Consider the following 72,089-nt stretch of genomic DNA (forward strand, 5'->3'; position numbering starts at 1 on the left):
CACTTTTATTAATGGCAATGACTTTATCCTTCTACATATTGTTATATTGTGATATACTATTGTTGTTTTGATAAAGATCTTGAATATACTATAGTGTATGTAAGATGTGGTAGAACATGGGGATGTCTATCATGAAACACATCTTATAATCACTGTATATTTTAAACTGTTCCTAGTCGATTGAGCCGTCCGATAATAAGGATAAGGATCGCTCGAGTTTGTGACTAGCATTTGCGATGCAGAGTACCACGTTTCATTGGTAGGGAACATAGAGATGTTCGAAGCATGCATGTAGTGACCCATCCCGGATTCACTACCTAAACAGAGTTAAGAGCATAATTAAGCATGCATTAAATAAATCGCTGCGGAAGTCTTAAATACAAAAAGACCGACGGAATACAACCGGCTAAACAAACTCGATTATACAACCCAATCGAATTTAAATAAAACCTACAGCTAATCCTGCTGTCTTCAAGGTCACTGGCTACTCCAGACTCCTGGTGCTCAATCCTGCACCTACACCTGCCCCGTCGAATAGGTCCAAATATACAGAAAATACTGGACATGAGCTCTAAGCTCAATACGAAAGCACGGATAAACATACAAATATGATGCATGCAAATGACATGGTATCCATATCTGGAATAACTGTATACAAACTGCTCAGACTGGCGCCTGGAATATAAGCTCGTCACATCGGGGTAGCTAACCACTGTGTGCGACCACTAATTTCCAAATCCCGGACGCGGACCACGGAGTCCTCTAGATATCAGTACCTAAGGGTACTCAATATCAAACGTCCTAACAGGGCTGAGCAACCCTAATTGGCTCATCTCAAAAGATATACAGATGTACAGGCACAAGATGATATGCACATGCCGCATAACAATAATAACATGCAAACACATAAATGCAACATATAAGCATGCATATCCGCTGGCAATCTCAGTCAGTACTTACGTACCTTTCTAAGGCAGTCCTAGTAGTCCCACTCTAGGTTCCAAGCCTATCATCAAGTCTACAATGCAAATACTCATGCATCAATCAATAAGCTCTAAAAGCCTTAACTAAGCTATTGCATACTCCTAAATAATTTAAGGAAACCATAGCTATACCTGCGTCCGTCGTCAGCCCACTGATGGCGACTATCCCGCAACTAGGGGCACACCCCTGCTGCAGCTCCACAGCCTCGAGCACTGCTCCGCTAAACGAGTACTGCTCAGCTACTATGTCAGACACTGTCTGACTATACTAGAATATATTTCCTACTCCAACTCTAAAATAAGAGTACCCAAAGCCCTAAAATAGAGATACTAGGCGAAGGAGAGGAACTCGGAATTGGCAAGAAATGAGGAGCTCGGACCTCATATTTATAGGCATCGATCGGAAGCTCCGTTCCTCGATCGGAAGCTCCGTTCGTTTAGATCGGAAGCTCCGTTCCCCGATCGGAAGTTCCATTCGCTACGTGTCAATTCGGTCCACATGCAACCACACACCTGTCACCGACAGCCATCGGAAGCTCCGATCCTAATCGGACGTTCCGATCTCCCTGCTTCCGATGTGGTTCCGAACTCACCAAGATCGGAGGCTCCGATCCTGGATCAGTGGTTCCGATCCCACTCGAGTCATGAAACCCTCTAAGCCATTTTCGAGTGTCCTGGATCCATTTCTGGAATCCGTTAACCCTTCTGGAATTTCCTTAATCATGTTTTACTTAATCTCGACATGATTATATGATTTAATTACTCATTACTCATTAATCATTAGTTTTGGATACGGGCCACTACATTCCCACCAACTTAAAAGGATTTCGTCCTCGAAATCTAAGGTAAACCTCGGAATATAGTACAAACCACTTGTCCAATTCAGCAATAGTTCCGGTTCCAAATATTGGGTCGAATAACCTTCGACAGACCCAATCCTTGATAAAATAGTGTAACACTATTGACTACCGTCAGTTATCCATCGATAACCTCAACAACACGGCACCTTCGGTCCAAATTGCTCATTGAATCAGTCACACTGCCTACAAATCTTAGCGATGACACCCTTGATAAGATAGTAATTAATCAGCAGTTATCTATAGATATGTACGAACTCCATCGCAGTCCAACTAGAGAACAAGATACAACACATTGTATCTCACTGGTCTAACGGTAACATCTCATCTCTTGATGTTATCGAAAAGCCCTAAACAATCGACCTAGATTCAACTCTCGGTCAAATCCTAGATATTCTTTTTACCAAGAACTCGAGTGAGTTACTTTTTATCACGAAGGATAAAATATATTTTCCAAAATAGTACCTTATGCGAATAGAAATGACAGCTACCGGCCACCCGCTCGCAGAGCAATCGCACCACTGCACGCGACTCTAACCATTTGAAATCCTTAGAATAATTGCAAGAAACCTTGATCCGAATCTCGCCATCGTAGATAGCATCTACTCGATTACATTAGTCATCCTGCCATGGATAACAACAAAATCCTGACAATTCCTGGCGTCATAGTATGTACTTTCAGTACTCACCCTGCCATTGGCCAACAAATGTTCCCAAGGAACAACAACTAGCAAACAAATTTTATATGGAACGATTCCATAATGGGTATCAAAACTTTACGATTAAATTGTGTGTGTAAGAATTAAATAACAATTATAAATTTTTACCTCCAATCTCGAATCGAGATTATGGACACCAACAGATTGCTCTGTTCTTGTTGTATATCCCTGGAACTGATGGACGAACTGTTCTTCAATCAGGTCCACGAACGGATATTTAATCCCTCTGATAGATTGCACTAGAAAATCTATCAGAAGTTTCTACGAAGAGAATTAACGAATTTGATCCGTTAAACCAGACTGTAATTCAAAATTCACAGGCTGGATTTTCCCGAGTAGAGAGGGAGGGGGCGGCCACTTTAGAGAGAAAATAACTAGGTTTTCAAAAATTATGACCTGTTGTGTGTAATTTCTGTACTGCAATAACTTATTTATAATGTAGGCCGCTAACAACTTAGGGCCCATTAGTCATAAGTTCAAGCCCGACAAGCAAAGCCCGCATGTTCAGAAATTAATATAAAATTCATCATGACTCCGATTGATAAACCGATTTCACCAATGTGCACAAAAACCATTTCTGCACCTTTTAAAGTCAAGATAAATTTTTTTGAATCCGAATTCAGTGATTTCCAAAAATGTCCATCCCTATGTCATTTTAGGAAATCTTACTCCTCTACTCTTAATTAAGAAGTCCAACTTCTTTGTTCATTAAATTTAACTCTTTAAATTTAACTATCTCAACGGGGATTAAAAATCCATTACTCTGTGTGACCCTCAATGGTTCAGGGATACAGCTAGTCGTGGGCTCACAACTCCTTGTGACTCGGAACAACAATTTCCGACTTGCCCATCGAATCATGGTAAGAGCGTCTAGCAACATCGCCCCATGATTCCCTAGGTATCACTAATAGTGCCTGCAAGAACCAATAGATTTTGGTTAGCGTACAGTATAGTCCCTTCATCCATATATCCCGATCGAATCAACAACCATTGGTAAATCGAGATTTGTTCGAGATTCGATAACTATGCAATACATCGTGAAGATCAAATAGTGACATCGCATGTGTTACTAAGAAACCATTTTCTTAAAACACATCATGTACTCTGGCCAGAGATTCGTCACACTAATATCTCCTCAGATCGCATAGGATATCCACACTCGCAAGTATGTGGTGAATCCTTGACAACAAAGCATCGACTCCTATATGTGTTGTAACTGTACCCAATCCCGACACCTGATGACCCCAATAGAGTCGGTAAACGAGTCAAAGCACAGTACTAGCATATAGAGTCTCAATGATGTTTCAAGTAGTAAGGACTAATGGTGTACAACCAAAACCGCGGACTTTATCCAATCGATAAGTGATAACCACTTGGAAAGTCCGGATAGGGTAGTTCGACCATTCATCATATGAATATCCATTTGCATGCTTCGAACATCTCTATGTTCCTTACCAATGAAACGTGGTACTCTGCATCGCAAATGCTAGTCTCAAACTCGAGCGATCCTTATCCTTATTATCGGACGGCTCAATCGACTAGGAACAGTTTAGAATATACAGTGACTATAAGATGTATTTCATGATAGACATCTCCATGTTCTACCACATCTTACATACACTATAGTATATTCAAGGTCTTTATCAAAACAACAATAGTATATCACAATATAACAATATGAAGAAAGATAAAGTCATTGCCATTAATAAAAGTGTAAATTATATTAAACAAAAGATTGTTTATACAAAGAGTCATCAAAGCCCTTAGCCACAAGTTGGCTCACCGGGCACCTACTCTTTCACAAACATGAATATCAAATACTCCCACACTTATTCCTTGCTCGCCCTCGAGCAAGTTATGCAAAACAATATGCAAATAAAACAAAACAATCATAAGTAAGGATGGATCATGACATCATAGCCTCAATGAAGTTTCTCCCACAAAAACAAGCTTACGAATACTCTCGATTTTCAATGATACACCTTCAGTTAAGCGCAAACGTGTGTGTGTGTCATGTTATTCCAGCTAGTGCAACTTCAAAAAAAAAATTTTAAGACTGTTCGCCGACCTAAGACATATCAGTGTACGTTTTACCCTAAAGAATCCCTCCTCTCAACACCCCTTTAACACAACACAACTCTCTTGAGATAAAATTATGTACCTCCGGATTTTGCACCCGGTATTGAAATAGCCCCAATAATTACCCACTGACTTAGATATAACTGACTAGGATACAAAAAATCATTCTATTTTTTCTTTCTAATCCCCTCGTCTATAGCCCGGATGGAGCATCAACCCCATTTAATCCGCATAATTAGCCTTGATCTTGCTCTTTTAGGATTTCAATCCTGTCAAGGCCCAAATGGAGTTGTAAAAAAAATTTTTTTTTTTTTAGGTACGCCCAAGATCGTAGGTGTCACATAAAAAAAATCATCAAGGTTCAAGAAACTATCAAGTATCACAGACACCTATTGTCGTGCAATGGTCCAACAGACACCAACTCGTCTAATACATCATTACAGTTCACTGGTCAAACATGTGTGCAAAAGATTATTCATAACTCAACCTCAAGTTTCTCATATCCAATCAAGAGCAAATTTTCACAAAAAAAAATTTTTCTCACAATCTCTTCATAGGCTATCAATTTCCATCCTACTTATGTAACACGACAAATACTAACAAATTAACAAATGATACGGAACGAACTATATGAAAATACGCAACAAAACAAATGCAGAACAAAATGACAAACAATGAATGAAACTCCCCCCATACTTAACCAAAGCATTGCCCTCAATTAACTAGCACTAACAACACAAATGCAAACACAAGATGAAAATGCAAGCGAAAAAAAAAAAACAATACTCCCCTGGTTTAAATGTTGACGTTTTCCTCTTCGATATCTGGCTGAATAACGGAAGATTCCTATTGAAACTTTGGACTGCGGATGGGGCATCTAGGTTCTGACAAACAAAGAAAATAAAACAAAAAACAAAACAAACAAAAACGAAATAAAGGAAAAAGACACTGGGTTGCCTCCCAGCCAGCGCTTGATTTTCAGTCGTCGGCTTGACTCTCAGAAGCACTGCTCAAAGAGCGGCTGACACCCAAAGTAAGTGTCATATGACACCACAAATGGTTCTTGGTTCCATATGCCCTCAAGCTTGGCCAGATAAACAGTTAAAGTTCGTCACCGCAGCAACACTCCATAACGGCTGATAAACATGTGAAGAGAACGTCTCGGTGGGCTCTTGGAAGCTAACATCTTTTGAGACTGGTACGAATGGAAAGGAAGGATCTTGGGGATGTGTGTACGATAATACTATCGATGAGCTCATATCGATAGACTCTTGAACTCCGTCATCTTCAAACTCAAGTGTTAACATATTTCAATCATAAAAAATTTCTTCCATAACATCTTTCGACTGCGATTCAATAAGAAGAGAAGACTCAAACGCCTCTAAATCTTCAGCATGATTTGGTTCGCACTCCCAATCCTGGTTCTCTGAGTCATCATCATTAAACCAAATTGGGTTGGTCAATGCTTGAGTATCTTGCTTCACTTCATGTTCTCGATATTCATGGACGAGTGATCTCTTGATATTCTCCATGTGATCCACAAGGTCACATCTAGACTTTTTCAGATATTCTACAGTTTCCACAGTCGATGCCACAAGCTTGCTCATGATATCTTCCAGCGGATGTAAGATCAACTGCGAACAACTTCCCTCCTCATTTTGAAGCTCAAATGGTTGGTCTGTAAAATCCGGGTATTGAGAGTGTGAATACCAGTAATAGTCAAACTCGGCCATATCATTCAACAGGTGTCTCATGGTATCATCTTGGCAAAATATTGAAATACGGGCTATGAAAGCTCTATCAATTACCCATTTTCTTGTCACTGCATCCAAACCATTAAGAAAATATGTAAGGAGAGAATAGTTAGAAAAATCATGATACCGGAAGATGGTTGCTAAATCATTGAATCTCTTCCATGCTGCGTAGAAAGGCTCTCCGTGTTGCTGGATAAAACTTGCTAATACTTGTCGATTTGACATCTCGAAGTATTACACCATAAGAACTCTTGCAAAAACAGAAGGAAAAAAAAACAGATCAGAAAACGAAGAATAAAATAAAAACAAACACAAAAACACAAATAAATTAAATGCCTTCCCCGGCAACGGCGCCAAAATTTGGTAGCGCTTAGTCGTGTCACGCCCAAATTAACCCAACTCAGATTAAACAATTAAACATGTAGTAGCGAGAGTAGGGATCGTTCCCACGAGGAAAGTGAAATTTATCTGTGTTCTTAAAATTACTGAAATTAAATAAAAAAAAAAGGGATTTGGATTATAAAAAATAACTACTAACAATTTAAAACAAAATAAAATACTTAAAAACAAGTCTTGGTATCAGTCGACTCCACCCTTGAAATTATTCATTTGATCATCGATTCTCTAAAAATAATTAATTCTCATTGAATATTCAGCATTGGAAATTTAATTCCTGTTTCACCTTAATTTTAGTTAACTAGACACAAGCGTTCTAAATTAACCCTTACCAATGAATTAACCTAATACAAGCGATCAGATTTAAACCCACGGCAACATTCAAACTAGTAAAACTGATAAATCTAGACAACCCATACACAGCGAATGAATTTATCCTAGTCAATTGTTATCCCTACAATTCCTAATCTCACAAGTGGACGATTATTAATTGTAGTTGCTTCACAAATCAGAGGTTTCAAACAATTACGGATTTGAATTCTAATTTAGCAGTAGATTGTATAGAAATCACAGGCCTATAATCTCACACACAAGCATGGCAATCAATTCAGAATAACTCTTGATACGCAATTTGAATTAAACAAATACAAACTGAATCTCACAAATTAAATAAAATCAAGGGTTTCGTCTTCCTTCAACCAAGAACAAAAACTAAAAGATTAAAATCTAAGAACAAGAAAGAAAGAACCAAGCCGCCAGAAGATTTCTCTCTGTCTTCGGCCGTCCAAGTCTGCGTCGTCTCCTCTGATCTCTTCTATTGTGTCTTTTAAATCTCTTTTATATGTCCTCGAAGCCCGTCAAAGAAAGTCCGACAAATCGAGTGTTTTAAAGTTACAAAAATCGGCCAATTTCTCGCACAGAGCAGCGCGGGCGCACCTACAAATCGGGAGGGTGCGCCTTAACTTCGTATTTTCACTTCTTTTCACGTCCAGGGACGGCGCGGGCGCGCCTATAAATCGGGAGGGCGCGCCTTAGCTTCGCATGTGTTATTCTACAGCGAGCGACAATATTCAAAAAATCATATCTCACAATATAACCGTCGGATTCAGCTGAAATTTGGACAGCTGCTTTAAAACATCTTGAACTTCATTCTGAACGGTGGAGATTTGATTTGGACTTCTATAAAATTAAATATAATTTTCAGATCATTGCTGCTCCGTAAATCATTCTCGCGCAAAAGCTTTTCCATCTTTTCCTCGACAAAAAGATATGTCCGATACAATAAAAACGGGAGCGCATAATGTAGACATGATGCATGAAATACAAACTAAAACTTAATTAAAACAAATGAATGCATGCAAAAACGACAATGAAATGATATGAAAATATGCAACACAAACATGAATATCACATTTGATAGGCAGACGCTCCTGCAGCATTTAGGAATTTTATGAGCCGAATCATTCAAATTCTTGGAAAGTTGTTTGCAGAATTGCATGCCGAGCAGTTATATGCTATTCTATCTACGTCCTTACCTAAAATTTGAAGATTTATGAGTTCTATCGCAGAATCTTTGAGGAATTCTTATCGTTTGTGAAGCCGATTACTCTGCAGATTATGTTCTTCTGTCTGGACTTCATCTTATGAGACCAGTTCTTATTGTTGAAGAAGAGATTTATCAGCGCTTCTATCCATTATTTCTTCTGTATTGATGACCTTACAAGTGCTTTACACATTTTCTTATTGATGTTAGGGTATATTATTGTTCAGAAGAATCACTTATTAGCTTGCCAAGAAAGCTGAAGACGCGCGAGACTCAATGTCTGAATTTGGACTTTGAGCTCGCAGCAATCTTATTGATTGGAAGATCTGGCATCATTTATTTTCTTATGAGGAGATTCCGTAATCTTCTCTGATCTCGGAAACTGTGGTACTAGTTTTGCCATACAGACTGAGGATGAGAAAGAGAAAAGGATTAGAGGTAATGAGGGGCTTCTGATTTGGAACCTGATCCTATATGAAGAAATTGAATGCAACAGCTGATGCTCTGAGCTGAAAGATCTGTTCTTATTTTATCTACTATCGGTATTTTCTTTGATCGATGATTGTTGCACTTCTGATTAGAGTTTGAAACAAATAGAAGGCCTATCAGGATTTTTTCTTTTGAGCCGAATCAGAATGAGATATAGATTGTGTTTCGATGGATTCATCACGAGAATTCTTTGATCAGTCTGAGTTTGAGGTACTATCTGTTACGATTGACCAATTGATGAATCTGTTATTGTATTCCCTACAGATTGATTTTCAGACATGATCAGATGTTAGATATTCTGTCAGAACCTTGTCAGATTGTTCGGTTTGCCAGATATAGATTATTTTCAGATCAGGGATCTTTGAAGTACTCTTTCTTCTGGATTAATCACCGAAGAGGCTTTTGTTATTCCAGTACATCTAAGTACGGTGATTATCCTCAGAACTACGGTCAGTCAGAACAGATGACATGGATTTAGAGGCTTTGTCGAGCTATAGTACTGGGCCAGCCCAGTATCCGAATAGCTTAATTGGGCTAGGTAAGGGTGAGCGGTCTATTCCATCTCTTAAGCTCAATTTTACCAGGCTTGGTAAAACAGGGTACCAATCCTGAAGGTCCATGGTTCGAATTAGAGGAAGAGATGAAACTCCCTGATAGAGAGAGGAGAAGTTTAGGAGCATATTCTGGACTCTTGCACTAGCTGGCAAGTGTGGCTAACTCCTATGAAGTTTTTGTACAACAACATCTAGCAGATGATTATCTGGATAGCGTCCTTCTATGAGTTGTACAGGAAGAATTGAATACCTCTTTTTAATTGGGATGAATATTCTGAGTCACTAGATTTGGGACCAAATTTGTTTTGAGGTTCGGATGTACAGATGAATATTTTTTAGACGAGATTGAAGATAGCACAGTTCAGATAGAAGAGGTATTCAATCATTGGATTCAGACTTCCGTATTTTGATCTGAAGGACCAGATTTTCCTGAATATTTTGCCTTCCAGAGGCTTTGTCAGATATGAGAAGAGAGAGAAATTGTTTCTGAGATTTATTGTTCTCACTAAAGTCTGGAGATGATAGTCAATCTTGCCTACAGACTTGTTTGGTTCTGTCTCCTTCTAGTTGTTCACGAGGTGCTTTTCCATCTTTTGATGCGGATTATCACCAGATCTTTGTTGCGGAATTACCAAACCATAGTTTCTTGTGTTCCTGAACTGTTGAGACCGGATTTGTTGAGAGGACAATTTGCTTGAGACGATTGATTCAGTGTTTTGACCTGAATTAGAAGCAGTTCTGAGACCAACCGATTCAGTTTGTGTTAGTGCAGTGAAGCTGTTATGGATTTGAAGAAAAGAATTGGAAGACAGAGTTCATTTTGAGACACAATTTTTGGGACTTAATGCTGAAAGATGAATTTTCTTCCATTGTTGGGTTTTATCTGTTAGCTTTTGAGATTGAACAGTATTTGATTTCGATGACGAAATCAGTTCTTAGAGGGGGAGAATTGTAATGCCCCAAAATTATCTTAATTGAGATTTTAGGAGTTTAAGATGGATAATCAGATATTATAGAATTCGAGGATCGATTTGATTTTGATCAGGGACTATTTCAAAATTTCTAAAAATTTTAGGGACTAAAATGTAAATTTGGAGATTGTTAGATATTTAAGCCTTTTTACTTCTCCTTCACTACATTTTCTTTCTCTCCAATGCTCCAAACTGCCATTAACGCCTCAAGCTCTTGGAATTTCATCCCGAGCTCGATCCGGCCGATAGAATTTCACTCTGAAGACATATTCGCGATCACGGCTGCGAGAGCTCTGTTATGCCGTAATTTTTTCTTCGACCCAGATTACTTCAATTTTTTGATGTTGTTAAAGTCGAATGAACTTCGGATATGTTGTACATGAGCTAGCATGTATCGTTTATTCTCAGTCAATTTTGAAAAAGAGCGTCGTTCGAATTTGTTATGATTTTTAGAGAGTAATTCGAAAATGGGGTTTAAGTGTTTGTTGGATTTTGAGTTGTTTTGGATAAATTATGAATTTTATGAGTTGCATTGGATTGACTTTTTTCTGTCTGTGGTTTTCAGTTAGTCGATTTATAGTCGTTATGCCGTCGGTTTGAGATTTTGGATTTAGGAGTTTGAATTAAGATTTTGATAGGGATTTCAAATTTGTTTTGAATTGATTGGTTGTTATTGTACTCGTTTCTATCTCCGTACAAATTTGACTAAAGATCGTGGAGTTCAGAATTGGCAGGATTCGAATCGTCAAAGTATTGTTAGAGCTTGATTGAGATTAGAAGCTACGTTGAATCAAAGAAGAGGTAAAAGACAACTTAGAATTGAATGGAACGAATTTAAAACATCTTAAACTTCATTCTGAACGGTGGAGATCGGATTTGGATCTCTCTAAAATTAAATTTGATTTTTCGATCAAGGCTGCTCCGTAATTCACTATTCAAAAATCCATTTTCTACAAAATTAACCCGGAGAGTGTAATACACACACATGAAATAAAACACATAAAAACACATAAAAGCAATATGAATGCACATAAAATAGACATAAAAATAACATGAAATAATGCACACAAAATGCACTTATCACCCTCCTCCTATGGTCAGCGTAACTCTTCTGCCTGCTCTGTGCAGTCCTCATCCTATCACGGATCTTGGCTACAACCTCAGCAGTCTGCTGAACAACCTCGGGTCCCAACTCTGATCTCTCACCAATCTCGGTCCATAAGACCGGTGATCTACACGGTCTCCCATAGAGTGCCTCGTAAGGCGCCATACCAATGATAGCCTGATAGCTGTTGTTATAACAAACTCCACCAATGGTAACCTCGACTCCAAACTATCGTGGAAGTCAATAACACAGGCTCTCAGAAGATCCTCTAGAATCTGAATCACCCTCTCGGACTGTCCATCCGTCTGTGGGTGAAAGGCAGTGCTAAACAAAAGCTTCGTTCCCAAAGCTGAATGAAAACTCTTCCAAAAATTCGAAGTAAACCGCGGATCTCTATCAGACACTATGGAAACAGGAATACCATGTAGTCTGACTATCTCCCGGATATACAAATCTGCATACTGAGTCATAGAGAAATTCGTCCTTACTGGCAAAAAGTGCGCTGACTTAGTGAGACGGTCGACGATAACCCAAATAGCATTCGAACCTCTCACTGTCCTCGGCAAGCCAACAACAAAGTCCATGGTAATGTTCTCCCATTTCCACTCGGGAATAAGGAGTGGCTTAAGCAACCCTGCAGCTCTCTGATGTTCTGCTTTGACCTGCTGGCATGTCAGACATTCTGACACAAATCGGGGATATCACGCTTCATGCCTGGCCACCAATATAACTGCTGAAGGTCCCGATACATCTTCGTATTGCCTGGGTGGATAGAGTACGGCGATGTATGTGCCTCTGCCATGATAGTAACTCGTAGAGAATCACCTGTGGGCACCCAAAGTCTACCTCTAAACCTCACGATCCTGTCTACTACCGAATACAGGTCACTGCCTCTCTCGTCGGCTCTCTGTCTCCACTTACTCAACTTCTCATCAACAACTTGAGAAACTCTGATATGTTCAAATAGATTAGTCTGCACCGTCAAAGCTGACAATCTGGGAGCTCTACCCTTGGCATAGAACTCCAGCCCAAATCTCTGAATCTCATCCTGCAATGGTCTAGACACTGTCAAAGAGGCAATCACTATTGTCTTTCTACTCAACGCATCTGCGACGACATTAGCCTTACCTGTATGATAACTGCTACAACTTAAATTGTAATTCACCCAAGTGTAGGTTGTCTGCAAGTAATATACTCGTGAGTACGACATCGATCCACGGAGAGGATGTTGTAAGTTTAATTTTAGCAATAATATATTATAGATGAAAATATTATTATAAAACTTCAAATACACAAATTATAAAATTGTCAAGGTTTCAAAGGTTCATTGTTGGTTTATTTAAGATTGCTTAATAAAAATAAATAAAAGAAACTAAAATAAAAATAAACATAAAAGAACAATGAAATATTTAAACAAGTATATCATATAATATAGTTCCCACTATATTAATATCAACCGATATTTAATACATGGTACCCATAATATATATATAAATGCATAAATATAAATTGACATAAAAGTAAATGTTAGATCAAATCACAATATTTTATTTAGAACAACCGGCAGAGCCACGCTATCGTCTAAATAAAATATATGACTTTATGTTAGATGCGATAAAGTAAATGTTAGTTGCGAAAAAGTAAAAGTTAGATGCGAGAAAATAAATGTTAGTTGCGGAAAAGTAAATGTTAGTTGCGATAAAGTAAAAGTTAGATGCGAGAAAGTAAATGTTAGTTCAAATCACAATATATTATTTAGAACAACTGACAGTGTCACGCTATCATCTAAATAATATATATGACTTTATTATAAATAGATACATATATTTATAGTATATAATTATTGTAGTATTTATTGTATCATATTTGACAACAAATCAAGGTAACCACATTCAAGGTACCAAGCATTTGATGTAAATAGATAACAACAAATCATCCAAAATTATACCTACAAATAAAGACCAATTAGTAAAAATAAAAATAGAAAAGAAAAGAATATACAAAATATAGACAATCTTACTTGACCAACAATGAAACCTTTTCACCTTGACATAAAAAGATTTAGCTTTCCATGAACATGAAACTCAAGAATAAAGATAAAAGAAATTTCATACTTGAACTTGAGAAACTTGCACACTCAAACTTTTATTCTCACACACAATATTTATTTTACAAATGAAGAATTCTCTACACTCTTGCACACTACAAAGCTTATACAACACATCTATTTATAGGCCAAATGAGAGGAAGAGTCCAAGGCTCATTAAATGTGAAATAGTAAAGTTGGTGGGTGCTTGTCTCCTTGAATGTCAATACCATGACCCAACTTTAATTGGCATGTTTGATGTCTTAGACCACCGATTCAGCCTTTCTTTTCAACATAGAACACGTAGGATATTTTGTGTAGATGTGTTTGGACAACTCATTCACCCCTTTTGGATAAAATATGAAATACTTATGATATTTTTACTCCAAGCTGGTCATAGTAAAAGTAAATCTATCTCCATTTTGATATTTTATTATTTTGATCATCTTAATGAAGTTTTTGGAATTTCTTGTCTTCTACAAAGTTGAAGATGCCTCTTTTGTGATTCTACAGGTTTTGAGATTACTCCATTATGACCACTGTAGCTTGAGTAATTTTATTTTTACCAAACCTGCGCAAACCGTAAAATACAACATTTTAGTAAAACATTTAAATATAAACACATAACACTAAAATAATACAACTTCATAATTTTAATTAAACTTAAATTTTAAAACACACTTTTTAACATATAAATAATTACAAATTTTAAGTTTCATCACACCCCCAAACCGGCTAATTACTAGTCCCTTAGTAATAAAATATCATAAAATATCATAAAATATCATAAAATCACAAGTTAGATTTTTATTCCTTAATATATATATTTAAATTTGCAAACTTTGAAATTTTAAAAACACACTTGTGAGGAAATCATATGTTTATTTATAAATCTCATTATCAACCAATATATCAATATGTAATTGGATGGGCCATACATATATTTCACACAATATCAAAATATTAAATATATATAATTTTTTTTTTTACATAAATATTTTCTAAAAACTTTGAGAATAATATAATTAAAAGGATAATAGAAATCATTTTCATAACATGTATATCATCAAGAATATTAATGTAAAAGTCTCAACTCCATATTCTCTCGGGTTAAAGTATTTCATATATAGCTGTTTTTCACTCATGGAGTTGGAAGAAATTATACACTCTTTGAAATGGCTAGTAAAGCAGACAATCAAATAACCTAATATTGAAAATAAGATAGGATGATTTACAAAGAATAAACCCATTTTTTTTTTGTTTTTTTTTGTTTTTTTGTTTTTTTTTTTTTGTTTTTTTTTTTTTTGCTTGGCTGCAAAATTTTTTTTACATAATCAAATACCTCCAATAAACTTTGAAAATGTAACATTTTTTTTTTCAAAGTTTATTTATTTTTTTATTTTTTATGAGGTAAATCTATTACATTAATAATTATAGTAGAGATATTAATACTCTACATCTTTACAATCAAACTTCAAACAACTTTGCAGCCAATTTTCATTTTTCTTTTTTTTTTCTTTTTTTTTTTTCAAAATGGGTTTAATCTAGTAATCAACCATTTCTTAATAATCAATAAAAGCTTATAAGTTGTTTTCTCAATTCTTACCCCTCACTCACAAAATTTATGTGAGTAACTATTGTACTTTTACAAATTAATTCCCTCAATTATACATGTTATTATTTATTCAATCAATATCACTTTAATTATATACTCATAAAAGTTTTAGAAAATATGTATTTGAAAACACACAATTATATATTATTTATAACTTATATCCCATCAATTATATATTTTCTATTAAATTGATAAAAAGAAGAATAAATAAACATCTATACAAAAAAACTTCATTTTCTTAGTAGTTTGCAATTTAAATATATACGAAATATTAAAATCTAATCTATTGTGATAAGATGATAAATAAAAACTAATGCGTGTCAGGAGTTTTTGACTCCTTACTCTGCCATTGAAAAAGAAAAATAAATATTATTATAGAAATATATTTTTTTTTTAAATTTTAAATTTTAAATTTTTTTTTTTTTTTTAGAGATAAACCCTCCCCCAAACCTGAATATGACATTGTTTTTAATTTTTTTTTTTTTAATAAAGAGTACATGATGAAAGAGATATCACCTGGAATTATTGAAGATGAGGAACAAACACAAACCATTTCATGACATGTTGAATCAATGATCCAGTTTTCTTTTCTTACTAGTTGGTTGAGACCAATTGATCTTTGTTATAGCTGAATCAGGTTGATGAACAAAAGCTTGGAGATCATCAATTAATTGGTCTTCATTCGAAGCAGAGATGAGCATCCTTCGTGAATTTTCTGAAATAAAATTTTGTTCCACGGCTACATCGAGAAAAGTCAACAAACCATCATAATAGTTATTGATATTCAACAAGCCAACAGGTTTATTATGGATATTAAGTTGTGCCCAAGAAACAACATGAAAAATTTCTTCTAAAGTACCAAAACCACCAGGTAAGGCAATAAAAGCATCAGAATTTTCTATCATTTTAGTTATTCTCTCGTACATTGATGAAACTTTCAACTCTTCCCCAACCGTAACACCTGTAATATTTTCTTCAGCTAAAGCTGTAGGAATAATACCCAAAACCTGACTACCTCCAAGATGAGCTGCTGTTGAAATAGATCCCATTAACCCAATATTGCCTCCTCCGTAAACCAAGTGAATTTTTCTCTCTGCTAACTTTTTTCCAAGATTAATTGCTGCATCAACAAATATTTCATTCTTTCCAGTATTAGAACCACAAAAGACACAAATATTTTTCAATTTTTGTGAAGAAGATCCTGTCATGTTTTTTTCTTTTTTTTTAAAAAAAAATATAGAGAGAGTTGAGTGATTTTATAAGGAAAACAAGGAATAAGACAGAAATAGGAATACAGATGTGAACAAAATGATGAAAATAGTAAAAAAAAATAATATATAATAATAACATGCATGCGTATAAACAGTGATGTGATTGTGGCTCACAGTGTTCCTTCAATATTTATGAGTCGAGGGTTGGCTTACCATCCAATTTTCTTATAAATTGGCAAATAGGGTCTTTTTTAGTCAGATTCCCAAGACCATCACCATGACGCTGCGCTTGGAATAGTTTCCATAAATGGAGAAGTTGACCTTGTACATCTCCACTAGAATGCGTCTCAAGAGTCAATGAGATATCATCCAATGACTCTTTACTCAGCCCATTCTTAATGAAATCAATTTTATCTTTTCTATTTGTGGAAACATATCCCAAAGATCTGCATTGTCTATTACAAGTCCATCTGGCACAATTATGACAAACATCTAACCTTTTAGCCCTTCTTTTCTTCGCATAGGTACTTTTTCCTAGTCCAGACATATTTCGAACAAGTAAGAATTTTGGAACTTCACCACCTAATCGAACCTTGGCTTCAATTATAAGACGAATATCCTCCGGGATTCCTTTTTGCATAAGCATTCTCAATCTTTCACATCTGCCTTCATAAATCATTCTCAGAACTTTTTTAGAAACAGATGGAAAATATTTACCAAGTTTTTTGATAGCTTCATCCATAATATATATTTATATATATATATTCAATTATTTTGGGAAATTGAAATAAAACCGACTGAAAGTAGTCACGGAGTACCGTTATCCGCCACTTAACCGGGAAGTGAACTCAATTCTGCAAAAATAAAATAAAAATATAAGTAACAATTAAGTTGGATCATATAAAGGCATAAACTCTTCATTAAGAACTTCATTTTCTATAAACGGTTTAAGTCTTTGCCCATTAACTTTAAATACATTATTATTTTTAGGATTTTCAACATCAACAGCACCATGAGGATAGACAAATTTAACAATAAATGGTCCAGACCATCGCGATCTAAGTTTTCCTGGAAACAAATGCAAGCGAGAATTATAAAGTAAAACTTTTTGTCCGATTTCAAAAGATTTTCTCATAATATTTTTATCATGAAATGCTTTTGTTTTATCTTTATAAATCTTTGCATTTTCATATGCATCATTTCTTAATTCTTCTAGTTCATTTAATTGCAATTTTCTTGATTTAGATGCATCATCTAAATTAGTATTAAACGCTTTAATTGCCCAATAAGCTTTATGTTCAATTTCAACAGGTAAATGACAATGCTTTCCAAAAACTAATCTATATGGTGACATCCCCAATGATGTTTTAAATGCAGTTCTATATGCCCATAATGCATCACTTAATCTTAAAGACCAATCTTTTCGATTTGGATTGACTGTTTTTTCCAAAATTTGTTTTATTTCTTTATTTGCAAGTTCAACCTGACCATTCGTTTGAGGGTGATATGGAGTAGAAACTTTATGTGTAATACCATATTTTCTTAACAACGAAGAAAATGATTTATTTATAAAATGACTTCCCCCATCACTTATTATAGCTCTAGGTATTCCAAATCGACTAAAAATATTTTCTTTCAAAAATTTTATCACAACTTTATGATCATTAGTTCTACATGCAATTGCTTCAATCCATTTTGAAACATAATCGACAGCTACTAAAATATAAGTGAATCCAAAAGATAATGGAAATGGACCCATAAAATCTATTCCCCAACTGTCAAATATTTCAATAATCATGATTGGATTTAAAGGCATCATGTTTCGTTTTGAAATTGAACCCATTTTCTGACAATTTTCACAAGATTTGCAAAATGAATGTGTATCTTTGAATAAAGAAGGCCAATAAAATCCACATTGAAAGATTTTTGCAGCTGTTTTCTTTGACGAAAAATGACCTCCACATGCCTCAGAATGACAAAATTTAATGACACTACTTACCTCATTGTCGGGTATGCATCGTCGAAAAATTTGATCAGGACAATACTTAAACAAATAAGGATCATCCCAATAAAATTTTTTGACCTCTTTCAAGAATTTATTTTTATCTTGTGAACTCCAATGAGAAGGCATTTTATTTGTCACAAGAAAATTTACAATATTAGCAAACCAAGGCATAGTAGTAGCATAAAATAGTTGATCATCCGGAAAATTTTCATTTATTGGTATTTCATTTTGAGATGATTCAGAAATTATTCTTGATAAATGATCGGCTACTACATTTTCTTTTCCTTTTTTATCTTTTATTACAAGATCAAATTCTTGTAACAACAAAATCCATCTTATTAATCTCGGCTTAGCATCTTGTTTATTTGATAAATATTTTATGGCAGAATGATCAGTGTAAACAATAGTAGTAGAACCAATTAAATAGGATCGAAATTTATCTAATGCAAACACTACTGAAAGTAATTCTTTTTCAGTTGTTGAATAATTGATTTGAGCACTATTTAAGGTTCTACTTGCATAATAGATCACATAAGGTTTACCTTCTTTTCTTTGTCCTAACACGGCTCCTACAGCATAATCACTTGCATCACACATTAATTCAAATGGTAAAGACCAATCAGGAGGTTGTAAAATAGGTGATGTAGTTAAAAGATTAATTATCTTTTTAAAAGCAGTTTCACATTCTTGAGTCCATTCAAATTGTGCATCTTTTGTTAAAAGATTTGAAATTGGTTTCGATATTATGCTAAAATTTTTTATAAATCTTCTATAAAATCCCGCATGACCCAAAAATGATCGAATTTCTTTGATCGTGTTTGGTGATGGTAGATTAGCAATAACATCAATCTTAGCTTTATCAACTTCAATTCCTTTTTCAGATATGACATGCCCTAACACAATTCCGGATTTAACCATGTAGTGACATTTTTCCCAATTTAAAACAAGATTTTTTTCTTCACATCTTTTTAAAACTTCTTCCAAATTTTTAAGACAGTTTTCAAATGAGTTTCCAAAAACAGTTATATCATCCATAAAAACTTCCACAAATTCTTCAATCATGTCACTAAAAATACTTAGCATGCATCTTTGAAAAGTAGCCGGGGCATTACATAAACCAAATGACATTCTTTTAAAAGCAAAAGTTCCGAACGGACAAGTGAAAGTAGTTTTTTCTTGATCTTCTAATGATATTGGTATTTGATAATACCCCGAATACCCATCAAGAAAACAATAATAAGGATTACCTGCCACTTTCTCTAAAATTTGATCTAAAAATGGTAACGGAAAGTGATCTTTTCTAGTTGCATCATTTAATTTTCTATAATCAATGCACATACGCCAACTAGATGGAATCCTAGCTTGTAATAATTCTCCCTTTTCATTTTTTATAACAGTGATGCCTGATTTTTTTGGTACTACTTGTGTTGGACTTACCCATTTACTATCCAAGATTGGATAAATAATTCCGGCATCTAATAGTTTTAAAACTTCATTTTTAACAACTTCTTTCATGTGTGGATTTAATCTTCTTTGTGGTTGTTGATATGTTTTAGCATTTTCTTCCAAGTGAATTCTATGTGTGCAGATTAAAGGATTTATACCTTTTATATCTTGCAAAGTCCACCCAATTGCATTTTTGTGTTTTTTAAGTAGTGTTATTACATCTTCTTCTTGTTTTGGTAAGAGGGTAGAAGATATTACAATAGGATATGTTTGATTTTCACCAAGAAAAGCATATTTTAGTTCTATTGGCAAGGGTTTTAATTCAAGTTTTGGATGATCATTTTCTTTTACTTCTTCAAGTTCATTAATTTCTTCAAATAACTTTGATTTAAAAACATTTTTTGAATCAAAACTTTCCACTAAACAAACTTCAGATTGTTGATTTAAGTTTTCTTGGTGTATATTTTCTTCCACAATTGTTTCTATTGCATTATCATCTTCATCTTCATTAATACTTGGTTGTTTACATAAATTGAACACATTAAGTTCTAAAGTCATATTTCCAAAAGACAATTTCATTATTCCATTTCGACAATTAATTAGAGCATTTGAAGTTGCTAGAAATGGACGTCCCAATATGACTGGAATTTCGTTATGTACTTCTATTGGTTGTGTATCCAAGACAATAAAATCCACAGGATATATGAATTTATCGACTTGAACTAACACATCTTCTACGATACCTCTAGGTATTTTGATTGACCTATCGGCTAGTAAAAGAGTGACAGATGTAGGTTTTAAATCTCCCAACTTAAGCTTTTCATAAACTGAATAAGGAATTAAATTCACACTTGCTCCCAAATCTAACAAAGCTTTTTTAATTTTATTTTTTCCAATAATACATGAAATTGTTGGACAACCGGGATCTTTATATTTCAAGGTAGAATTATTTTTAATAATAGAGCTTACTTGCTCCGTTAAGAATGCTTTCTTCTTTACATGCAATTGTCTTTTTACAGTACATAAATCTTTTTAAAAACTTTGCATAAGAAGGAACTTGTTTAATAGCATCTAATAATGGAATATTTATTTTTTACTTGTTTAAAAACTTCATAAATATCAGAATCATTTTTTTGTTTTTTATTATTTACTAATGCATGAGGAAAAGGAACATGTTTATTTATTTTATCATCAATTTTCTTATTTTTAGGACTCAAAGCATCATCTTTCTCAAAAGTATCAGGATTTGAATCCTTACTCTTTGAGTTTAATTGATCTTTGTTTTCATCACTATATGGATCATTAACTATTTTTCCACTTCTAAGAGTAATAACAGATTTTACTTGATCAAATTTTTCTTGATTTTGATTTTTAGGATTAGGTTGTGGTTGAGATGGAAATTTTCCTTTTTCATGAATATTAAGTGCAGATGCAAATTTTGCAAGAGTTTCTTTCAAATCATTCATAGATTGAATGTTTTGAATATTGATAGACTCTTGCTTTTGAATGTATGCATGAATTTCATCTTCAAAATTTTTTCTTGGAGGTGGGATATAAGGAGCATAACCTTGATGACTTTGGTTATTTTGAAAAGGTTGTTGTGAAGGTTGTGCATTATTATCGTTCCTCCAACTAAAATTGGGATGATTTCTCCAACCAGGATTGTATGTTTGTGAAAAAGGATCTAATGTTGGTTTTTTAAAATTGTTAACATAATTGGCTTGTTCATGGAGACATTCTTTAAATGAAGGCAAAGTAGGACAATTTTTTTGTAAGATGATCATGTGTGTCACATATATGACAAACAATTTCTTGAACACTTTTTAATTGATCACTCTTTTTCATTTCTAATGACTCGATTTTTCTTGCTAAAGATGCAAGTTTAGCTTGAATATCTACATCATCTTTAAGATGATAAATACCACCCCCATTTGTTGAATTATTGGTTTTACTTGGTGGTTCAATTGAGCCTATATTATCCCAATTTTGAGCATTTTCTGCTAATGACTCCAAATATTCCATAGCTTCATTTGGGTTTTTATCTTCAAAAGTTCCATTACACATGAATTCTATCATTTGCCTATCTTTAGGTATTAAACCTTCATAAAAGTGAGAAATTATTCTCCATATTTCAAAACCATGATGTGGGCATGTATTAAGTAACTCTTTATATCTATCCCAACATTGATAAAATGTTTCCCCTTGTTTTTGAGAAAAAGTTGTAATTTGTCTTTTAAAAGAGTTTGTTCTATGGAAGGAAAAAACTTTTTTAGAAATTGTTGTTGCATTTATTCCCATGATCTTATTGAACTTGATCTCAAATTTTGCAACCATGTTTTAGCTTTATCTTTAAGGAAAAAGGGAAAAGCTTTAATCGAACAGTATCCATGCTACAATTTTGATCATTATAAGTGTTGCAAACCTCCTCAAATTCTCTTAAATGCAAATATGGATTTTCAGAATCTAAGCCATGAAAATTTGGTAAAAGTTGAATGACTTGTGGCTTAAAATTGAAATTAGATGCATCAGGAGGAAAAACTAAACAAGATGGTGTACTAGTTCTTATTGGATTCATATGGTGCCTAAGTGTTCTTGGTTGTTCATGTTCTTGATGATGATTATTATTATTATTATCATCTTGATTATTAGAATTATCGTCCATGTTTAAAATATTTTCAGTTACTCGAACAAGTCTACCACTTTGTTTACGACTCCAAACAATCATACAATTAAAAACAACATACTATTTACATAATAACAAAATTAAACTTAATTTATACATCCCCGGCAACGGCGCCAAAAACTTGCTACAACTTAAATTGTAATTCACCCAAGTGTAGGTTGTCTGCAAGTAATATACTCGTGAGTACGAGATCGATCCACGGAGAGGATGTTGTAAGTTTAATTTTAGCAATAATATATTATAGATGAAAATAATATTATAAAACTTCAAATACACAAATTATAAAATTGTCAAGGTTTCAAAGGTTCATTGTTGGTTTATTTAAGATTGCTTAATAAAAATAAATAAAAGAAACTAAAATAAAAATAAACATAAAAGAACAATGAAATATTTAAACAAGTATATCATATAATATAGTTCCCACTATATTAATATCAACCGATATTTAATACATGGTACCCATAATATATATATAAATGCATAAATATAAATTGACATAAAAGTAAATGTTAGATCAAATCACAATATTTTATTTAGAACAACCGGCAGAGCCACGCTATCGTCTAAATAAAATATATGACTTTATGTTAGATGCGATAAAGTAAATGTTAGTTGCGAAAAAGTAAAAGTTAGATGCGAGAAAATAAATGTTAGTTGCGGAAAAGTAAATGTTAGTTGCGATAAAGTAAAAGTTAGATGCGAGAAAGTAAATGTTAGTTCAAATCACAATATATTATTTAGAACAACTGACAGTGTCACGCTATCATCTAAATAATATATGACTTTATTATAAATAGATACATATATTTATAGTATATAATTATTGTAGTATTTATTGTATCATATTTGACAACAAATCAAGGTAACCACATTCAAGGTACCAAGCATTTGATGTAAATAGATAACAACAAATCATCCAAAATTATACCTACAAATAAAGATCAATTAGTAAAAATAAAAATAGAAAAGAAAAGAATATACAAAATATAGACAATCTTACTTGACCAACAATGAAACCTTTTCACCTTGACATAAAAAGATTTAGCTTTCCATGAACATGAAACTCAAGAATAAAGATAAAAGAAATTTCATACTTGAACTTGAGAAACTTGCACACTCAAACTTTTATTCTCACACACACAATATTTATTTTACAAATGAAGAATTCTCTACACTCTTGCACACTACAAAGCTTATACAACACATCTATTTATAGGCCAAATGAGAGGAAGAGTCCAAGGCTCATTAAATGTGAAATAGTAAAGTTGGTGGGTGCTTGTCTCCTTGAATGTCAATACCATGACCCAACTTTAATTGGCATGTTTGATGCCTTAGACCACCGATTCAGCCTTTCTTTTCAACATAGAACACGTAGGATATTTTGTGTAGATGTGTTTGGACAACTCATTTACCCCTTTTGGATAAAATATGAAATACTTATGATATTTTTACTCCAAGCTGGTCATAGTAAAAGTAAATCTATCTCCATTTTGATGTTTTATTATTTTGATCATCTTAATGAAGTTTTTGGAATTTCTTGTCTTCTACAAAGTTGAAGATGCCTCTTTTGTGATTCTACAGGTTTTGAGATTACTCCATTATGACCACTGTAGCTTGAGTAATTTTATTTTTACCAAACCTGCGCAAACCGTAAAATACAACATTTTAGTAAAACATTTAAATATAAACACATAACACTAAAATAATACAACTTCATAATTTTAATTAAACTTAAATTTTAAAACACACTTTTTAACATATAAATAATTACAAATTTTAAGTTTCATCAATAACTAATGTCGCAGTCATAGTCTTTCACCAACTCTAACCATCTACGTTGCCTCATGTTCAACTCCTTCTGGGTGAAGAAGTATTTGAGGCTTTTATGGTCGGTGAATATCTTACACTTCTCTCCATAGAGGTAGTGTCCTCCAAATCTTGAGTGCAAAAACCACACTGCTTACTCCAAATCATGAGTAGGGTAGTTCTTCTCATGCTCCTTCAACTGTCTAGAAGCATAAGCAATGACCCTATCTTGCTGCATAAGCACTGCCCCAAGTCCCAACTTGGAAGCATCAGTGTAAACCACAAAATTTCCTTGCCCCGATGGCATGGCTAACACTGGTGCCGACGCAAGTGCCTCTTTCAACACATCAAAGCTCTCTTGGCACTTCGGGCTCCAAAAAAACTTAGCATTCTTCTTGGTCAATGTTGTCAAGGGCACAACAATTGACGAAAAGCCCTTAATAAATTTTCTATAGTAACCGGCCAATCCGAGAAATCTATGAATCTCCGATGCATTTCTAGGTATAGACCACTCCTTCATTGCTTGAACCTTGGAAGGATCCACTTCTACTCCACTTTTGGAAATAATATGGCCCAAGAATGCTACTCTGTCCAACCAAAACTCACATTTCTCAAACTTGGCAAACAACTTTTTCTCTCGGAGTACCTCAAGAACTGTCTTCAAATGCTGCGAATGCTCTTCTCTATCCTTCGAGTATATGAGGATGTCATCAATGAAAACGATGACAAACTTATCCAAGTATGGCTGGAACACGCGGTTCATAAGATCCATGAAGACCGCGGGCACGTTCGTCATTACGAACGGCATCATTAGGAACTCGTAGTGGCCATAACGAGTCCTAAATGTTGTCTTGAATACATCTGAATCCTTCACCTTCAACTAGTGATAACCGGAACGAAGATCAATCTTCAAAAATACATAGGCTCCTCGCAACTGATCAAAGAGATCCTCAATTCTAGGTAGCGGGTACTTGTTCTTTACCGTCACTCCATTCAGCCCTTGGTAATCAATACACAACCTTAGGCTTCCGTCCTTCTTTTTCACAAAGAGGACTGGTGCGCCCCACGGAGAGAAACTAGGGCGTATAAATCCCTTATCAAGCAACTCTTGAATCTGCTCTTTCTGTTCTTTCATTTCCATAGGAGCCAATCTATAGGGTGCCTTTGAGATTGGCACGGTGTCCGGTACCAAGTCAATAGAGAACTCGACTTCTCTATCGGGCGGAATACCTGAAACATCGCCTGGAAACACATCCTCAAAATCTCTGACAACGTCCACACCTGAAATATCTGGGCGTGGTGGCAACTTTGTCAAAGATATACTTGCTAAGAATGCATCACCTCCATCATGCACCAGCTGCTTAGCTTGCATGAAAGATATAATCTGAGTCCTCTTTGAACTCCTAGTAGCCTCGAACCAGAATGGTTCCTCTTCTTCCGGTCTGACCATCACTGATCGCTGCTGAAAATCAATCACCACAGCGTTCTTCGTCATCCAGTCCATCCCAATTATCAAGTCGGACTCAGGAATGGGCAACACTATCAGATCGGCACTCATTGGTTGCCCTTGCAACAAGAGCTCAAGATTCTTCACTATATTTCTCGTGGAAAACTCTTCCCCTGATGGGATGGTCACTGTGAATCCACCAAACAACTCTTCACCCTCAATACCCCGCTTGCAGGTAAAAGCCTCCGAAATGAAAGAATGTGTAGCCCCCGAGTCTAACAAGGCTCTAGTGGACACACCGGCTACTAAAATTCTATCTGCATTAAAGGTGATTACAACCACGGAAAGATTGAACACAAACAAGACTAGTTCTACTAGGTTCATTCTAAGTCCTTGGATCCCCAAATTCAGAATTTTCATGCCACCACAATAACTAACTCAAAGCATGCAACCTAATAAGTTCACATTCCCAATAAGAAAACTCATAATCAAACATTGCATCTACAAATCAATTAAATCACCCTTAATCAAAAGCTCTAAATATTACCTGTGATGAGAGTGGTATCAGGATCAGCCTCCTCGTCATGCATCACATAGACTCTCCCCTGAGTCGGCGTCTTGCGCAACGGACAATTTGAAACCACGTGTCCTGGCTTCTTGCACCGATAACAGACTCCGGCACCTTCCAGACACTGCCCATTATGGGCACGCTTGCAATCCGGGTAAAAAGGCTTCTCCCCAGTCTTGGGAGGAGCGGGCCTCTAGGCTTTGGTGCCCCTGAGGTCTCTGAGCATGGTGCCCTTGGGGCCTATGGGCCAGATGCCCCTGAGGTCTGAACGGTCCCTGCTGTCTCTGTGGCCCAATAAATGGCTTCTTGTCCTGCTGCTGCTGGTGACCCTGATTGTGAGACCCCGATTCTAATCATCTAATCAAGAGTTAGTCCTATCGATAATCAATCAAAGGCCAAAAGATAAGACATTAAATAAATAACAAAAAAAAATTTATTTTTCTGATGAACAGTGCTGAGCTCGATCCTATAAAAGTCCAGGATCGAGCGCACCATATTTTGAAACTCTCTGCCGAGGAAATAATATGTGCCGCGCTCGATCGGAAAAAATCCAGGATCGAGCGCACCATTTTGTGCAAGTCTCTGCCTCAAATAAAAAGGGCCGCGCTCGATCCCACGAACTCGTGCGATCGAGCGCATGGTCTGCCCAAAAAATCTGAAAATTCAGAACATGCACTTCTATTCCAATCATCAATTCAACTCAATCTAGATGCTCATAATTCATAAACAAAAACATGCAACCATGCTTAAACATCATTCAACATACATGGTAGTTCTAGAGTTATACATTTCTTCGGTGAAGAGAACATGCATCGGTTCTAGGTTCGACACAAATACAACCTAAAACAAAAGACTAGATTGACATGCTCTTCCGTTCTAAACCGAAGTCTCACTTCTAATCTTCGATCTCAATCTATCCTTGTCTTGACTCGGTCCTGCCCCACCTGTTGCCATGCACACATACAAAAAACAAGACAACAGCCGGATAATCCGGTGAGAATACAATTCCCAGTAAAAGAGACAACATGCTATATCAAAATATACATATCAAACATGATATGCATCAATTCACCTCGTATATCAACTTCAGATATAATTCAAGTAATTCATTCAAGTACTGAATTAAAATGATATGCATGTCTGTAAAACTTCTGGATTATCAGACTCAGATAATCAAATGGAATTCTTCTTTCTTTCTTTCTTCGGTTTGGGATCCCGAGGTTAAAATATCCAACAATCACACCGACTACCCTCTCGAGGTGGACGAGTCATATTTTAATCCTCTAGACTCCGGAGCATTATAGAGAGTTATTCTGCACATGTAATAATTTGCCTACAAGGCCACTCAACTATAATCACCAGAACGTCTAATTCAAAATGAATAATCAATCGGCTCAATATGAATGCATATGTCATCTCATGCATTCAAATATCATTTCAATCATCAATTCAATTGAGAATTTTATCATGATTTCATTCATCAATTCAAATAATCATTCAATCATGATTTCAAATAAACATTCAATCATGATTTCAAATAAGCATTCAATCATGCAAGTATGTGATTTATTCGGAACACTCGAATCAAGTCCTATTCGAGTTAATCGTTCCATTCAAATCTAAGTCATCTTTTACCTTATTCACTTCGAAGGTACTTCAATCTGAAAATCAATAATAAGGATAATAATCAATATCCAATCAATTCATTCAAAACACAATCAAACTTCTTCGATTGATAAATAAGAAAATCGATACTGTACCGACTTCAATCTTCCAAACTGACCAAAGCTGCTATCTCGCAACTCTGTTGACTTCACTTCAATCTATCAGAAGAATTCATAAGGATCAATATCGACATCAAAAGCTCAATCAAACTCGATACGATCAAAACATCGAAACGATATCCAAAACTTAAACTGACGGCATAACGGCTATAAACTGATCAAACCGGAAATGCCGACAGCAATTCAACAATCCAATAAACTCATTATCATCTCAATATCATCAAAAAATTCAAATCCTTCAAATCTAAAAGCTCCATTTTCGAAATTTCACAACAAAAATCATATCAATTTCAATCGTCGTTATTTCTTCGAACCGCCTTAGATATACTATCACAGCTATCTCATAATCATCCTCTCCGAATATAAATCAATTCTAAAGACATCCAAAAATTAAAACTTCTCAGAATTAAGATATACTTACTTCCAAATGGAGCACTCGTCGCTGTGATCGTAGATCCAGTCAGAAATCAATTCTATCGGACGGATTGATAAAAAATGGAAATCCCAAACCTTGGAATTGAAATGGGGCGATTTCCATGGTTGGAGGCGAGGAGGATGATGATGATGGAGTGAAATAGAAAGTCAAAAGGGGCTTAAATATCTATTAAATCCCAAAATTATGTTTTAGTCCCTAAAAATTCCAAAAATTACATTCTAGTCCCTGATCATAATCGAATCGGCCCTCGACTTCTAAAATCTATGATTATCTCAAATAAAGTCCATTAAGATAATTTTGGGGCGTTACAATTCTCCCCCTCTAAGAATCGATTTCGTCCTCGAAATCAAACATGATTCTATCACAAGGTCGAGGCTGAATCATAGGACTGCAATAAGAATTTCCATCTCGGAACTAAGTCCAGAATCTGCTTCCAATCTAACTCTGAATCATTCATCTCAATCAATTCGGCATCTCAACAAAAAGAGAAAGTCAAAAACTCTAGTCGATTACTTCATCAACACTCCGTCCGTCTATCAAAAGTCATCTCATCCTCGTTAGAAAATCCATCTAATTTCAGTCACAATTCGAATCATCTTTCGTTCTAACTCATGTGACACAGAAAGTACATATCAAAAGGAAGGAGATCTTAATCTCTCCTCGTACAACTTCTAGAAATTGCTTTCAATAATCATCTGATCGCTATCGTTGTACGAAGTTTCCACAAAAAAAAAATCAAAAATTCTGCCAACTAGTGCTAAGTCGAGCACTACAACTCATGGCAATTCCTCTAAAGTTCGATTCAACTGATCTGGCTGTACATCGTTCTGAGGGTATAAAATCGAAAATAGTTGAATCAACAATAAAAAGTCTCTTCTAAGTCTATGCCGAAAGAACAATTACATCAAGGATCTCTGTCTAGACTGACAGACTTCGGCAATTCATGACATCTAAAAACCTCTGACCAGATATCAATCCTCTGTTCTTCATCAAAAATCATTCTGTACAAAAAACTGTAACGGATTCTATCAATCAATTAATCAAAATCAGACAGTAGATGAAATAAGAATAATTCCAAAATCTCAATAAGAAGAAATCCCAGCACTGAAAGATCATCAGCACTGAAAATCAGAATACACGAGAGCGGATAATCAGAAATTCCATCATCAGATAATAAGATCAAAGAAATTCATTCGGTCCAATCAGAATTCAAACATTGAATTTAGCAAACAACTGATCGGCGTACAATTCAGAAAATATTGTAGAAAGCTCTATACGATCAGTACGATTCTCATAACCAGAAAACAAGAAATTCATCAATAAGATTTCCTAATTTCAACTAATACTTCTGAGAGATTCGGTCAACAGAAAATTCTTCAACAATACAGGATTATTCTTCAAATCAAACGGCCTGTCAAAAGTTCAAAACGGTCATACCTCAATTCGGAAATGATTCTGAGAATGTTCTCTTCACGAACTTCCTGAAGATAAAATTCGGATCCCCAATCAGTGTCGAACTCGTTCTGACAATCAGGACCAATATAGAAGTTCATTCCGAACAACTTCAGTCGTTCAATAACCACTGGAACATCAACCAGTTCAGGTTACAATCCAATACATCAACTGTAAAGCTTCGAGAGTTCGTTCATACTATTCTGTAACAACAGTCATTCAACAGAATAAATCAAGAATTCTTAGAATCGAGAATTCTTAACGGAGGATTCCATCCCTCGTTCAACGAGACTCAATTAACATCTCATCTCGGACTCAACAAGGAAGCTTTGCTATGAAAATCATCGAATTATTATCCCAATTCCACTTTGAATCAGAATGGACTGTACAACAGAAAATTGGATCGTTCTCTCTCTGACTGCTGACAGTTCAAAATATCAGAAGCCATACTTTGAACTTCATACTTTATAATCTCTATTCGATCTGATTCCTCAATTCATCAAACATCTTCCGATCATCTGGAAGAACTCTGAATAAACTTCAAAGTGCCAATCTCCTGATACTCTGTCTCAAACCGAAACATCTGGCACAACAAAAGTTATTCGCTAATAAGGCATCAATATAAACCTGAAACTCAGATTATACTCAGATCTGATCTATCTTCATCGGATTCTGAAAGGTCGAATAAGATTCCAAAGCGTTCTCAATCTTTTCAATCAACTCTGGTTCGAAGTCGAATGAAGGAGTCAAGATAAGCGTTCCATCTATTCCAGACTCTATCAGAAGTGCAGCAATCATCTGTCAAAGAGGACAACTGAAGTAGATAAAATAAGATCAGATCATTCAGCTTAAAATTTTAGTTGTTACAATCAGTTCTCTGGATAACAATAGAATTCGCAGTCAGATTAATCGCCCTCTCTAAATTTATTTCCCAACTCAAAATCAGTTCGAACTGCGAAAATCAAAACTTCTATCTTCCAAGATCAGAACAGATTACTGAAATCTTCCAAGCAAATAAAAAGATGCTAGATCTTCCAAGCAAGAAGATCTCTATGAGACTCAAATCGGAAACTAACATTGCATCTCGAGCGTCTTCAACTTCTTGGATGCTCAAGATAATAAGGACTTCTTCTGAACAAGAAAAAGTCTCAACTCTCAATAAGAAGGAGTGCAAAGCACCGAAAGGTCATCAATACCGAAGAAGTCAATAATACTGAGGTGCTGATCAATCTCTCCTTCAATTCAATAAAAACTGGTCTCAAAGATACAAACTAAACAGAAGAACATAATCTGCTGAGTAATCGTCTTCTCAACAATAAGAATTCTTCAAAGGATTCGCGATAGAATTCGCTAAATCCAAAAATCTTCAAATTCAGATAAGGACGTCGATCCAGATCAATTCATAATAGCTCTAGTCTTGAGGTATTCAATAAATTCCATCTTCCTAGATAAAAGATCGAGGAAAATACAACTCGGTTTTTTACAAGATTCAGATGTCAAAAGAATAACATAATTGATCGACATGAAAATCTGCGAACAATTCTTAAAGAATCTGAAAGATCAACACGGCTCTTCTAAAAATAAGAGATTCATCGATAAGAATACTCAAGAACTCATCTACAAATCTCTGAAAGATTCGGTTCAAAGGACTCATAAACACTGCAGATGCAATTCCAATTCAATTTGTACGATAAAAATTCAAATCGGTCGTACCTCATTCCGAATTCGATCTCTGAAACCTCTTCCCTTTAGATTATCAGTCGATAATGTCTGATCTAAAATTAATACTGAACTCATCCTCTCACTCGGAGGCAAATCTAGAATCTCAACTAGAACAACGTCAGCAAACTCAACAACTCTGTTGAATCAATCAACACGGCTGATTGAAGACATCATTTGCATACCTCAAACATTCCTCCGCACCTTTCTGTAACAAATGGTAATTGACAAACTACAAGAAGGAATTCTTAATTCAGGAATTATTACCGGAGGAAATCCATTCGTCTATCATCTCGGATCCGAATCTGGCAACAATCTGAAATCAACCTCGGTTGCCCTGTACTCGGTTAATATACTACATCGATAATATAATCAAAAACTGATAACCGAATATAGTACTGTTCAGTACAATCAACTCCCATTGAAACAAAATTCACAATTTCGAACTAAACTCATCGCAACTAATTCAGATAATCAAAAGTAGAGGAAGCATCAATCTCACTTCTCCACAAGAAGAAAAGTTGCATCAATATCTAAAAGCAAAAGATTCGAAAGACTAAAATCAAACAGTTACCTGCTTCGTCATCGTCAGGAGCAGTTAGAGTCTGTGAATCCTTGGTAAAAGCAAGTACTAAAGTTTGTCGCAGAAACTCGGATTAAACAACTCCACAACATGACCAAACCTTGTTTCTCTAAGGCTTTCTTCATCGATATCCACCAACTTTTCGCAATACCTTGCAGTTGGTAACCAACTAACTGAATCCGTCGTTCGTCGGTGAAGTCTAGAGAATCAAACAACTGATCGATCACTTCTAATCAGCTTTCACACCCAAACTCATTCTCAGAACTCCTCAGAGTTGAAGGGTTAAAAGACTGAAATCTCATCAGTAATGCTCCCATCAGTTTGGAGTGACATCCATCAGTTCAGTCACAGAACAATTCTGTACAATCGGGTTTGCTACTAGTTGAATCCTGTTCAAAACTTGCCGAGTATAAAATCTGATTCAAGAGGATTAGGACACAACATCTCAAATACATCTATCCGGTGTCCAACAACCTCAGCTCGACATACTCATTCGATCTCAAGAGTAACCAATGTAACCAGTAACCCGAAACAGTTCGTATCTCAAATAATTCATGCTTTAAAATTTAAATCAAATATCCAAGTAATTCAAATAATTCTCAATCATAAAGCATGCTCGCATATTCTTCAATCATAGAATTAATCAATCACATGCAAGAAATTAAATTCAAGTGGACTCGATCTACCCCGCTCACTTCTAGAAATAAAATCCAGAAACTTATTCTCTGATACCACTTAATGTGAGACCCCGATTCTAATCATCTAATCAAGAGTTAGTCCTATCGATAATCAATCAAAGGCCAAAAGATAAGACATTAAATAAATAACAAAAAAAAAATTATTTTTCTGATGAACAGTGCTGCGCTCGATCCTATAAAAGTCCAGGATCGAGCGCACCATATTTTGAAACTCTCTGCGAGAAAATAATATGTGCCACGCTCGATCTGGCAAAAGACTAGATTGACATGCTCTTCTGTTCTAAACCGAAGTGTAGCGACCCATCCCGGATCCACTACCTAATCAGAGATAAGAGCATAATAAAACATGCATTAAATAACATCGCTGCGGAAGACTTAAATATAAAAAGACCGGCGGAATACAACCGGTTAAACAGATTCGATCATACAACCCAATCGAATAACTTTAAATAAAACCTACAGCTAATCCTGCTGTCTTCAAGGTCACTGATTTCTCCAAGCTCCTGGTGCTCAAACCCTGCACCTGAATCTGTCCCGTCGAATAGGGTGTCCAGATATACAGAAAAGACTGAACGTGAGCTCTAAGATCAATACGCAAATACGGATAAACATACAAATATGATGCATGCAAATGACAGGGTATCCATATCTGGGATAACTGTATACAAACTGCTTAGACTGGCGCCTGGAATATAAGCTCGTCACATCGGGGTAGCTAACCACTGTGTGCGACCACTCATTCCCAAATCCGGACGCGGACCGCGGAGTCCTCTAGATATCAGTACCTAAGGGTACTCAATATCAAACGTCCTAACAGGGCTGAGCAACCCTAACTGGCTCATCTCGAAAGATATACAGATGTACAGGCACAAGATGACATGCACATGCCGCATAACAATAATAACATGCAAACACATAAATGCAACATATAAGCATGCATATCCGCTGGCAATCTCAGTCAGTACTTACGTACCTTTCTAAGGCAGTCCTAGTAGTCCCACTCTAGGTTCCAAGCCTATCATCAAGTCTACAATGCAAATACCCATGCATCATTCAATAAGCGCTAAAAGCCTTAACTAAGCTATTGCATACTCCTAAATAATTTAAGGAGACCATAGCTATACCTGCGTCCGTCGTCAGCCCACTGATGGCGACTATCCCGCAACTAGGGGCACACCCCTGCTGCAGCTCCACAGCCTCGAGCACTGCTCCGCTAAACGAGTACTGCTCAGCTACTATGTCAGACACTGTCTGACTATGCTAAAATATATTCTCTACTCCAACTCTAAAATAAGAGTACCCAAAGCCCTAAAATAGAGCTACTAGGCGAAGGAGAGGAACTCGGAATTGACAAGAAATGAGGAGCTCGGACCTCATATTTATAGGCATCGATCGGAAGCTCCGTTCCTCGATCGGAAGCTCCGTTCGTTTAGATCGGAAGCTCCGTTCCCCGATCGGAAGTTCCGTTCGCTACGTGTCAATTCGGTCCACATGCAAACCACACACCTGTCACCGACAGCCATCGGAAGCTCCGATCCTGATCGGACGTTCCGATCTCCCTGCTTCCGATGTGGTTCCGAACTCACCAAGATCGGAGGCTCCGATCCTGGATCGGTGGTTCCGATCCCACTCGAGTCATGAAACCCTCTAAGCCATTTTCGAGTGTCCTGGATCCATTTCTGGAATCCGTTAACCCTTCTGGAATTTCCTTAATCATGTTTTACTTAATCCCGACATGATTATACGATTTAATTACTCATTACTCATTAGTTTTGGATACGGGCCACTACATTCCCACCACCTTAAAAGGATTTCGTCCTCGAAATCTAAGGTAAACCTCGGTTATTGGCAGACCCAATCCTTGATAAAATAGTGTAACACTATTGGCTACCGTCAGTTATCCATCGATAACCTCAACAACACGGCACCTTCGGTCCAAATTGCCCATTGAATCAGTCACACTGCCTACAAATCTTAGCAATGACACCCTTGCTAAGATAGTAATTAATCAGCAGTTATCTATAGATATGTACGAACTCCATCGCAGTCCAACTAGAGAACAAGATACAACACATTGTATCTCACTGGTCTAACGGTAACATCTCATCTCTTGATGTTATCGAAAAGCCCTAAACAATCGACCTAGATTCAACTCTCGGTCAAATCCTAGATATCCTTTTTCCAAGAACTCGTGTGAGTTACTTTTTATCACGAAGGATAAAATATATTTTCCAAAACAGTACCTTATGCGAATAGAAATGGCAGCTACCGGCCACCCGCTCGCAGAGCAATCGCACCACTGCACGCGACTCTAACCATTTGAAATCCTTAGAATAATTGCGATAAACCTTGATCCGAATCTCGCCATCGTAGATAGCATCTACTCGATTACATTAGTCATCCTGCCATGGATAACAACAAAATCCTGACAATTCCTGGCGTCATAGTATGTACTTTCAGTACTCACCCTGTCATTGGCCAACAAATGTTCCCAAAGAACAACAACTAGCAAACAAAGATTACTAACCCCAATTGTGATAAGATCCTTATACACAATTTCTTGTCTAAAAGCATTCTTCGAGGTCGTCGTCTCGAAATTCACTAACATCATGCTGAAACTCCCAGATGGACCACACCATCCTCAGCAGTAGTCTCAATCAGATGTTTACTTCCATATCAGAACTAGAGATAGTATCAACGAAAACGATTCCGGTTAATCCTGTTCCAGATAACCAAACCTTGGCTCCCTAGCGGGGATAACCAAACTGATTTACCGCGATCCCGCACAGAATCTATCAATACGGATGGAAATTACGTTATCAAATCCTTTCAATGACACAGCATATCAGAACGCACTGGGATATCAGTGACAACAATCCTGCCAGACTCAGAAACACAAGTCTCAGCTGTTGTCTAATCCCATGAAACAACTAATGCTATCATGCTAATGCTCATTGAAATCCAAAAGCACTTGTCGAATTACCGCTCAAGAACAACTCTTGAGAAATCTGCTGGAAGCTCCCAAGCTGATCATTCCGACTAACAGTCTCCAAAATTCGTTCACTGACAACCCTGGAACAATCACTGAATCCTTTTTCCGCAACTGAATAAATCCTTGCTAAAACCAAGCAATGTTCAGATCAAAATCCGTCACTGGTAGCCAAAGAAACGTTACCAACAACTACGATCGCAAAAGAAAACTAATGACCACTTTCGTGATCCGCAGAATCCAAAAGTCTCGATTCCCGCATCCCTGGAGATTCCTTAGCGACTAAAGAATTTCTTAAATGCACTTGAATCGCTATATCATAGCATACCATACTTAAGTACTATTCCAGCACTTCTTGATTCACTATATCCCAATCAGTACCAATTGGAATATTCTGATCAATCAAGTTGATCTACTGTAGCTCTTGCTATGCCTGACGATACAAATTCTAATCAGACAATCACAGATCAAAGAAAAATCCCATGGCCGATCACTATCAATGATCTCAATGCCACACGTCCGCAGATTCCAAATACTTGAAATAAAAAGAATCACAGCTAATTCAATCACTCATCTTTGACAGAGTCAGACAACAGTTACAAGTAGTCACTAGTGCTAAACCTGCACCAGTCTAGACATACTATCCACTGTCTATCTTCATCCAAGATGATCATAAGGACTGTTGGAAAACTGGCGTTCAGATCAATCACGATTGATACCCGGTGCAGCGGAAGTTTAAAATTTTATCATGGAACAATTCCATGGTGTGGGTATCAACCATTCAACGATTAAATTATTGTGTGTGTAAAATTCAAATAACAATTAATTTAAATTTTACCTTCAATCTCGAATCGAGATTAATGGACACCACACAGATTTCTCTGCGCTTCTTGTATCTCCCAGGAACTGATGAACTCCTTCAATCAGGTCCACGAATGAGGTTTTAAATCCCTCTGATAGATTGCACTAGAAAATCTATCAGAAGTTTTCTGCGAAGAGATTAAACGAATCTGATTCGTTATTCCTGACTGCGATTCAAAATCACAGACCGAAATTTCTCTGACAGAGTGGGAGGGTGATCGGCCGAATTGAGAGAGAAATAGGGGCTAGGGTTTTCGAAATTTTGTCTCTCAAAATTATGACCTATTGTGTGTAATTTCTGTACTGCAATAACTTATTTATAATGCAGGCCACTAACACCTTAGGGCCCATTAGTCATAAGTTAGGGCCCGACAAGCAAAGCCCGCACGTTCAGAAATTAATATAAAATTCATCGTGACTCCGATTGATGAACCGATTTCACCAATGTGCACAGAAACCATTTCTGTACATTTTAAAGTCAAAATAAATTTTCCTGAATCCGAATTCAGTGGTTTCCAAAAATGCCCATCCCTATGTCATTTTAGGAAATCCTACTCCCTTACTCTTAATTAAGAAGTCCAACTTCTTTATTCATTAAATTTAACTCTTTAAATTTAACTATCTCAACGGGGATTAAAACTCCATTACACTGTGTGACCCTCAATGGTTCAGGGATACAGCTAGCAGTGGGCTCACAACTCCTTGTGACTCGGAACAACACTTTCCGACTTGCCCAACGAATCATGGTAAAGCGCCTAGCAACATCGCCCCATGATTCCCTAGGTATCACTGATAGTGCCTACAAGAACCAGTAGATTTTGGTTAGCGTACAGTACGGTCCCTTCATCCAAATATCCCGATCGAATCAACAACCATTGGTATATCGAGAGTCGCTCAAGATTCGATAACTATGCAATACATCTTGAAGATCAAATTAGTGACATCGCATGTGCTACTAAGAAACCATTTCTTAAATCACATCAAGTACTCTGGCCAGAGATTTGTCACACTAATATCTCCTCAGATCGCATAGGATATCCACACTCGCAAGTATGTGGTGAATCCTTGACAACAATGCATCGACTCCTATATGTGTCGTAACTGTACCCAATCTCGACACCTGATGACCCCCATAGAGTCGGTAAACGAGTCAAAGCACAGCACTAGCATATAGAGTCTCCATGATGTTTCAAGTCGTAAGGACTAATGGTGTACAACCAAAACCGCGGACTTTATCCACTCGATAAGTGATAACCACTTGGAAAGTCCGGATAGGGTAGTTCGATTATTCATCCTATGAATATCCATTTTCATGCTTCGAACATCTCCATGTTCCCTACCAATGAAACGTGGTACTCCGCATCGCAAATGCTAGTCTCAAACTCGAGCGATCCTTATCCTTATTATCGGACGGCTCAATCGACTAGGAACAGTTTAGAATATACAGTGACTATAAGATGTATTTCATGATAGACATCTCCATGTTCTACCACATCTTACATACACTATGGTATATTCAAGGTCTTTATTAAAACAACAATAGTATATCACAATATAACAATATGAAGTAATATAAAGTCATTGCCATTAATAAAAGTGTAAATAATATTAAACAAAAGATTGTTTATACAAAGAGTCATCAAAGCCCATAGCCACACAGTTGGCTCACTGGGCACCCACTCTTACAAGGACTTGTTCAACTCAAGCCGCAATACAAGTCCGAATGATTTCAACTATCGTTGAACATACTCCTGATAATTATATCTCTTGCTAAGACTGCAACAAATCGAGACTGAGGTTGCTTGCCGCGGTGTCCCACCTGAAATCACCACCAAGTGTACACTGGCATAAATCACGCTATCCTCACGCCTCAAATCGTCATGTACAATCCTTAGCATCGGATATAATCTATCACTGAAGGAAACCATCAATGCTGAAAGAAATACTAATCCTCGAGTCAAACGTTATAGGAAGTTCACAAACCAAACTCCTAGTTAGCCCCTATCACCAGAGCATCCAAACACCGACTAGATCCACTAGTCTAGCAGCAACCAATAGTCTAAAACTATCTGCTCAGAGTACGCACTTGTCAACGAAATCCCTCCAAGACTGGTCCTTATGACAAAATCCAAAGCAATATCTCTGACGACAGTCAGACGATATCTAAACCACAGATACTTAACCAGCCAATATCTCTGACGACAGTCAGACGATATCTAAACCACTGATACCTAACCAAGGCAACTAATCCAAATTCATACCCCGTTGTGACTGTTACCACAACTCTATTCTAGTAGCCTTACCACCGCCAATCCTGAAGCACGAAGGCTTCCAGACATTCTCCAAAGTACGAAAGACTCCCAGAGTAACATTGGCATAGGGTCGCGCTCCATCATGTCTAGTCATGGTCATAGTCCACAACTCTCGGTATATATATACTCGACTTGGTATCCCGATGAAATCCCATCATCACGAAGTCTCAACCTATGAAGGTTAATCAAGTTATTGATCTACGGAAATCACCTAGAACGAAACTCAAAATTCCAAAACAAGATCAATAATCCCATGCCCCCAGATGAATCACCTCATCAATGGCACTAACCCAGTCAAATGACTAAATAGGTCAATCCTAGGAAAACACCTAGACTAACCACACTTCAATTCGTTACCGCTGGCTTACCCAAAATCCATGAGCTAACCTAGTTGATTACCAATCAACTAATTCCAAGCCAAACTTTATAAAATTACTTGCAATCAATCAAGAATTGCTGAATAAATAAAACATGTATCATTACTTCAAGTTATGTACAATTTCCTTTATTACAATCCCATGTAATACATACAGTATTCAAAATACAACAAATGTACATCCAATAACTTGAACTGATACAACCACATTCTGACGATTTATTACAACTGAAATACTGTTTACAACTACAACAATACAGTATTTAAAATCATCAAATCTTGTCTTCGTTCCTTGAGCATGAAGCTTCCCATCGACACATGCATCGATACAAGCATACTCTCGTCCAAGTCTCTCTACATGTCCTCCCGCGAAGAACTCCGGAGAAATGGCACGTAATAGCTAACCAGCTATGCTCTGCGTCAGTGCATGTCGGTCGATTTCTTTTGCTCGCGATCTACCATCAGCGTTCTTCTTGTATCCGAATCATGCTTTTGAACATGAAGTTTCCCGTATGCCTAACAAAAGCATCAATGCAAGCATACCGGCAAAACCATGTTCTGCATGAGTTTACAGACCTTACGCTAGGAACCTGCCATGCCTTAGGCACTCGAAGCATTCCCTGGTAAAGATCTATCTGACAATCTCTCCAACTACGAGTGGAGAATATTCGAGGACTGGAACCACATGGATTATTAAACACCATTCGTTCCAAAAAGCCCTCAGAGGTATCTGACGCGATATACTCGATCTTCTCTTCCAGTCTTCCTTGGCTGGAATGCATATATTCTTCGATCAACATCCCAATGCATCGAATGATGAACTGTCCACAGCAGTCAGTCTATCTATCGATATGCTACTACTGGTGTTCTCATCACTGTTGCATTCCTTATAGTAAAGACTTATGTCGCAAACCTCGGCAATGAAGAACCAAATCTTCTTTCGCTGGGCCTCAATCAATCCTACAAGGATAATCAAGAAGACTTATTATCAATTTCCTAAGTCCCTTGCATGCATTGCTCTGATACCAATAAATGTAGCGACCCATCCCGGATCCACTACCTAATCAGAGATAAGAGCATAATAAAACATGCATTAAATAACATCGCTGCGGAAGACTTAAATATAAAAAGACCGGCGGAATACAACCGGTTAAACAGATTCGATCATACAACCCAATCGAATAACTTTAAATAAAACCTACAGCTAATCCTGCTGTCTTCAAGGTCACTGATTTCTCCAAGCTCCTGGTGCTCAAACCCTGCACCTGAATCTGCCCCGTCGAATAGGGTGTCCATATATACATAAAAGACTGAACGTGAGCTCTAAGCTCAATACGCAAATACGGATAAACATACAAATATGATGCATGCAAATGACAGGGTATCCATATCTGGGATAACTGTATACAAACTGCTCAGACTGGCGCCTGGAATATAAGCTCGTCACATCGGGGTAGCTAACCACTGTGTGCGACCACTCATTCCCAAATCCCGGACGCGGACCGCGGAGTCCTCTAGATATCAGTACCTAAGGGTACTCAATATCAAACGTCCTAACAGGGCTGAGCAACCCTAACTGGCTCATCTCGAAAGATATACAGATGTACAGGCACAAGATGACATGCACATGCCGCATAACAATAATAACATGCAAACACATAAATGCAACATATAAGCATGCATATCCGCTGGCAATCTCAGTCAGTACTTACGTACCTTTCTAAGGCAGTCCTAGTAGTCCCACTCTAGGTTCCAAGCCTATCATCAAGTCTACAATGCAAATACCCATGCATTATTCAATAAGCGCTAAAAGCCTTAACTAAGCTATTGCATACTCCTAAATAATTTAAGGAGACCATAGCTATACCTGCGTCCGTCGTCAGCCCACTGATGGCGACTATCCCGCAACTAGGGGCACACCCCTGCTGCAGCTCCACAGCCTCGAGCACTGCTCCGCTAAACGAGTACTGCTCAGCTACTATGTCAGACACTGTCTGACTATGCTAAAATATATTCTCTACTCCAACTCTAAAATAAGAGTACCCAAAGCCCTAAAATAGAGCTACTAGGCGAAGGAGAGGAACTCGGAATTGGCAAGAAATGAGGAGCTCGGACCTCATATTTATAGGCATCGATCGGAAGCTCCGTTCCTCGATCGGAAGCTCCGTTCGTTTAGATCGGAAGCTCCGTTCCCCGATCGGAAGTTCCGTTCGCTACGTGTCAATTCGGTCCACATGCAACCACACACCTGTCACCGACAGCCATCGGAAGCTCCGATCCTGATCGGACGTTCCGATCTCCCTGCTTCCGATGTGGTTCCGAACTCACCAAGATCGGAGGCTCCGATCCTGGATCGGTGGTTCCGATCCCACTCGAGTCATGAAACCCTCTAAGCCATTTTCGAGTGTCCTGGATCCATTTCTGGAATCCGTTAACCCTTCTGGAATTTCCTTAATCATGTTTTACTTAATCCCGACATGATTATACGATTTAATTACTCATTACTCATTAGTTTTGGATACGGGCCACTACACGAAGTCTCACTTCTAATCTTCGATCTCAATCTATCCTTGTCGTCTCTGACTCGGTCCTGCCCCACCTGTTGCCATGCACACATACAAAAACAAGACAACAGCCGGATAATCCGGTGAGAATACAATTCCTAGTAAAAGAGACAACGTGCTATATCAAAATAAACATATCAAACATGATATGCATCAATTCACCTCGTATATCAACTTCAGATATAATTCAAGTAATTCATTCAAGTACTGAATTAAAATGATATGCATGTCTGTAAAACTTCTGGATTATCAGACTCAGATAATCAAATGGAATTCTTCTTTCTTTCTTTCTTCGGTTTGGGATCCCGAGGTTAAAATATCCAACAATCACACCGACTACCCTCTTGAGGTGGACGAGGCATATTTTAATCCTCTAGACTCCGGAGAATTATAGAGAGTTATTTCCGCACATATAATAATTTGCCTACAAGGCCACTCAACTATAATCACCAGAACGTCTAATTCAAAATGAATAATCAATCGGCTCAATATGAATGCATATGTCATCTCATGCATTCAAATATCATTTCAATCATCAATTCAATTGAGAATTCTATCATGATTTCATTCATCAATTCAAATAATCATTCAATCATGATTTCAAATAAACATTCAATCATGATTTCAAATAAGCATTCAATCATGCAAGTATGTGATTTATTCGGAACACTCGAATCAAGTCCTATTCGAGTTAATCGTTCCATTCAAATCTAAGTCGTCTTTTACCTTATTCACTTCGAAGATACTTCAATCTGAAAATCAATAATAAGGATAATAATCAATATCCAATCAATTCATTCAAAACACAATCAAACTTCTTCGATTGATAAATAAGAAAATCGATATTGTACCGACTTCAATCTTCCAAACTGACCAAAGCTGCTATCTCGCAACTCTGTTGACTTCACTTCAATCTATCATAAGAAGTCATAAGGATCAATATCGACATCAAAAGCTCAATCAAACTCAATACGATCAAAACATCGAAACGATATCCAAAACTCAAACTGACGGCATAACGGCTATAAACTGATCAAACCGGAAATGCAGGCAGCAAATCAACAACCAAATAAACTCATTATCATCTCAATATCATCAAAACAATTCAAATCCTTCAAATCTAAAAGCTCCATTTTTGAAATTTCACAACAAAAATCATATCAATTCCAATCGTCGTTATTTCTTCGAACCGCCTTAGATATACTATTGTAGTGACCCTTACCTGGATCACCTACTAAACAAAACTTAGGCATGCAATTAACTTAATTAAACGGATATCAGAATAAAACTGCGGAAACCATAAACAATATACAATCCCAAGGCAAGGAATCTGTAAATATCCAAATATTATACAACCAGATCGAACAGCTGAATCAATCTAATAACAACAGAATAAAACCTAGGCGAAGCTCCAGCTGGCCAACAACTGCCTAACCCCTCTTGGATCCAACCGCCTCGTCCAATCGCAAACCTGCCCCATGGAATAGGGTGTCCAAAAACATAGAGTACGAGACGTGAGCATAAAATGCTCAGTACGAGAGTATGAGTATACATGCATGCAAAGTGAACTCCCTATAAACTCGAGGTCAAGGATCAGATAACAGAGAAAGACCGAGCCCTGGTATGTAGCACGCTTTGCCATCGCTTCAGGAGGTGGCTCCCATACCATAATACCAGTGTATATGCCGGACCCAAATCAATGGAAGTCCAACCACTAACAGGATAGGGAAAAACCATACTAACAGACATCTCGAAGGAGATAGCTCAGTATGCAAATGAATGCAGCATAAATCAATGACATAAACCATGCAGTCACATAATACATGCATACTCAGTCAGGATATCTCGAACAGTACTTCAGTACCTCAAATCAGTGCAAGCTCTACCAACTCTAGGTCCACGCCTATAGTCTTCTCTACACTGTCAAATGATACTACTATCATTAAAGTGCTCTAAAAGCCTTAACTAAGCTATTGCATACTCCTAAATATTTATAGGAAGCAAAAGCTATACCTTCGTTCGTCGTTAGCCCTTTGATGTCGATGTCTCCAGAACTTGGGCACAACTCCGCTACGACTATCGAACGCCTCGACGACTCCCGGGTCAAGCCTAGGAAGGCTAGAAAAACTCGAATACGACTAGAGTAGAGAGGAAATCCGGAATTGGCAATTGAAAATGAATTCTCGGCCTTCTATTTATAGACAATGATCGGAGCCTCCGATCCTCGATCGGAACGTCCGATCCTGCCATCGGAGCTTTCGAAGATCCTGATCTGCCACGTGTCAAAATATCACTTGTTGACTTCGGATAGGGGTGATCGGAGCTTCCGATCCAACCACACGTCATGCCAAACGTAATACCATCGGAGCTTCCGATCCTGCATCGGAGCTTCCGATCCTGTTCGGAGCTTCCGAACTCTTCCCAAGTAATTATGATTAATTCCTTAATTACTGATTTTGGTTACGGGCTACTACATTCTCCCCCACTTAAGATATTTCGTCCTCGAAATCAGATCTTAAGTACTGAATGTAATACAGAAATCAGAAACATTCTTTATCCAAATCAAACATTTACAGAGTTTGCAACTGAATACAACTTAAGAATGAAATCAAAACAACTCAGGATGGTCTTCACGCATCCTGTCCTTAAGTTCCCAAGTAGCTTCCTCAGTGCCTCGGCGCTGCCACTGAACTAAAACCAGAGGAATGACTTTGTTCCGCAAAACTTTATCCTTATAATCCAGGATACGAATAGGTTTCTCAACATAGGTCAAATCCTTGCTCACCTGAACCTCAGACCGCTGCAGAATATGAGACTCATCCGCCACATACCATCGCAACAGAGATACATGGAACACGTCATGAATACTGGAAAGATGCGGTGGCAAAGTTAGTCGATAAGCCAAATCGCCAATGCTCTCCAAGATCTCAAACGGACCGATAAACCTGGGAGACAACTTGCCCTTAAGGCCAAATCTGAGAATTTTGCGAAAAGGTGACACTCTCAGAAACACTTTCTCCCCGACATCGAACTACAAAGGCCTACGCTTAGTGTTAGCATAGCTGGCCTGACGATTTTGTGCAGTATTAATCTGTTTCTTGATCTGATCAACAATGTCTATCGCCTGCTGAATAAACTCCGGTCCCTCAGTCTGTCTCTCCCCCACTTCTTCCCAGAAGAGCGGAGTACGACAACGTCGCCCGTACAACGCCTCAAAAGGTGCCATCCCAATACTAGTATGATAGCTGTTGTTGTACGCGAACTCGATCAATGGCAAATGATCCTGCCAGGCTGAACCAAAATCCATGACGCACGCTCTAAGCATATCCTCCAAAGTACGGATAGTGCGCTCTGACTGACCATCAGTCTCCGAATGATAGGCAGTATTCAAACTGATATTAGTGTCCATCGCACGCTGAACACTCCCCCAGAATCTAGAAGTAAACCTGGGGTCCCGATCGCTGACAATGCTCACATGCACTCCATGAAGTTGAACGATCTCCTGAATGTACAACCGAGCCATACGATCCACATTGTACTCCCGGATATAGGCAATGAAATGCGCTGACTTGGTGAGTCGATCCACCACAACCCATGTAGCATCACAGTTCCTCGGGGATACCGGCAAATAGGTCACAAAGTCCATTGTGATAAACTCCCATTTCCATTCAGGAATAGGCAGACTCTGAAGCAATCCTCCTGGTCATCGGTGCTCTGCCTTGACCTGTTGACACACCAAACATCTCGAAACAAACTGATAAACACTGCGTTTCATTCCCTTCCACCAGAAACGAGTACGTAGATCCTTGTACATCTTGTTGCTCCCAAGATGAATACTCAACTTAGTGCGATGCGCCTGAGACAAAATCTCCTCTCTCAACTCTTCATCCTGCGGAATCACAAGCCTACCAGACAAACACAGAAAGTCATCTGACGGATAATGAAATCCAGACGAGCTACCCTCGTTAGCTAGACGAGCTAAACACTGGGTCTTCGAATCAGACATCTGAGCATCTCGAATCAGCGAATACAAAGCTGGCTCAGATAATATCGCAAACATCTGGATACTCTGCATACCTTTCTTATGCTTGAAGGTATATCCTGATGTACAACAGTCACTAATCGCACTAGAAATCGAACAAGTCTGAAGTGCGGATAGTCGCACCTTGCGACTCAAAGCATCAGCGGTGAGATTAGCAGCTCCTGGATGGTACTTAATCTCACAATCATAGTCCTTAAGCAAGTCCATCCAACATCTATGCCTCATATTCAACTCCGCCTGAGTGAACAAATACTTGAGACTCTTATGGTCGGTGAAGATCTCAAATTTCTCGCCATACAGATAATGACGTCAGATCTTCAAAGCGAACACAATGGCTGCTAACTCCAAATCATGGACTGGGTAGTTGTCCTCGTGAAGCTTCAGCTGTCTAGAAGCTTATGCGATCACATGCCCATTCTGAGTCAGGACATGTAACGCCCCGTTTTTATCTTAAATGAGTTTATTTGAGTTAATCGGAGATTGCAGAGTTCACGAGCCGACTTGATTTTGATCAGGGTCCTTTTTGCAAATTTTGGAAATTTCAGGGACTAAAGTGCAAATTTGGAGTTTAATATATTATCTACACTTAGATTTGTAATTAAATCACTTCTCCTCCTCCACACAACCGAGCTCCACCATTGAAGACGCCTCCAACTTCTTCCAAGCTTTCTGATTTCAGTCCGAGCTCGATCCGGCCGTTGGAATTTATTTCTGAAGGCAGATTAGTGATCACTGCAGTGAGAGCTCTGTTAGATCGTAAGTTCTTCTTCGATCCGATACATTCTAGTTTTTGGATGTTGTTAGAATCGTTTGAGATTCGAGTATGTTGTTCTCTACAGAGTTCTGATCGTTTATTATCTGTCGGTTTTGAATTAGAGCGACGTTCGGATTTATTATGATTTTTGGAAGTCATTTTCGAAAATCATGGTTTTGAGATTTGTTGGGTTTGTCTTGTTGTTGTTGTATTAGCATTGAATTGAGTTGTTATCAGTATTGAACTGCTGTCTGCATTTGTCGGTTGTTCAGTTATAGCCGTTATGCCGTCGGTTTGAGTTTTTGGAGATTTTGAACCATTTTTGAGTTTGAAGTCTTGGTGTGTGAGTGATCGTGGTTGTTGATCAACTCTTGAATTCTTACAGATTCGTTGGAGTTTGTCGAGCCCTGTGTTAGCAGCATTGTTCGTCGAGAGTTGGATGAAGAACGGTATAAAGAGTTTTCCTTGAACCGTCGCCTTGTTGTTGTTAGATTGTGTAGTTCTTTATACAATCTCTTTTGTAGCTTATCCAGAGTTGGAGCTACTGCATTGAAAGGTAAAAGCAGTCATCGTAGCGGGATAGCATGCTCGGGACTGTTGGTTCTCGAGTTTCCCTTTTTAAATCACATATTGCATTGATACTTGTTCTAGCACGTGGAACTTGTAATTGTTGATTGATTGAGTTTTTGTTATGTGGCTTATGTTTATGTTTCTGTTATGCATTCATCTTGAGCCTACTTTGATTTCAGCGGGCAGAACCGCCCTTTTTGTTAGACGTTTGGGAACTATGATTGAGTGGCCTAGGTTGTAGTATTTCGCCTAGTGCTAGCATACTCATTATGGTTGCTCAAAGTCTAGAGGAGTGGGATACGTGGCACCACCTCGATTGGGAGAGTCGGTGAGTCGTTACGTGATCTCATCCTCGGGATCCCAAAAGCAGAGCAATACTCCCGTGTTTATCAGAATCGATATCCTGGTTTTAAAGACATGCATATCATTAACTTCGACTTGAATATGTGGTTTGATAGCATGTTGTATATTCATTACTTGATATGTTGCTTTTACTGGGATTATCATTCTCACCGGTTATCCGGCTGTTGCTTTGTTTTGTATGTGTACTTGGCAACAGGTGGGGCAGGAACAAGTCAGAAGAGGCATGGTTAGCTTCGAGGGCAAGTAGTAGAAGTGAGACTCGGTTTAGAAGTTGAATTAGCATGTTTATCTAGTTTAAGATTGAAGCATGTTAGAACTCGAACTTGATATGTTTAGTTATTCGAATTAGTTTGTATTCGGATTGTAATCTGAAATCGAAGTATGTTGTTGCTGTATCGATTTAGACTTCTGGTTGTTTTTAGGCCTTCTGAAAGCATGACTTGTTATGGCATGTTTCCCTACACCCTGTTATTGCATTTGTATTTGAAGGCACGTCGGACCAAGCGCGGAATTCTTTTCTTTTTTTTTCTGCAGCCTGAGCATTTCTGCCCAGGCCTTCCGCGCGCGGGCGAGGCGTTCCTCGCGCGCGCGCGAGGCCTCTGTTGGGCCTCTGAATCGTTTGCCCGTGCGCGCGCGAGCTTGGTACCTCGCGCGGGCGCGAGCCTTTAAAAAAAAAAAAAAACTTTGAATTGTTTTACTCTTGGATTCTTGTTCGCTTAATTGTTGTTTAATCCGAGATTAGTGGTTTAGAATCGAGGTCTCACATTAAGTGGTATCAGAGCGTTAAGATTCTTGGTCGAACTAGAGGGAGCGGGGTAGATCGAGTCTGTGTGTAATGACTCATCGCATGTGTTTGAATTATTTAATTGTGTACTTAATTCCATGCGAGCATGCTTTATTGTTTGAGCATTATTTGAATTACATGGTTGTGTGATTTAAATTAATAAAGCATGATCTACTTGAGATATAACTGTTTCTGTTCTCGAATGGTTTTCGGTATTCCAAGCGGTTGTAAGGGCACTGATGGTAGCGATTGAGATATCTCGTGTGCTAACCTTTGATTATCAGATGGGTCCTCGTCGAGTGATAAACAGAAACACACCACCAGTTATCCCTCCGACTGAACAAGCTAGCACTGAGGTTGATCAGTTGGATGCTTCAGCAACTCCTATGGAAACCTTGCTGAAGAGGTTTCAGTCGTTCAATCCGCCATTGTTGATGGGTTCAGAAAGTCCAGTTGACTGTGAGAGTTGGTTGGATGATATGGATCAGTTGTTTGATTCCATTGACTGCACAGATGACCGCCGAATCAGGTTAGTAATTCATCAGCTGCGTGGTGGTGCTAAGAGCTGGTGGATCATGACAAAGAAAGCAATTGAGAGTAGAGGTACAGAGGTTACTTGGACTCTTTTTAAATCTGAATTTTATAAGCGGTTTTTCCCTATCTCGTATCGTAAGGATAAGGGAGCAGAGTTTGCAAATCTGAGACAAGGGAATCTGAACATTGAAGAGTACGTGGCTAAGTTCGATAGTCTGTTGCGTTTTGCACCGCTAATTGCCGGAGATGAAGAAGCTAAGGCAGATCAGTTAATCAACGGGTTGAACCCTGATGTCTTCACGTTGGTTAACACCAACAGGCCTAGCAACTTTGCGGATGCCATGACGCAAAGGGAGCAGAAGCAGGCTTGTGGAGGCAAAGAGGTAATCAGGGGGCACCTCAGCAGCAGAGGCAGTATCAGAACCAACCATCTCAGTACCAGAATCAGCCACCTCAACATCAGAACCAGCAGCAGAGGTATGAAGGTGGAAACAGTGGGGCAAACAGAAAGGATCAGTACAAGGCATGAGGTAAACAGTTCAAGAGACAGGGGAACAGTTCGTCCAGTTCCAGTGGTTCGAAGCAATTCGGTTCAGGACCGAGTTCTGGGTCATCATCCTTGTACTGCAGCAAGTGTGGAGGAAGACACTCACCGGATCAGTGTGTGGGAGTCTTCGGTAATTGTAACACATGTCAACAACCGGGACACTTCTCTAAAGTGTGCCCTCAACGTAATAGAGATAGAGCTCAGAGTGGGAGTTCGTCTAGACCTGCAGCTCAGCCGGAGAGGCAGTCGTCTGCAGTGCACTCTTTCCAACCCCAGCAACAGCAGAACAGACAGGGAGGTAGCTCTAGTGCAAATCAGCCTCCAAGACAGCAAGCACGAGTCTTTGCATTGACAGAGGATCAGGCTCAGGCAGCACCTGACGATGTCATAGCAGGTAACTGTTTGATTTTCGGTCATTCTGCTCATGTCTTGATAGATACAGGTGCTTCCCATTCCTTTATCTCTGAGAAATATGTGTTATTGCATGCTTTGCCAACTGAATTGTTGCCTACAGTAGTAGCTGTTACTTCACCTTTGGGTGGAGGAATTGTTTCTGTCCGACTAGTCAGGAACTGTGAACTTTGTTTTGAGGGGAATTTGTTAGAATTCGACTGTATTGTACTTGGACTGTCAGATTTTGATTGTATTGTCGGGATAGATGCCTTAACCAAGTACAGGGCGATAGTTGATTGTTTTCTGAAGGTTGTCAGGTTCAGACCTGAAATGGCAGACGAGTGGAAATTCTTTGGTAAGGGTTATCGATCTAGAATTCCTTTGATTTCAGTGTTATCTATGACTCGTTTGTTACAGAGAGGTGCAGAAGGATTTTTGGTTTATGCGGTTGATGTACTGAAATCTAGCCCAGCTTTGGTTGACTTACCAGTGGTTAGAGATTTTGCTGATGTGTTTCCGGAAGATGTTCCTGGATTGCCACCCATTCGAGAGGTTGAATTCAGCATTGACTTAGTGCCAGGTACTCAACCTATTTCAAAAGCTCCTTATCGTATGGCACTTGTTGAATTGAGAGAGTTGAAGGAGCAGCTTGAGGATTTGATTGCCAAGGGATACATCAGACCTAATGTATCGCCTTGGGGTGCTCCTGTTCTATTTGTTCGGAAGAAGGATGGTTCTATGCGGCTCTGTATCGACTACCGTCAATTGAATCAGGCTACAGTTAAGAACAGGTATCCTTTACCCCGAATAGATGACTTGTTCGATCAACTGCAGGGTTCTTCTGTCTACTCTAAGATTGATCTGAGGTCAGGCTACCATCAGCTGAGAGTGCGAGAGGAAGATGTTCCTAAGACCGCATTCAGAACGAGGTATGGTCACTTTGAGTTTATAGTCATGCCGTTCGGTTTGACTAACGCTCCAGCTGTTTTTATGGGTTTGATGAACCGTATCTTTCAGCGTTATTTAGATGAGTTCGTCATTATTTTCATCGATGATATTCTTATCTACTCGAAGAACCGTACTGACCATGCAGAGCACTTGAGAATCGTCTTGCAGATTTTACGAGTTGAGCAGTTGTTTGCCAAGCTATCGAAATGCGAATTCTGGTTAGATCGAGTTGTCTTTCTCGGTCATATTATTTCTGAAGATGGGATTTCTGTCGATCCCAGCAAAATCGAAGCGGTTATGAATTGGCCTAGACTGACATCAGTACCTGAGATCCGAAGCTTCATGGGTTTAGCTGGTTATTACAGTCGTTTCATCGAGGGTTTCTCGTCTATTGCCAAGCCTATTACCCAGCTGACTCAGAAGAATGCGCCTTTTGTCTGGACTCCAGATTGTGAGGCTAGCTTTGTTGATCTAAAGAGGAGACTGACCAGTGCTCCAATTCTTACTATTCCGAAGGGTACTGGAGGTTTCACAGTGTATTGTGATGCTTCTAACCGAGGTTTGGGTTGTGTTCTTATGCAGCATAAGCATGTGATAGCGTATGCATCGAGGCAGCTGAAACCGCACGAGACTCGTTATCCTGTTCATGATCTTGAACTTGCAGCAATTGTATTTGCTTTGAAGATCTGGCGTCACTATCTTTATGGTGAGTCTTTCGAGATCTTTTCTGATCATAAGAGTCTTAAGTACTTGTTTTCACAGGCAGAGCTGAATATGAGACAGAGAAGATGGTTAGATCTGTTGAAGGATTTCGACTGTGAGATCAAGTATTATCCAGGGAAGTCGAATGCAGTTGCAGATGCCTTGAGCCGAAAGCTTTGTTCTCTATCTCTTTCAACTATCGGTGTTTCTCAGTTGGTCGATGATTGTTGCACTTCTGGTTTAGAGTTTGAAACAGATAGGGAGACTATCAGAGTGTTTGCTATTCAAGCCGAGCCGGAGTTGTTTGTTGCAATCAGAGAAGCACAGAAGTCTGAGCCGAGCATTCAGGTTTCGGTAGAGAAAGTCAGAATTGGGCATCAGTCAGAATTCCAGGTTAGAGATGACGTTTTGTTTGTGAATAACCGTATTGTTGTGCCTGATATTTCGGAGTTGAGACAGCGTATTCTCCGAGAGGCTCATTGCAGTCGGTTTAGCGTTCATCCTGGAGGTCGTAAGATGTACAACGATCTGAAGAGTCAGTTCTGGTGGAAGAGAATGAAGGACGATGTTGCGAGATTTGTATCTCGGTGTTTGAACTGTCAGCAAGTGAAAGCAGAGCGGAAGCGACCAGGTGGTCTTTTGCACAGCCTATCTGTTCCTGAATGGAAATGGGATCACATTTCTATGGATTTTGTCACGAAGCTACCACGATCCGTTCGAGGATGCGATGCTATTTGGGTAGTGATCGACCGATTGACGAATTCTGCGTGTTTTATTCCGTACAGGATGACGTATCGTCATGATCAGATGGCTGAGTTGTATGTTAGCAATGTTGTGAGATTGCATGGTGTGCCGGAGTCGATCGTTTCAGACAGAGATCCTAGATTCACTTCGCACTTCTGGCATAGTTTGCAAGAGGCGCTTGGTACTCGATTGCATCTGAGTACAGCTTATCATCCTCAGACAGATGGACAGTCAGAGCGGACTATCCAGACATTGGAGGATATGCTGCGAGCGGTAGTGCTAGACTTTGGCACTAGTTGGCAGGATTCTTTGCCTCTTGTCGAGTTTTCTTACAACAACAGCTTCCAAGCGAGTATCGGTATGGCGCCTTTTGAGGCTTTGTATGGTAGAAAGTGCCGATCTCCGTTGTTTTGGGATGAATTGTCCGAGTCACCAGATTTGGGACCGGAGATGCTTAGAGATATGGCAGAGCAGGTTAAGATCATTCAGACCAGAATGAAGTCAGCTCAAGATAGACAGGCGAAGTATGCGAATGTCAGACGTCGACCTCTGAGTTTTGAGCAGGGAGACCGTGTATTCCTTAAGATTTCTCCGTTCAGAGGCACCGTCAGATTCGGTAAGAGAGGAAAGTTATCTCCGAGATTCATCGGTCCGTACGAAATTCTCGAGAAAATAGGCGATCTTGCCTACAGACTTGCACTTCCTCCGTCTTTATCTGGTATTCACGACGTTTTTCACGTCTCCATGCTGCGAAAGTATCAACCAGATATTTCTCATATCCTTCAGCCTGACGAAGCCGAGTTAGACGGGACCCTGAGCTATTTTGAGCGACCGATTCAGATCCTTGATCGGAAAGAAAAGCAACTCAGAACTAAGTTGATTTCGTTGGTGAAATTGCAGTGGAGCCGTCACGGAGTCGAGGAAGCGACTTGGGAGACAGAATCTGACATGAGACAACGTTTTCCAGAGTTGTTCGGATGACGTGAGTTCTTCTTACTGTCTTTAGTTCTTTATTCTATCTTATGAGTTGTGGTTCTCGTTGATTTCGAGGACGAAATCTCTTCTTAGTGGGGGAGAATTGTAACGCCCCGTTTTTATCTTAAATGAGTTTATTTGAGTTAATCGGAGATTGCAGAGTTCACGAGCCGACTTGATTTTGATCAGGGTCCTTTTTGCAAATTTTGGAAATTTTAGGGACTAAAGTGCAAATTTGGAGTTTAATATATTATCTATACTTAGATTTGTAATTAAATCACTTCTCCTCCTCCACACAACCGAGCTCCACCATTGAAGACGCCTCCAACTTCTTCCAAGCTTTCTGATTTCAGTCCGAGCTCGATCCGGCCATTGGAATTTATTTCGGAAGGCAGATTAGTGATCACTGCAGTGAGAGCTCTGTTATATCGTAAGTTCTTCTTCGATCCGATACATTCTAGTTTTTGGATGTTGTTAGAATCGTTTGAGATTCGAGTATGTTGTTCTCTACAGAGTTCTGATCGTTTATTATCTGTCGGTTTTGAATTAGAGCGACGTTCGGATTTATTATGATTTTTGGAAGTCATTTTCGAAAATCATGGTTTTGAGATTTGTTGGGTTTGTCTTGTTGTTGTTGTATTAGCATTGAATTGAGTTGTTATCAGTATTGAACTGCTGTCTGCATTTGCCGGTTGTTCAGTTATAGCCGTTATGCCGTCGGTTTGAGCTTTTGGAGATTTTGAACCATTTTTGAGTTTGAAGTCTTGGTGTGTGAGTGATCGTGGTTGTTGATCAACTCTTGAATTCTTACAGATTCGTTGGAGTTTGTCGAGCCCTGTGTTAGCAGCATTGTTCGTCGAGAGTTGGACGAAGAATGGTATAAAGAGTTTTCCTTGAACCGTTGCCTTGTTGTTGTTAGATTGTGTAGTTGTTTATACAATCTCTTTTGTAGCTTATCCAGAGTTGGAGCTACTGCATTGAAAGGTAAAAGCAGTCATCGTAGCGGGATAGCATACTCGGGACTGTTGGTTCTCGAGTTTCCCTTTTTAAATCACATATTGCATTGATACTTGTTCTAGCACGTGGAACTTGTAATTGTTGATTGATTGAGTTTTTGTTATGTGGCTTATGTTTATGTTTCTGTTATGCATTCATCTTGAGCCTACTTTGATTTCAGCGGGCAGAACCGCCCTTTTTGTTAGACGTTTGGGAACTATGATTGAGTGGCCTAGGTTGTAGTATTTCGCCTAGTGCTAGCATACTCATTATGGTTGCTCAAAGTCTAGAGGAGTGGGATACGTGGCACCACCTCGATTGGGAGAGTCGGTGAGTCGTTACGTGATCTCATCCTCGGGATCCCAAAAGCAGAGCAATACTCCCGTGTTTATCAGAATCGATATCCTGGTTTTAAAGACATGCATATCATTAACTTCGACTTGAATATGTGGTTTGATAGCATGTTGTATATTCATTACTTGATATGTTGCTTTTACTGGGATTATCATTCTCACCGGTTATCCGGCTGTTGCTTTGTTTTGTATGTGTACTTGGCAACAGGTGGGGCAGGAACAAGTCAGAAGAGGCATGGTTAGCTTCGAGGGCAAGTAGTAGAAGTGAGACTCGGTTTAGAAGTCGAATTAGCATGTTTATCTAGTTTAAGATTGAAGCATGTTAGAACTCGAACTTGATATGTTTAGTTATTCGAATTAGTTTGTATTCGGATTGTAATCTGAAATCGAAGTATGTTGTTGCTGTATCGATTTAGACTTCTGGTTGTTTTTAGGCCTTCTGAAAGCATGACTTGTTATGGCATGTTTCCCTACACACTGTTATTGCATTTGTATTTGAAGGCACGTCGGACCAAGCGCGGAATTCTTTTCTTTTTTTTCTGTAGCCTGAGCATTTCTGCCCAGGCCTTCCGCGCGCGGGCGAGGCGTTCCTCGCACGCGCGCGAGGCCTCCGTTGGGCCTCTGAATCGTTTGCCCGCGCGCGCGCGAGCTTAATACCTCGCGCGGGCGCGAGCCTTGAAAAAAAAAAAAAAAAAAAAAAAACTTTGAATTGTTTTACTCTTGGATTCTTGTTCGCTTAATTGTTGTTTAATCCGAGATTAGTGGTTTAGAATCGAGGTCTCACAGGACACAACCTAACCCCTGAAGAGAATCATTAGTGTACACCACATACCCTCCAGATCCTGACAGTAATGCCAACACTGGCGCAGAAGTCAACCGCCGTCGAAGCTCACAGAAGTTCTCCTCACACTCGGAGGACCATCGAAATCCACACCCTTGCGGGTAAGCTGCGTCAAAGGTCGAGCTAACTGAGAAAAGTTCAGAATGAAGCGACGATAATACCCTGCTAGACCCAGAAAGCTAAGGATCTCAGCAACCGTCGTCGGTCGTGACCAATTAAGCACCGCCTCAATCTTGTTTGGATCAACAGAAATTCCCTCCCTGAATATGATATGGCCAAGAAAGACCACTCGATCCATCCAAAACTCACACTTGCTCAGCTTGGCGTACAACTGCTCATCTCAAAGAGTCTGCAGTACCAACCGCAAGTTAGAAACATGCTCTTCCGTATTACGCAAATAAACCAAGATGTCGTCAATGAAGACCACGACAAGCTTGTCCAAATACTCCCTGAAGACATGGTTCATCAGATCCATGAACATAGCCGGCGCATTAGTCAAACCAAATGGCATCACTAGGAACTCGTAATGCCCATAGCAAGTACAGAATGCAATTTTGGCTACGTCCTGATCATGGACTCTCAACTGATGATACCCAGATCTCAAGTCAATCTTGGAGTAAACTGACGTGCCCTGCAGGTAATCAAACAAGTCATCAATACAAGGCAACGGATACTTGTTCTTCACAGTGACTCGATTCAGCTGCCGATAGTCAATGCACAGCCGCATCGACCCATCCTTCTTCTATACAAAAAGAACAGGAGCTCCCCAAGGAGATACACTAGGATGAATGTACCCCTTGTCCAAAAGGTCATGTAGCTGATTCTTCAACTCATGCATCTCTGACAGAGCCAGACGATACGGTGCTCGAGAAATAGGAGAAGTACCCGGCATAAACTTTATGCCAAATTCGACTTCCCTAACAGGAGGAAAACCCGGAATCTCATCAGGAAATACATCTGGAAATTCATCCACGACTGGAATGCTCTCTATCCCAACGCTCTCAGTGGACAAATCAACTGCATAGATAAGATAGCCTTTCCCGCCAGAATCTAGAGCTCGACAGGCTCTCAAAGATGATACCAAAGGCATCGGGGGTCGTGCTCCCTCTCCATAGAAAAACCAGCTCTCACTCTCCTCCGGATGAAAGCGTACTAATCTCTAATAGCAGTCCACTGAAGCTCGATAGGTAGTCAACATATCTATTCCCAGAATTCAATCAAAGTCATCCATCGCCAGGACTATGAGATTCGCTAACAGAATGTTTCCTTCGAACTCTAAAGGGCAACACATCACTAGACGCTTAGCCAAAGCAGATTGGCCCGTCGGAGTAGAAACAGACATCACTACGTCTATTGCAATGCATGGTAACTTATGCCTCTTAACAAAACGTGCAGAAATGAAGGAATGAGATGCACCAGTGTCAATAAGTACAAGAGCAGGTATACCATAAAGCAGAAATGTACCTGCGATGACTTTCTCATTCTCCTCCACTGCCTGATCATGTCTTAGGGCAAAAACCTGGCCAGAAGCTCGTGGCCTCAAATGAGAACTCCCAGGAGGCTGTCCCTGCGTCCTCTGCTGAACTGTAGCCTGAGAACCAGATTCTGATCCAAAACCAGAACCTCCTCCCCCAGATAGTGGACAATCCCTCCGGATATGACCAGTCTCTCCACAACGGAAACAAGCTCCAGAAGCTCTACGGCAACGGTCGGTCGGATGGTTCTTCCCATAATGATCACACTTGTCCTTCTTACCGAAATGGACAACACCTCCAGAACCAGAGGAAGAAGTAAATCCAGACTTCTTGAAAGATTGGGCACGGGGACCCAAAGAACTAGAAAGTCTCGACCGAGAGAAAGACCTGTTCCATCGAATGCTGTCCTCTGCCTGGTGACAACGGCTCACCAAACCCTCGTAGGACATGTCGTCGTCAACCGCCAAACGATCATGGATCTCAGGGTTAAGGCCCTGAAGGAACATATTATACTTCATCCCAGAGCTGTCAGCAATCTCGGGGCAATAGGATAGCAGATCAAAGAACTTCTGCTGATACCCATCAATAGACATGGCTCCCTGTCGCAGACTCAGTAGCTCGCCCGCCATCGACTGACGGAGTGCAGAAGGAAAATACAGCTTTTTATGTGCGGAACTTGTCCCAGGTGGCCACTCTAAAAGAGTGGGTTCCCGGTTAGCCAACTTGTGCCTAAGGGCTTTTATGACTCTATGTATAAATAATCTTTGTTTAATATAATTTGCATACATTAATGGCATTTTCTTTGTCTTTCTTCATATTGTTATATTGTGATATACTATTCTTGTTTTGATAAAGACCTTGAATATACTATAATGTAAGTAAGATGAGATAGTGAATAAAGAGAGATCACTATTATGAAACACATCTTATAGTCACTGTATATTCTAAACAGTTCCTAGTCAATTGAGCCGTCCGCTAATAAGGATAAGGATCGCTCGAGATTGAGACTAACATTTGTGATGCCAAGTACCACGTTTCATTGGTAATGGACACGGAGATGTTCAAAGCATGCAAATGGATATTCATATGATGAATGATCGAACTACCCTATTCGGACATTCCAAGTGGTTATTATTATTTGAGGGGCTAAATTCGCGGTTTTGGTTGTACACCATTAGTCCTTACTACTTGAAACATCATTGAGACTCTATATGCTAGTACTGTACTTTGACCCATTTACCGACTCTATTGGGGTCATCAGGTGTTGGGATTGATATAGTTACGACACATATAGGAGTCGATGCTTTGTTGTCAAGGATTCACCACATACTTGCGAGTGTGGATATTGTAGTGACCCTTACCCGGATCACCTACTAAACAGAACTTAGGCATGCAATTAACTTAAAAAAAACAGATATCAGAATAAAACTGCGGAAACCAATAACATTATACAATCCCAAGTAAAGGAATCTGTAATTATCCAATAATATACAACCAAATCGAATAGCTGTATAAACCCAAACAACAGTAATAAAACCTAGACGAAGCTCCAGCTGGCCAACCACTGACTAGCCCCTCCTGGATCCACCCTCCTCGTCCAATCGCAAACCTGCCCCATGGAATATGGTGTCCAGAAAATACAGAGTACGAGACGTGAGCATAAAACGCTCAGTGCGAGAGTATGAGTATACATGCATGCAAAGTGAACTCCCTATAGACTCGAGGTCAAGGATTAGATAACAGAGACAGACCGGGCCCTGGTATGTAGCACGCTGTGCCGTCGCTTCAGGAGGTGGCTCCCATACCGAGATAACCGTGGATACGCCGGACCCAAATTGATGGAAGTCCATCCACTAACAGGATAGGGTACAACCCTACTAACAGACATCTCGAAGGAGATACAACAAGATGCAAATGAATGCAGCATAATATCATGGCATATAAATCATGCAGTCACATAATACATGCATACTCAGTCAGGATATCTCGAACAGTACTTTCGTACCTCAAAACAGTGAAAGCTTTACCAACTCTAGGTCCACGCCTATAGTCAGCTCTACACTGCCAAATGATACTACTATCATTAAAGTGCTCTAAAAGCCTTAACTAAGCTATTGCATACTCCTAAATATTTATAGGAAGCAAAAGCTATACCTTCGTCCGTCGTTAGCCCTTTGATGTCGATGCCTCCAGAACTTGGGCACAACTCCGCTACGACTACCGAATGCCTCTCCGACCTCCGGACCAAGCCTAAGAAGACTAGAACAGCTCCAAAAGGACTAGAAAGGAAAGGAGAACTCGGAATTGGCAAATGAAAGTGAAGTCTCGGCCTTCTATTAATAGACAATGATCGGAACTTCCGATCCTTGATCGGAACGTCCGAACCTCGATCGGAACGTCCGATCCTGTCATCGGAGCTTCCGAAGATCCTGATCTGCCACGTGTCAAAATATCACTTGTTGACTCCGGATAGGGGTGATCGGAGCTTCCGGTCCTGATCGGAGCTTCCGATCCAACCACACGTCATGCCTGACGTAATATCGATCGGTGCCTCCGATCGCTCATCGGAGCTTCCGATCCTGTTCGGAGCTTCCGATCGTGCCTTCGGAGCTTCCGATCCGTCCAATACCCAATTCAATTATTTAGCATTAATCATTTAATTACTCAATTAGGGCACGGGCTACTACAGATATCCTATGCGATCTAAGGAGATATTAGTGTGATGAATCTCTGGCCAGAGTACATGATGTTTTTTAGGTTACTCGGTTTTCCTAGTAGCACATGCGATGTCACTATTTGATCTTCAAGATGCATTTCATAGTTATCGAATCTCGAACGACTCTCGATGCACCAATGGTTGTTGATTAGATCGGGATATATGGATGAAGAGACCGTACTGTACGCTAACCAAAATCTACTGGTTCTTTCAGGCACTATAAGTGATACCTAGGGAATCATGGGGCGATGTTGCTAGACGCTCTTACCATGATTCGATGGGTAAGTCGGAAATCGTTGTTTCGAGTCACAAGGAGTTGTGAGCCCAAGGCTAGCTGTATCCCTGAACCATTGAGGGTCACACAAGTAATGGATTACTAAACCCCGTTGAGATAGTTAAATTTAAAGAGTTAAATTTAATGAAAGAGAAGTTGGACTTCTTAACTAAAGAAAGTGGAATTTCCTAAAATGACATAGGGATGGACATTTTTGAAAATCACTGAATTCGGATTCAGAAAAATTATCTTGACTTTAAAAGGTGCAGAAATGGTTTCTGTGCACATTGGTGAAATCGGTTTATCAATCGGAGTCATGATGAATTTTATATTAATTTCTATAATAACGGGCTTGGCTTGTTGGGCTTAAGTTATGGATTATGGGCCCTAAGGAGTTAGAGTCCTAATATAATTATAATTTAATCTAGTCTAGAAATTATCTATAAATATAGGTGTAGTGTTCGAAAATTGGAGGCATTCCATTCTTGCAATTTTCGAATTACACACAAATATTTTCAAAGTGTTTTTTCGAAAATAGTGGGTGCCTGGTTAGCCAACTTGTGGCTAAGGGCTTTTATGACTCTATGTTTAAACAATCTTTGTTTAATATAATTTACATTCATTAATTGCATTTTCTTTGTCTTTCTTCATATTGTTATATTGTGATATACTATTCTTGTTTTGATAAAGACCTTGAATATACTATATTATAAGTAAGATGAGATAGTGAATAAAGAGAGATCACTATTATGAAACACATCTTATAGTCACTGTATATTCTAAACAGTTCCTAGTCAATTGAGCCGTCCGCTAATAAGGATAAGGATCGCTCGAGATTGAGAATAGCATTTGTGATGCCAAGTACCACGTTTCATTGGTAATGAACATGGAGATGTTCAAAGCATGCAAATGGATATTCATATGATGAATGATCAAACTACCATATTCGAACTTTCCAAGTGGTTATTATTATTTGAGTGGATAAGTCCGCGGTTTTGGTTGTACACCATTAGTCCTTACTACTTGAAACATCATTGAGACTCTATATGCTAGTACTGTTCTTTGACTCGTTTACCGACTCTATTGGGGTCATCAGGTGTCGGGATTGGGTACAGTTATGAAACATATAGGAGTCGATGCTTTGTTGTCAAGGATTCACCACATACTTGCGAGTGTCGATATCCTATGCGATCTGAGGAGATATTAGTGTGACGAATCTCTGGCCAGAGTACATGATGTGTTTTAGGTTACTCGGTTTTCCTAGTAGCACATGCGATGTCACTATTTGATCTTCAAGATGCATTGCATAGTTATCGAATCTCGAACGACTCTCGATGCACCAATGGTTGTTGATTCGATCGGGATATATGGATGAAGGGATCGTACTGTATGCTAACCAAAATCTACTGGTTCTTGCAGGCACTATCAGTGATACCTAGGGAATCATGGGGCGATGTTGTTAGACGCTCTTACCATGATTCGATGGGTAAGTCAGAAATTGTTGTTCCGAGTCACAAGGAGTTGTGAGCGTCGCTGCCCAGGGCAGCGATCGTCGCTGCCCACGTGTAGCGACAAGCTGCCCACCTCCACGTGGGCAGCCCTGTCCCACGTGGAGGCGGGGCTGCCGGGAATGTCCCGGGCAGTCCGGAAATTTTAAATTTTGATTTTTTGGATTTTTTGAAATTTTTGAAATTTTAGTTTTTGATCCGATCGAAAATTGTTTTTGATTGGTCCATGAGGCATCGGATCAAATTGTTTGAGTCCGAAATTTTTAAAATTGATTTTTGGATAAATTTGAATTTTTGGATAAATTTGAATTTCTGGAAAATTTATAAATTTTATCCGTTAAATTAGATTTTATAAAATTAATTTTTTTTGTACAATTGATGATAAGATATGATCTTATGAAAGGATAAGATAAAATTTGATTTTATCTTTTTAATTATGATGTCATTGCATGTTATCCAATTATTTAATTGTTGAATTAATTATTGGATAAAAGGATGATCGATTGTCATGACCAATATTATAGGTGTATGTTAGGTTGTTTACATTTGGTTTTATTGTTGTTGGGTTTTATTAATGGACTTGGTTTATGGCCTAATTTGAATTGTCATTTGTAATAAAAAGTGGGCCTGGTTTATGGCCCGTTCCCACCCTTAAATATGTATCCTGTACTTGTCATCAAAATTTATTGTAAATTTATTAGACGTAGTGGGAGATAAATATTTGAAGACAAAAGTGGGCCCAGCAGACAATAAAGACCGAAGAAATGTAAATTGGAAGCTCAATGTAATAGGATTGCATTGCATACTTGCATATCACCTAGGATTGGACTTAAACTCGTGATTGGCAACCACGGGTCGATTAGTGATTGGGATCGATCATCCTTTAAATAATATATGATATTATTGTTGTATGCATGTTTAGACTAAACTGTATGAATCCCGCAAGCATACAAATATTGCATGATGAGACAATTTTCAAAATTAAAAATCCCTCATTTTAAATATTATTTAAAATTGATATCAAGATAAACAAAAGGGAATTTAAATATTGTTTAAATGTTCCTACCTTCCATCAACGATCAATGTATGAGATGCTACCCGCGGGCACGGTCCAGCTCATATTATTGGGGGGGCCCGTTCGTCGGAAAGCTGTACATTGGATTGACACATGTTGTAAGTTGGGTGGAACTCCCATGGGATTGGCTCATATTATTGGGGATCCACATTGCGACCGTCCATCACTACTTAATATTGATGGGTCATCTTGACATGTCACATTAAACGGCGTCATATTATTGGGCCCTTATTGGACATGAGGTAAAAACATGGGGGTTGCTTTGGAAGCAATTGGGCTCTACCTTTTGAAAATTATGGTTGGCTGATATTATTCGGGACTATAGTTTGTCAATTGGACTCCATGTTCCCACTAAGAAAACAAGTTTCCCGTTTTCACTAGAGGGTAGTGAAATCGTTAAAATAGTGGGAGTAAAATTCATAAAATTAAATCTCGCCATATTTTATGTCTTAGTAAATTAATTAAACAATCACTGATTATTGTCTGTTTCTTTTCAGTATTTCATTACAATGAATTCGCGCAATCCACTATACTCAATTCTCGAACAAAACAAATTAACTGGCGCAAACTATACGGAATGGTTCCGTAAATTAAAGATTGTTCTAAACTCGGAGAAAATTTTCTACGTGTTAGAAAAGAATCCTCCAAAGGAAGCACCGGCTAATATAAGTCCGAAAGAATTGGCAAAACTTGATCAATGGTGGGACCATGATATCAAGGCTAAATGCTATATGCAAGCTTCAATGTCTGATGAACTCCAGAGGCGATTTGAGGATGCCGTGAATGCTGCTGACATACACATGCACCTCAAGGAACTTTTTGGAGCTCAGTCAAGATCGGAGAGGTATGCCACCATCAAAGAGCTCATGACATGTCGCATGCGAGATGGGACTTCTGTCCGTGAGCATGGGGTACACATGATTGGGCTAATTGAGAAGTTGGTAACACTCGATTTGACATTGGAGCATGAATTGAATACGGACTTATTGCTTCTTTCACTTCCTTCGTCGTTTGACGTATTTGTGGTGAACTTCAATATGAACAAGATAGAGGCCACCCTTGAAGAAATGGTCAATATGCTTGTGTCTTATGAGGCCACATTAAAGAAGAAAAAACCGGTACTCATGGTTGGCTCCTCTTCTTACTCTAAGAAGGGGCCAAGTAAAAAGGGTAAGAAACGTTCTGCCCCACCCAAGAAAATTGTACCAAAGAAGAAGGGCAAGACAAACGCTTCAAACGTGAACATATCTGGAGATGTTTGCCATCACTGCAAGAAACCCGTTCATTAGAAACGTAACAGCAAGGAATACCTCGAGCAGTTGCGAACTGCAAAGGGTATGTTTTACATTAAAATAAATGTTTCACTTAATACTACTTCTTGGGTATTGGATACCGGATGTGGATCTCACATTTGCAATGATTTGCAGGTGATGACAAGAAGTCGTAAGCTTAGGATGGGTGAGACCCAGCTGAGGCTCGGAAATGGTTCCAGAGTTGAAGCCAAAGCAGTGGGAGACGTTTATTTAGTTTTGCAGAACAATTTTAAGTTATTTTTTAGAGATGTTTTATTTGTGCCAGATTTAGTTAAAAATATTATTTCTGTTTCTATGCTTGATAGAGATGGTTTTTCTTGTAATTTTGTGAATGGGATTTGCAATATTTACAAGAATGAATGTTTGATTGGAAAGGGAAGCCTGAGCGTAGTCAAAACCTGTTGGATTTGATCCATACAGATGTTTGTGGACCATTTAGTATCGGTACTAAATTTGGACACACCTACTTCATTACCTTTACTGATGATTATTCTAGGTATGGGTATTTATATTTAATGAAATATAAGTTTGAATCATTTGAAAAGTTCAAAGAATTCAAGGCTGAAATAGAAAACAAACAAGGTAGAAGTATTAAAGCACTTCGATCGGATCGAGGTGGAGAATACTTAAGTACCGAGTTTTTGAGCTATCTAAAAGAGAATGTGATTCTCTCTCAGTGGACTCCTCCTATGACACCTCAGCTGAATGGTGTCTCGGAGCATTGCAATCGAACTTTGTTGGACATGGTTCGATCTATGATGAGCTTCACTGAGCTTCCTCCTTCGTTTTGGGGCTATGCACTTGAAACAGCGGTATTATTGTTGAACAATGTTCACACCAAAGCAGTGAATAAAACTCCATACGAGTTATGGAATGGCAAAGCTCCTAAGTATTCGTACTTGAGGATTTGGGGATGTCCTGCTTACGTGAAGCAGACAGTGGGAGATAAGTTGGATAGTCAATCCACCTTATGTTATTTTGTAGGATATCCGAAGAATTCAATCGGATATTATTTCTATCATCCTACTGAAACAAAAGTGTTTGTTTCGAGGAATGCCACCTTCATGGAGAAGGAGTTCTTATTAGATAAGAAAGGCAAGATGATGGAACTTGAAGAAATTCGAGAAAAACCCGAGATACAAAATAACGATCCCACACCTCAAGAACCTTCAGTGGACACGCCTACACCTAGGAGATCCGAGAGGACTTCTAGACCTCCTATTCGATATGGTCTTCTTCTTGAAGGGGATCAAAGTGAACCCGACATTGGATGTGATCCAAGAAACTTCAAGGAAGCAATTTCTGATGCGGATTCGAATTTATGGCTTGATGCTATGCAGTCGGAAATAGAATCGATGCATACAAACCAAGTTTGGTCTTTAGTAGATCCTCCCGATGGAATTGTTCCAATAGGGTGTAAATGGATCTACAAGAGAAAACTTGGGCCTGATGGCAAGGTACTAACCTACAAGGCACGATTGGTAGCAAAAGGTTATACTCAAAGACAAGGAGTTGACTATGATGAAACCTTTTCACCAGTCACAATGTTCAAGTCCATAAGAATCCTTATTGCCATAGCAGCATGGTATGACTATGAGATATGTCAAATGGATGTGAAGACTGCATTTCTTAATGAAAACATTAAGGAAGAAATCTATATGATGCAGCCCGAGGGATTCACATCCATGGGAAGCGAGCATAAGGTATGCAAGCTGCAGAGATCAATTTATGGTCTTAAACAAGCATCAAAAAATTGGAAACAGAAATTTGATGAAACAATAAAGGACTTTGGTTTCATCAAAAACTCGGAGGAACCGTGCGTGTACAAGAAAGTAGTTAAGGATGCGGTGACATTCTTAGTGCTTTATGTTGATGAAATTCTACTCATTGGGAATGATGTAGGGATGTTGCAGTCAACAAAGATACGGTTATCAGGTAGATTCTCGATGAAGGATTTGGGTGAGGCCTCCTATATTCTAGGGATACAGATCTATAGAGATAGATCTAAGAGGATGATAGGACTCACTCAAGCAACCTACATCGACACCATATTGAAAAGTTTTTCTATGGATGAGTCCAAGAGAGGACATCTACCTATGTGTCATGGAGTTTCTCTATCCAAGTATATGTGTCCCAAGACTGGCGAAGAGATAGAAAAAATGACACACATACCATATGCGTCAGCCATAGGTAGTATTATGTATGGGATGATATCTACCAGACCAGATGTAGCCTTTGCTCTGAGTGTCACGAGAAGATATCAGGCCAACCCCAGTCAAATGCATTGGAAAGCCGTGAAGGATATTCTTAAGTACTTGATAAGGACTAAGAATATATTCATGGTTTATGGAGGAAGAGAATTGAAATTGGAAGGCTATACCGACTCTAGCTTCCAAAGCGACGTGGATGACTCGAAGTCAACCTCTGGATTTGTATTCATGCTCAATGGCGGTGCTGTCTCTTGAAAGAGTTCCAAGCAGAACACTACAGCGGATTCCACCACTGAGGCAGAATACATTGCAGCATCAGCTGCTGCTAAAGAGGCCGTTTGGATGAGAAATTTCGTCCAAGAGTTGGGCGTATTTCCTGAAGCTGTTGGTCCAGTTCCAGTGTACTGCGACAACACTGGTGTCATTGCTCAGGCAAAGGAACCAAGGTCTCATCAAAGATCCAAACACGTACTAAGGAAATACCACATCATCCGGGAGATTGTGGAAAGAGGAGACATCACTGTCGAGAGAGTGGCCTCTACAGACAATATCGGTGATCTACTTACTAAGCCCTTGCCAGGACCATTGTTTGACAAACATCGTGAAGAAATGGGATTACGTTGAAAGAGTGGGTGCCCGGGGAGCCAACTTGTGGCTAAGGGCTTTGATGACTCTTTGTATAAATAATCTTTTGTTTAATATAATTTACACTTTTATTAATGGCAATGACTTTATCTTTCTTCATATTATTATATTGTGATATACTATTGTTGTTTTGATGAAGACCTTGAATATACTATAGTGTATGTAAGATGTGGTAGCACATGGGGATGGCTATCGTGAAACACATCTTATAGTCACTGTATATTCTAAACTGTTCCTAGTCGATTGAGCCGTCCGATAATAAGGATAAGGATCGCTCGAGTTTGAGACTAGCATTTGCGATGCAGAGTACCACGTTTCATTGGTAGGGAACATAGAGATGTTCGAAGCATGCAAATGGATATTCATACGATGAATGATCGAACTACCCTATACGGACTTTCCAAGTGGTTATCACTTATCGAGTGGATAAAGTCCGCGGTTTTGGTTGTACACCATTAGTCCTTACTACTTGAAACATCATTGAGACTCTATATTCTAGTACTGTACTTTGACTCGTTTACCGACTCTATTGGGGTCATCAGGTGTCGGGATTGGGTACAGTTACAACACATATAGGAGTCGATGCTTTGTTGTCAAGGATTCACCACATACTTGCGAGTGTGGATATCCTATGCGATCTGAGGAGATATTAGTGTGACGAATCTCTGGCCAGAGTACATGATGTGTTTTAAGAAATGGTTTCTTAGTAGCACATGCGATGTCACTATTTGATCTTCAAGATGTATTGCATAGTTATCGAATCTCGAACGACTCTCGATTTACCAATGGTTGTTGATTCGATCGAGATATTTGGATGAAGGGACCGTACTGTACGCTAACCAAAATCTATTGGTTCTTGCAGGCACTATCAGTGATACCTAAGGAATCATGGGGCGATGTTGCTAGGCGCTCATACCATGATTCGATGGGCAAGTCGGAAATTGTTGTTCCGAGTCACAAGGAGTTGTGAGCCCACGGCTAGCTGTATCCCTGAACCATTGAGGGTCACACAGAGTAATGGATTTTTAATCCCCGTTGAGATAGTTAAATTTAAAGAGTTAAATTTAATGAACAAAGAAGTGGGACTTCTTATTTAAGAGTAGAGGAGTAAGATTTCCTAAAATGACATAGGGATGGGCATTTTTGGAAATCACTGAATTCGGATTCAGAAAAATTTATCTTGACTTTAAAAGGTGCAGAAATGGTTTCTGTGAACATTGGTAAAATCGGTTTATCAATCAGAGTCACGATGAATTTTATATTAATTTTTGAACATGCGGGCTTTGCTTGTCGGTCTTGAACTTATGACTAATGGGCCCTAAGCAGTTAGCCACCTACATTATAAATAAGTTATTGCAGTACAGAAATAACAGACAACAGGTCACAATTTTCGAAAAACCCTAGTTTTCTCTCTAAAAGTGGACGCCCCCCTCCCCTCTGCTTGGGAAAAATCCAGCCTGTGAATTTTGAATTACAGTCTGGTTTAACGGATCAAATTCGTTAATTCTCTTCGTAGAAACTTCTGATAGATTTTCTAGTGCAATCTATCAGAGGATTAAATCTCTGTTCGTGGACCTGATTGAAGAACAGTTCGTCCATCAGTTCCAGGGATATACAACAAGAGCAGAGCAATCTGTTGGTGTCCATAATCTCGATTCGAGATTGGAGGTAAAAATTTATAATTGTTATTTAATTTTTACACACACAATTTAATCGTAAAGTTTTGATACCCATTATGGAATCGTTCCATACAAAAATTTTAAACTTCCGCTGCACCGGGTATCAATTCTGATTGATCTGATCGCCGTTCTCCAACAGTGGTATCAGAGCCAGGTTGCTCAGATCAAGCGATTAAATTAATCGATTGTACAAAATTTTTAAGCCTCGGTTTTTGAAACAAAATAATTTTTTTAAATTAAAAATTTTTCGGGATCGCTGCCCTAGGGGCAGCCGGGCTGCCCGGGAGTGTCCCGGGCGGCCCGCGAAAAATTAATTTTTAATTTTTAAAATTAAAATTTTAATATGTTAAAATTCTATTTTTGGTCCGATCGAAAATTGTTTTTGATTGGTCCACGAGGCATCGGATCGAATTGTTCGAGTCCAAAATTTTTAAAATTGATTTTTGGATAAATTTGAATTTTTGGAAAATTTAAATATTTTATCCGTTAAATTGAATTTTGAAATTAATTATTTTTGGTACAATTAATAATAAAATATGATCTTATGGAAATATTGATTAAAATATGATTTTATGTATAAAATTGGATTTTATATGTAAAATATGATTTTATTTGATAAAAAGATAAAATATGATTTTGTATGTAAAATAAGATTTTATATATGGAATATGATTTTATCCTTTTAATTTAAATTGCCATTGCATGTTATCCAATAAATTAATTTTGAATTAAATGTTATTGGATAAGGATGATCGATTGCCATGACCAAGTTTGTAGGTGTATGTTAGGAATTTACATTTGTTTTTATTGTTGTTGGATTTATTAATGGGCCTGGTTTATGGCCCAATATGAATTGTCATATGTAATAAAAGTGGGCCTGGTTTATGGCCCGTTCCCACCCCTTGAAATGTATCCCCTACTTGTCATGGTTATTTATTGTAAATACATTAGACTTAGTGTGAGATGAAGATTTGAAGACGGAGGTGGGCCCAGCAGACAATAAAGACAGAAGAAATGTAAATTGGAAGCTCAATGTAATAGGATTGCATTGCATACTGCATATTACCTAAGATTGGACTAAGACTCGTGATTGGCAACCACGGGTCGATTAGAAATGGAATCGATCATCCTATATAATATATGATATTATAGTTGTATGCATGTTTTAGACAAAATTGTATGAATCCCGCAAGCATACAAATTTTAAAATGATGAGACAAATTTTCAAAATTAAAATCCCTCATTTTAAATATGATTTAAAATTGATATCAAGATAAATAAAGGAAATTTAAATATTGTTTAAATGTTCCTACCTTCCATCAACGATCAATGTATGAGATGCTACCCGAGAATACGGTCCGGCTCATATTATTGGGGGGGCCCGTTCGTCGGAAAGCTGTACATTAGATCGACACATGTTGTAAGTTGGGTGGAACTCCCATGGGATCGGTTCATATTATTGGGGGATCCATATGGCGACCGTCCATCACAACTTAATATTGATGGGTCATCTTGACATGTCACAATAAACGGCGTCATATTATTGGGCTCTTATTGGACATGAGGTAAAAACGTGGAGGTTGCTTTGGAAGCAATTGGGCTCTACCTTTTGAAAATTATGGTAGCTGATATTATTCGGGACCATAGTTTGTCAATTGGACTCCATGTTCCCACTAAGGAAAACAGTTTCTCGTTTTCACTAGAGGGTAGTGAAATCGTTAAAATAGTGGGAGTGAGATTCATAAAATAAATTTCGCCTATTTTATGTCTTAGTAAATTAATTAAACAATCATCGATAATTGTCTGTTTCATCTCAGTACATCATTATGATGAATCTTCGTAATCCACATGTTTCAATTCTCCAACAAAACAAACTTACTGGCGCAAACAATACAGAATGATTCCATAAGTTAAGATTGTCCTAAATTCGGAAAAGATTTTCTAAGTGTTAGAAAAGGCTTCTCCGAAAACAGCCCCGGCTGATGTAACTGCCGAAAGGTTGGCCGAACTAGAGAAATGGTTGGACCATGATCTCAAGGCCAAATGTTACATGCAAAATTGGACAAGTCTAAACAAGTTTGCCATCACTGCAAGAAACCCGATCATTGGAAACGTAACTGCAAGGAATACCTCGAGCTGTTGCGAACTGCAAAGGGTATGTTTTACATTGAAATAAATGTTTTTCTTAATACTACTTCTTGGGTATTGGATACCAGATGTAGATCTCATATTTGCAATGAGTTGCAAATGATGACAAGAAGTAATAGGCTAAGGATGGGTGAGACCCAGTCAAGGCTCGGGAATGGTTCCAGAGTTAAATCCATAGCTATGGGAAATATTTGTTTAATTTTGCAGAACGATTTTAAGTTACTTTTGAGAGATGTTTTATTTGTTCCAGATTTGATTAAAAACATTATTTCTGTTTCTATGCTTGATAGAGATGGTTTTTCTTGCAATTTTGTGAATGGGATTTGCAATATTTACAAGAATGAATGTTTAATTGGAAATGGACAACTTGAAAACGATCTATATAACTTAAAATTAAAAGACGTTCCAATAAATTATGTTGATAAACCGGTAACAACAAACAAAAGGAAAATCGATAGTCAAAACCCGGCAAACCTATGGCATGCTAGGCTAGGTCATATTTTGTAACGCCCTGTTTTTATCTTAAATGAGTTTATTTGAGTTAATCAGAGATTACAGAGTTCTCGAGCCGGTTTGATTTTGATCAGGGTCCTTTTTGCAAATTTTGGAAATTTCAGGGACTAAAACGCAAATATTGATTTTTATATATTATCTACACTTAGATTTTGTTGACAAAGTCTTCTTCTTCCTCCTCCAAACCGTGAGCTCCATTGAAGACGCCTCCAACCTTTTCCAAGCTTCCAGAATCCAGTCCGAGCTCGATCCGTCCGTTAGAAATTAATTCTGAAGGCAGATTATCGATCACTGCAGTGAGAGCTCTGTTATATTGTAAGTATTTCTCCGATCGGATATGTTTTGTTTTTCGGAGGTTTTTAGAATCGATTTAGATTCTAGTATGTTGTTCTAGACAGAGTTCTGATCGTTTATTATCTGTCGGTTTTGAATTAGAGCGACGTCCGGATTTGTTATGATTTTTGGAAGCCATTTTCGAAAATGTGGTTTTGAGATTTGTTGGAATTTCCTTGATATGGGTGTATTGGCTTTGTTATGAGGTTACATCGCTATTGAACTGTTGTCTGCGTTGTCGGTTTGTTCAGTTATAGCCGTTATGCCGTCGGTTTGAGTTTTGGAGATTTGAACCGTTTTTGAAGTTGTTGAACTTGGCTTGTAAGTCGATCATGGTAATTGATCTTTGATTGTATCTGAACAGATTCGTTTGGAGTTGTCAAGCCCTGTGTTAGCAGCATTTGGTCGTCGAGAATTGGACGAAGAACGGTAAAGAGATTACCTTGAACCGTTGCCTTTGTTGTTGGATTGTTTAGTTATTGATTAAACCTTTTGTTGTAGCTTATCCAGAGTTGGAACTACTGCATTGAAAGGTAAAAGCAGTCATCGTAGCGGGATAGCAT

General features: G+C 38.5%; 1 protein-coding gene and 1 non-coding gene across 2 annotated transcripts; one reads left to right on the forward strand and one right to left on the reverse strand.

Moving 5' to 3' along the window:
• Positions 1-9,937: 9,937 nt before the first annotated feature.
• LOC140877666 (uncharacterized) lies at positions 9,938-21,889 on the reverse strand. The gene is made up of 9 exons (XM_073281222.1): positions 21,713-21,889; positions 21,436-21,497; positions 21,102-21,226; positions 20,265-20,484; positions 18,362-18,530; positions 17,846-18,328; positions 12,276-12,498; positions 11,667-11,853; positions 9,938-10,151 (listed from the first exon to the last, which is right to left on the reverse strand). The coding sequence occupies exons 1-9, from the start codon at positions 21,887-21,889 to the stop codon at positions 9,938-9,940; spliced, it is 1,860 nt and encodes a 619-aa protein (XP_073137323.1).
• A 58-nt stretch (positions 21,890-21,947) lies between these two features.
• On the forward strand, positions 21,948-22,058 carry LOC140885779 (small nucleolar RNA R71). Its single transcript, XR_012151195.1, has one exon. It is a non-coding gene; the product is annotated as a small nucleolar RNA R71 (small nucleolar RNA).
• The last annotated feature ends 50,031 nt before the right edge of the window (positions 22,059-72,089 follow it).

Source organism: Henckelia pumila, chromosome 2, assembly GCF_033568475.1.
Source record: "Henckelia pumila isolate YLH828 chromosome 2, ASM3356847v2, whole genome shotgun sequence".
Lineage (NCBI taxonomy): Eukaryota > Viridiplantae > Streptophyta > Magnoliopsida > Lamiales > Gesneriaceae > Henckelia > Henckelia pumila.

Bases quoted from the DNA above. Each gene is read 5' to 3' on its own strand.
- LOC140877666 (XM_073281222.1), bottom strand. From the start codon at position 21,889: ATGATAGAATTCATGTGTAATGGAACTTTTGAAGATAAAAACCCAAAT. The intron at 21,498-21,712 runs GTAGATATTCAA...AACCAACATTAG, and splicing joins TTTATCATCTTAAAGATGAT to ATCCTTTTTCACAAACATAC. The intron at 18,329-18,361 runs GTAAGTAGTGTC...TGTCATTCTGAG, and splicing joins GATGCATACCCGACAATGAG to GCATGTGGAGGTCATTTTTC.